The sequence below is a fragment of the Lygodium microphyllum genome, chromosome 26, assembly GCF_053477565.2.
Source record: "Lygodium microphyllum isolate KBCC chromosome 26, Lygodium_microphyllum_v1.1.10, whole genome shotgun sequence".
NCBI classification, from domain to species: domain Eukaryota; kingdom Viridiplantae; phylum Streptophyta; class Polypodiopsida; order Schizaeales; family Lygodiaceae; genus Lygodium; species Lygodium microphyllum.
The window spans coordinates 58,517,840-58,589,928 of record NC_141160.1 but is presented as its reverse complement, the minus strand read 5'-3'; the positions used below and the strand labels follow the sequence as shown (position 1 = coordinate 58,589,928).

Below are 72,089 nucleotides of genomic sequence, written 5' to 3'. Positions count from 1 at the left end.
AAGTACGGGAGGTGTAACCCCACCGTCCCCTTTTCCTAGTGCAAATCCAATCCTTGTCATGGCGCAGCCTATTGCAATTCCAGCAGGAACGACGGATTTGCCGGCTCTAGGTTACCCGCTACCCATTTTTAATGGGTTAGTTGAGGAAGATGCGGAACTCCACATTAGGGAGTTTCAAAAGCTGATGTTTAACTGTCGCATTCAAGAAGAAGGACATTTAATGATGTTCTTCAATATGACTCTCAAAGGAAGAGCCGCTATATGGTATCATGGTTTAGAAGCCGGAACCATATTGAACATTGATGCATTTTATGGAGCTTTTCGAAGGGAGTTTGCCCCCGAAAGGGGTGGACAATATTGGTTGCGTGTACTCAACGTGACCCGCCAAGAACCACACGAGGATATTCGTGCTTATGCGAAGAAGATAAAAGAGGTTTTCCATAAGTTGGACACCTCTATTCCTATCCCCGCAGCTGCCCAATTGCAATATTTCCTTCATGGTTTGGACTTTTATATCCAATTGCAGTTGAGTAGTGTCCCCTTGGGGGATATAGATACTGCCATTACACGAGCACAAGAGGTGGAATCCCGACTACAAGCAGCCTATGCTTCTCGAGGCAATTCGAATATGGGTTTAGTATTGGGAAACAATATGGCAATAGCCAATGGTAGTAGTGGCCAAGGGATAGCGATGGCTAATCCTAATGGGAGAGGGAACATGATGCAGAATGTCCCTTTATTACCAGCTCCCCCTAGCACGTTGATGCCTACGGGCAGCCAAATGGCTCCAAGTGGTGGAGGCCAGGCAGTCAATTCTAACACCATACCTGTGGCTCAACAACCAGTGCCTAATCGAATTGTTAGGCCGATGGAACGACATGGTAATGACCAAGGTTATGAGTCGAGTTCTTCCAATGTTCTTGGCGAGGTTAAGGACATGATGAAGCATTATACCGACATGATTACGGAGCAGTATCGACAAATAGCCGTTGATGTCAACTTCCTTAAAAAACAACAAAATTTGATAGGAAGTAGATACCCAGACGAGGGTGCACCTTCGAGGTTTAGTTGCAAATGGTGTGGCGGGTAGCACTATCCAAGAAATTTCCCAAATGTTAAGTGCGACATTTGTGGAAAATCCGACCATTTAGCAGCTACTTGCTGGAGTAAGATCAGTTCCCTCCAGCGAGGAAGTCGGCAACCAGGGCCTGTTAATCATCGTGCCCAAGGAAATGATTCCTAGCGAGAGGACGGGCCTAAACAAATACTTCAACGACCAAAGACTACATTGGAGGAGCTACCTAGTGGTAGTGGGGTTAGTTTGATTGAGGTTGTACGCGTTAACGATGCTGAAACCTCTAATCTGCGAGTTGTTCTTACAAGAGGTCAAAAGGGTAGAGAAGCCGACAAGGATAAGCCTGCCGACGAAAACCCTAAACAAGGCGAAAAACGAACGCAAGTTTTGGAACCTTCCATGGAAGGGGGACCTTTGAAGCCCGTAGAGAGTAAAGCCAATAAGGAACCATCAAAGAAGAAGGTGAAAGTTAAGAAAGAGGCAATAAAGCCGGTTCAGCGACCTAAAGAGCGGATGGTTTGGCGTGAAAAGCGAGCTCTATCAAACTATCATGAATTCAATTTAGCGAGCGCTCTTTGCGAAGTCAAGCCCGATGTGAATCTCTTACAGCTTATTAAGCTTTCCCCAGGAGTACACAAGCAATTTAGAAAGATCCTACGTACCGGGTATATCGTAGAACCTTTGGGTATTGCGCGAGTAGGTGATGATTGGTTCGAGCATGCTGAGAAGCATTGCCCAAGGGTTGCAGCCTATGTCGATGGGATATTAGTAGATTATGCCATTGTCGACACGGGATCATCTGTTAACATTATGAGTTCTGAACTGATGGAAAGGTTGGGTCTTGCGATCCAGAAAGATACCTCCACAATTCTCAGAATGGTAGATGATAGTTTGAGACAGCTAGAAGGCTGCATTACTAAGGTCCATGTCACTGTTGCAAATGTAGAATGCCTGTTGGACTTTAGGGTGATTCGTTTTGCAGGGCGTCCAAGTTACCAAGTATTACTCGGACGACCTTGGATCTTGCAAGCGGACTGCCAAGTAGATATACCCGCCGGTCGACTGATATTCGGCAGAGGTGCCCAGCGTGTGGTGGTTGATGCTTATCCTGAGTCCCCGCAGAGTGAGAGAGCTCCTCTATCTTCCACAGAATTGGAAACATTAGAAGATTTATCTGCCAGTGAGACATCATCGAGTGATGAGTCCAAAGAGGGATCCACCACGGAAGACATTTATCAGATCACTTTGAACGAGCCGATAGAGGCCCAAGATCGTATAAGAGATGCAGATGTTATCGAGCTAGACCTTGGTACGCCTGATGATTCGCGGCCAATCAAATTAGGTTCTATGCTTAGCTCAGCAGAAAGGGAGGACTATGTGGCCTTGATCCAGGAATTTCGTGATATCTTTGCCTGGAGTTATGATGAGTTGAGAGGCATTCCTCCTAGTCTTGCTGTTCATACAATTCCGTTGAAAGAGGGCAGTCGTCCTGTACGGCAGAAAGTAAGGCGTATGCCCTGAACTGAGGGACGGCCTGTTTGAAGAGTTACAGAAGATTCGGAAAGCGGGTTTGATTTTTCCTGTGCAACACACGGAATGGTGTTCGCCGGTTGTGATAAGAAAGAAGAATAATAATCAAATCCGATTATGTGTAGACTTTAGGGAGCTGAATAAGCAGACAGTTAAGGACTACTACCCGTTGCCATTTATTGACCAGATTTTGGATCAATTAGCGGGTAGGGAGATATATTCGTTTATGGATTGCTTTGCAAGATACAACCAAATGGCAATTGCAGAAGAGGACAAGTTGAAAACAACTTTCATCACTGTATTTGGTACTTTTGTGTACCATGTGATGGCCTTTGGTTTATGCAATGCACCTGGTTCGTGGCAACGAACAGCAGATAAGACATTCGGTGACATATCCCCTGAAGAGTTGAAGGTGTTTATTGATGACTTAGGGGCTGCCACCGTGAGAGAAAGGCAATTGATCATTCTAAGAAAATGCTTTGAGCGCTGTAGACAATTTTGCATCGCCCTAAACCCACGGAAGTGTGTTTTTGGAGTACCTTATGGGCTATTGCTAGGTCATGTGGTCAGTTCGGTAGGAATTGCGACAGACCCCGAGAAAGTCAAAGTTATAGCTGCCATGGGTCCACCATGCACTCCGAAGGAAGTTCATAGCTTTCTGTCTTCGGTTGGTTATTACCGTAGATTCATCAATGCCTTAGTAGAAAGAACGTTGCCGCTTACAAATTTATTGTCCTTTAGCTGTTCGTTTGTATGGGGTGACCCTTGTAAGGTAGCATTCGAGGATGTGAAACAGGAGCTAGCAAGAGCGCTCGTTTTAAAAGCACCTAAAAGAGGTGAGGCGTTCTATATATTCTCAGCAGCCACCATGTATAGTATCAGCTGCTGTTTAGCCCAAATTTGGGAAGAGAAGTGGTACCACCCGATTTCTTTTGCTAGTCGGAAGCTGGGGGTATCCGAAATCAACTATACTTACATGGAGAAATTGTGTCTAGCGATGGTCTTTGGGACCAAGAAATTCAGGCATTATATTCTCTATGAGAAAGTTGTGCTTTATATGAAGGTGGAGGGGCTTCGATTATTAATGAATAAGCTACAGCCGCCTGATCGTCTAGCAAAGTGGTTGATCACTTTGCAGGAATTTGATTATGAAATCAAGAGTAAGCCACCAAGGTTGCAAGGCATCGTGGAATGTCTAGTGGACTTTGGGGAGCCGAAAGAATTTGTGGCTGAAGGTAGTGACATGGAGTTGTTATTTAAAATAGATACGGCATCTATTCCCTCCTGGTATGCTACAATAACGCATTATTTATCGACGGGAGAGGCGGGATCCGAATTATCTAAAGCTGAGAGAAGGAAAATTAAGCAGCAAGTGTTAAAGTTTGCCTTGATCGCAGGTACATTATATCGGCAAGGGGTTGATGATATCTATCGCCGGTGTGTGATGCCTGACGAGGTGCCATTCATTTTGGAAGAGTGCCATGATTCTGCTTGCGGTGGCCATTTTGCTGGACGGCTTACAGCACAAAAGGCTTTAAGAGCAGGTTATTGGTGGCCTGCCATCTTCCAGGATGCGTTTGCGTATGTCAAGAGATGCGATATTTGCCAACGACATGATAGTCGAGAGAATAGGAAACGACCACTCACCCCTATTATGGCGATACTTTCATTTGAGAAGTGGGGAATAGACTTTGTGGGTCCTATTACTCCGTCGTCGACTACACAAAAGAGGTACATCATTGTCGCAACTGACTACTTCACCAAGTGCTCTGAAGCACGTGCAACGAGGAAAGATGATGCTAAAGAAACTGCTAGTTTCCTTTTAGAGCAGATAATATGCCGGTTTGGTCCGCCGAAAGAATTAGTATCGGATCGTGGAACCCATTTCCTGAATAAGGTGATTAAAGGTTTGACAGAGATGTGGCAAATCAAGCATAATAAGACAACCCCATATAACCCACAAGCTAATGGGCAAGTTGAAAGCACCAACAAGCAGCTTGTGGGCATCCTGTCCAAAATTGTGTCGGAAAAGAAATGGGATAAAAAGTTATACATGGCAGTGTGGGCCTATAATACGACCTTCAAACAAGCCACTGGCCATACCCCGTTCAAGTTAGTATATGGGGAGGAGTGTGTCTTGCCTTTAGAAATTGAGCTACCGACTATTCGGTTTGCCATCAATCATTCTTTGAGCGATAAAGACGCACTTTTTGAGCGCTTAACGACACTGGAACATTTAGATGAGCTTAAGTTCAGAGCTTATTGCACCAAGAAGTGGTGAAGCGCCGAATGAAGCAGCTACACGACCTCAAAGCCAAGAAATACACCTTCAAGAAAGGACAACTTGTTCTGTATTATGATGCACTGTGAATTATTTCCAAGCAAGCTAGAGCCTAAATGGGATGGGCCCTATAGGATCGTTAGAATAGGAAAGAATAAATCCACAGTCTTGTTAGCTGACCTTGAGGGGATAGAATTTAAAAATAAGGTTAACCTTAATAAGATTAAACCTTATTACTTCTGATTGCACTAATGCTATGACTGCCTTACAGGTCTAGGCGAGATCGATCAAACATCTGCAAGGAAATCGTGATAGAGGTTGATGGGTCGTCTGATCCCTTATTTAGAACACCCATATTTAGAACAGAGGTATCATCAGGGAAAGCTCATTTGGTGGAGCAAAGGATACAAGGTGATTGAGCAAGAAGGCGGGACATTTATTTGGGAGATCAAGGTCTTCTGCCATCACTGCCTACAAATTTTGACGAGCATCCCTCTTGAATTCAATGATGATGGAGGGATGGAGCCTACAGTCCACCCATTGAATATGCTGAATTTCGATTACCACAATTACGAGTAGAGTTCAGGATGGCGGGATATGTAAACCCTTTATGGACGTACACCTTGTACTTTGATGGGGCGTCCAGGGGTGCATGCAAAAAAGGAAGTGTAAGAGTTGTCATCCGAGATCCCCGACGGCGCATTGTCATGAAGTTAGCTGTTTATCTCGGGGCGAATTTTACCAATAATATGGCAGAATACAAAGCCCTGATTATGGGTTTGAATATTGCAAAGAAGGGTGGTATCCGTCAGTTATTGGTGAAAGGGGACTCTCAGTTGGTTTTAAATCAACTCAATGGGACGTACATGGTACAAAACCCCATCCTTTGTATGTACCATCATACTGCCATAGCCCTGCTAGACGAATTCGATAGAGTGTCTTTTCAGCTGATTCCACGGAATTGGAATCAGTTTGCCGATTCTTTGGCTAATTTTGCGTATGAAGAAGACCTCTTCTTTAATTGTGGCCCTTGTCCCGATATATCTGTTGATGCTGAGACAGGACCTGGTCGTTTGTGGGGTATGCTGTTTGAACATGCCCTCTTTGGCAGATGATGGTTGATCTGGGTGATGCAGAGGGTAAGCGAGACTCATCTGCCTTTATTATCTTGGACCCATAGACTGATTCGACGACATGTGATGCGAACACCTCTTGCAATATACGCAGGAGGGATAGGTCATAATCTAATGCACCTAGTTTAGGGCTACGAGCCCTGTTTCCCTGGGAATGGTATGCTTTGATGTCTATCATGGTTGTTTCCAGGTGGATGTTATGCATAGTATTGTTTGATTTCATTAGGCCAAGAGGGCCGATTCAGTTTTGTAGCAAAGTCATGTCTGGTTTCATTAGGCCAAGAGGGCCATTTGCCTGTCTAGTGCAGGTGCATTTAATTGAGTTTTTGTTTTAAGTGCTGTGTTGGACAGATTTCGTGGTTCGTGGACTTTGGTGGAGCCTGGAGGAGCCTTTGCTGCGATGGAAGCTTCTTGTGGCCAATCCAGGTGATACCTCTCCTTTACGAGTACCTTTATTTCCTGTTATATGTGTATTTGTACTTGTCGAGGGGATACATTTTTGTTGGGGACCGGCAACCAAGGCATGAAGTCCCAGGTTTAGGTTGAGTATGTTTGAGGGAGGTCGAAGTAGTCATTGCCTCCTGTAAAGACATCGTTAGACATTGAAAGACCTGTTTTAGAAGGAAGTCCTAGTGGCCCTGTTCTGCTAGCCTGCTAGGCAGCCGTTCTAGGAGTTCTTGTTAGTAGTGAGGCAGTTAGAGAAGCCTGCCAGAAGATAATAATGATGATGCCCAGAAACTCTGTACATCCTAACAGATGAATATAAATACGAAGGTGTGTAAAAAGGGGTTTTAACCCCTATCAAAGAAAAGAAAAGAAATGAAAATATATAAGCAGTTGATCATTGCCTTGCGAAGGCCTGGTAGGTTCCTGGGGACGAATCAGACCCGAGGCCGATACCTTGTCTTCCTAGGGGTGGCTTCTTGCTGGAACAAAAAAATGATGACAAAACAAGGAAGGTTGGAGCGAAAATAAAAGTGAGCGTTAAAAAAGGATTAAATGTCGCCTTGCGAGGGCTTGGTAGGTTCTTGGGTGCCGAGACAGGTCTTGAGGCCGATGCCCTGTTCTCCTTGGGTCACTACGCTCAGCTCCCTCCTTTTTACATGCCCAAGTATATTGATCAAATAAAAATCCTCACAGAAGAACTATACTGAAAGAAAATACTCTTTGATCAGGCTATAGGAGACCTCGCCTTGTAGGAGCTCCTAGTTGTGTTGTCTTTAGTTGGTAAGTAGTGCAGACTACCACTTAGGGCAACCTCTTTGATAGGTTTTTTTAGTTTGGGTGTGTTGGAGCGGCTGGTTAGTGACTCACTTCGGATCTTCTATTAGATGATGCTAGGCCTACTCCTTGTGGATGTCATGCCTTGGTTCTGTCCAGGGGTAGAGGGAGCATTGTGCTGAGTTTTATTATATATTTGTTTTGTATCAGTTTGATGCTTCTTTGGTTGTTTATGTGCAGATATGTTCGTGGATTCGACAGGCTGAGTCGCCCTATCCTGTGATCGCCAATGAGAGCGGAATTTAGGTGACGGGAAGTGCTTAAAAATAGCTAAAAATTATGAATATCGAGGGAAAAATATTCAATGTCAAAGGCGGCGGCTCGATCTAGGACGATTTTAAGCGCCAAAGTGCTTTAAAGGCGCCCGAGCGACACTTGTTGATTTTTCATAAATTTTCAGACAGTCGTGTAGGTTGACACGAGCTACTGGCCAATGCGGGATGCTAAGCCGGACGCCCAGGATTTTTCAGAGCTCGATTCCGAGTCCGGACAGGGAAATGGCCAAGAAACCGGTCAAGATGCGAAGGGGTGGACAAAATTTGGTCAAATGGGCAAGTGACCCTTGGGAGCCCAATTTTTAATGTAGCATGAAAGTTTCATGCACTTAAGAGAAAAAAAAACGCGGAGAAGAAGGCGCCATCAAGCGGCCAAAATTTGCGCTTCAATCATGGAGGAGCCATCTCCTACCTGTGAGCAACCCCCCCAATCGACATTGGGCATTGATTCCCCTCTGAACCCTGACTCTATCGCTGCCCTTCGCTCGCGCAATGATGCCCTCTTTGAAGATCTCTGATTTCAGTCTTTCTCTCTCCTCCCTCTCTCTCTTCTAAAGGCAAGTTCATGTGGGAAGAAGAAGGAAGAAGAAAGAATGATGGAGGCTTGTCCGGCATGGATCGGATTGCTCCACGGGCTGGAAATGGTGATTGGTGATTGTGCTGGACATGAAGTGCTGCTGATTTCCAAATTTGCAGCCATGGACATGAAACCCGAAACACGCAAATAAGCGGTAATTTAAAATTTTCAAAGGAAATTTGAGATTCTATAGCTTTTGATTGATGAAATGTTGTTCATGTGGGCTAAAAATTATTCATGTTGCTGTTTTGCATGAGTTCTTGCTGGTCATAATCAGAGAATCAGAAAAATATGCATCTTGTGGTTCAAAATAATACATTAAAACACGAAAAACATGAAAAATCAAGGGAAAATGATGGTTTTTTGGGATAAAAATGGGGAAGTAAATAGGAACACCAACTAAACTTTCATTTTTCTGCAAGAAGGAACTAAGGGCCACAACCCATAACTTGTAATGCAGAAAATAAGGGAAAATACAAGAAAAGGGTGGAAAAATCACTAAAAAATAGGGAAAAAATATATTTTGGGTTTCGAAAAATAAGGATAAATAAGAACAATGTTTGTGAATGTTTGTGGGGACTGAAGCATGAGGATTTGCCTCAGTTCAACCCCACCTTCTTGTTCTAGTGTGTCTTTTCCATTTTTTCCACATAAAATGATGGAAAAATACCCTATAAATCTATCCAACGATGCAATATTTAAACGGGGAAGGGTAGAGGAGTTGAAATATGTCCAAATGCCGTGTGAGATGATGGGAAAGTGGCTGATTTCTATGCATAGCATTTTAGGACGGATAATAATTAAAATTAAGAGCTTAGTAGCACGAGGATCACCTCGGTGCTAGGCCTATGCAACGAAGCACGAGCGGTAGTTGGAAACCATTAAAAGAATGTTTTTGCACTTATGCACGATACTATTTTACTAAATGTTTGAGCACTAGGCATCCACCAAATGCATAGAGCATGAAAAGAATTTAAAAAGTATCAGTGACCAGCTCCTGGTCATGCATTGCAATTGGTTTACTAGAACATGACCTACGTTGAGAGGCAGTGAGGTACCCATGCTGTAGGCTAGTTGTGGGGGTCAAGGGGGAAGTACGTGAGGAAGCAATGGTACATTCCTGGACACGTTTATTTGGTACCTTGAGCGACTTTTGTGCGAAATGTTTATTTGTTGAGCGACGCATCGAGGGGCCAATCCCCAAGGTGTAGGAGAGTCGCAGAGGGTTGATGGCATTCAGCTGTAGGAGGAACCCCATGTGTATGTGATTCGAGCCTTTTGGCTATGTGGAAGGGACTCCCTCGAGGAGTAATATTGGGTTAGGATCAGTTGGACTACAACGTATTACAAACGCAATGTTTAGGAAGGCAGGGGTTGTCTTGTGCGTAGTGACGAGGCCCGGCTAGTGCATGAGCCAGTGCCGGCCCGTTTTTTGGTCCATCATTCACCTTCATGTGGTAGTCATTGATGCTCATACTTTCTCTTTGCACATTGTGCAACTCTTGCTTGAGCTGCATTTTCCTGGCTTGCATATTTGTGCTATACATTTTTGACAAAGTATCCCATGCCTCCTTTGGCGTACTTGCATCTTGAATATGCACAATCATAGAGTCTGAAATGCTGATAGACAGCCAGTACATAACTTTCCTTGCTCTCTCATACCATGCTTTAAATGCCTGCATTTGCTGTTGATTGGGAACATCAGGAAGAACTGGTTCTTCTTCATTTCCTGCAATGAATTCCCAATATCCTTTTCCCATAAGGAAATTTGTCATTCTAAACTTCCATGCTTGGAAGTTATTCTTGTCAAGCTTTTCAGTGAGAATCTGTGAAAGAGAATCAGACACTATTACAGAACACTGCAAAAAATTCTGTCACTGCAAAGAACACAGCTTCAGCCTCACAAGGGCAAATCTGCAAAACTGACGAAAGTGGTATTTGACCACACAGTCACTTCCTAGTGACGATTTTGCATCAACAAGCAACAAGGATGATTCTGTAACTCCCAATGTCTCTACGCAGAGGCATACGATGCAATTTCTACAGTAACTCTCATCGACCTGTAGAACAGTGATCGCACAGCATAAAACAGGGCCTTTTCCTGAGTACGTGGAGAAACTTCCGCTTCCAAAACAGGCCCCGAAACGGCCTCAAATAAAAAAAACAGAGCAACCAAGGGCTAAAGCCTTTCCCGCAGCATATACTTCTCTCTTGCTACACCGCGAAGGGCATCTCAATCTGAGACAATGCACTCTTGCACTTTCCGGCTGTGCTACCTGTAGAGACTTGCTCCCAAAACAGAAAAATGAAAGCAACACTGGTCCTCTTACCAGAACACCGCGAGCTTGGTTTGCTTTCTTGAGCTCCTTACCACGAACAAGGCTCTGATACCATGTCAAGATTGTGGGAGAGAAGGAAGGAGTCTCACTTGTAGCTTTCTTACTTGCATAATGGGGGGATACACACAAAGGTGGAGGCTGAAAACAGTTTTTCTCTTCTTAGTTGTGTAAGCCAAAAGAACTCAAGTACATAGAAATAGAAGAACCCTATATATGGGTCTCAAACCAAACTCAACTAACTAAGGTGGCATACTAACTGAGCCACGAACTAGAGTAGATAAGGATAGCTGTCATCTAGCTATTATTCATGGGCGATGTACCAATCGCATCTGCAAGTGACAAGTCAGTGACATAAATGCACAACGGTCACCCTGGCATTTCACGAGTGGAGCTCGATATCTCAACACGTGACCCCTCAACCCACTGGTCTTGCCATAGGGTGGGATGTTGCTTAAACAGGTCTCCCAGGCTTAACATCACAGCAGTGGTCACTAGCATGGTAAGGAGGTCATTGATTACTCGTCTCTCTCCTAAACTAGATTGTCATGGCCAATGGCCATGACTGATTTCCTGGCTTGCAGCATCAAGGGTAAGTGGTGTTGCTTGTGGTGCGGTCGCATCTCCTAACTTTGGTCGAGGGGGTGAGATTGGCGTGCTTATGCTAGGGAGATCATCGATCTCGTCCTCTAGGATGGGCTCAACATCCCTTAATTGCTCTTGGACCTCTTTCATCCAATCGTTCACTTTCTCTATGCCCTCTAGTTGGTGCTTCGGATGCGGGTATTCCCCTACCTTGGCACTTCCCTTTTTGACCATCTTAGGGGCTAAAGTTTCTGCCTCTGCGTCCGTGAACTTCTTTCCATCGAGGAATACCCTAAGACCCGCAATGGGATAGGTGTGGCCTCTCCACCATCGAGGTTCTTGACACCAAATAGCCCCAATGGGACATATGATACATTGGCTGAACTTGAAGAAGGTTTTCGCTTTGGGCAATCGACAAAGAGATGGGTGATTCCGCACTCAGCACACCTTAGGTCAGCTTTGTCTCTATTCTTCTGCTCCCTCTCATCAGGGCAACGTGATGAGACATGACCTAGGTGACCACAAGTCCAATAGATGATTGGATCCTGCATCTCTGCCCTCCTAGGCCTCTACCTCGTCCTCTCCCTAACGCCATCACCGGTACTGGTCGATAGTCCATAAGGACTGCGTTCCCCTCGTCGTCGTGAGAGACATAAGGGTATATGTAAGTCTTTTCCTCATTTGGCTCTTCCACGTAGTGGACTAGAGCGTCACTCGGTGGATGGGTCACGTAGGGACCAGGTTGTCTAGGTATGCATGTAGGGTTTATGTCCATCCTAGGAACAACCTGCTTAATGTCATTAGGTGCAGGAAGGGCCAATGGGACTCCCCTTCCAAAGAGTGGCTGCGGCCTGTTTGCTAGGTAAGGTTGGCCATATGGTTGGGAGTACAGAAGTCTTCTCAACAATCTGCAATGCGTGATGTCATGATCGAACCTGCCGTAGTCAGCACAAGGTCTCGACCTAGGGTCTTGACACTTGGCTGGCAAGTGGTTTCCACCACAATACACGCATTGGACGTGTGGGTGCATTGGTCGTCTCAACATGTCTTGCAGCTTGGCTATATCCATCTTGATATCAGCCAAGTCTTGGTTTGCCTCGGTGGCTTTCCCCTTATCTTGGGATGATGGGACTGATCGTTCACTAGAGGCTGACGCTCTCTCTAAACTTCACGAGTTAGTTTGAGCTCTTGGAGCTCCACTCTTTCAGCTGATTCTCAACTTTGATGGCTTCCTCCAAAACCCTAGCTAGCACGTCTCGCTGCAAGCTTGAGTTGCCTGCCAAAGCCTTATATAGTTCCTCGTTTTGAATTCTGCTGATGAATACAGCTAAAACTTCTCTTTCAGTCAGTTGTTTGCCCATAGGGATTCTCTTGAAGAGACTCCTCACGTGGATTATGTAATCGCGAATGTCCTCCTTCTCTTTCTGCTTGACATTCATCAGTCGTACTAGCAGATTGTCGGAGTATCTAGGCTCGAAAAATCTCTTGATGAAGAGATTCTTGAGGCCATTGAAGTTGGCTCGCTTTGTGGCGTCTAAGCTTGTATACCAAGTCCTACCCTTGTCATCTAAGTAGAGCCCAAGTGCTTGAGAGTGCTGAGTCAAGTCGCTGAGGCCATTGGCTTTGCAGACTTGCTCGAAGTGCTCTACAAAGCTGTATGGATGGTCATGGGGTTGGTACTTGTTGAGCTGTTTTGCGACTACTGGGATTTTAGACTGGCTCTTAGAGCCTTGGGTTGCTCCTAATCCTGCCAGCAGTGATGTCGCCAATGCTACTGCACTTTGCTCTACTGCAGTGTTGTCTAGCAGTCGCTTCATGAGAAAATCGCTCAGTGTTAAGTCTTCTTCTAGGGCTCTCTCGTGATCCATTCGGTTTCTATGGGCTAATAAGTTCAGCACCCACTGCACCTCATGCAACTCCGTGCTTTGCCTTTGGCTGCTAGCCTGTGTTGAGATGACAAGCTCCTGTTGATGCCATATAACCAATTCCTGAGGCCAATTGAGAGGATGGGGATCCCCGCGTAGTGGCATAGGCTCTTCAGGGAACTGTCCTGGCAGTGATCGTGCTCTGTATTGGGCTTCCTCTGCTAGTTCTTGTCTTCTTCTTCTGGCTGCCACAATGCGCTCAGGCATATGGGCATCTTCGGGCTCTTCAGGCGGGAGATCTGGTAGAGGCGGACTGGGCATTCTTTGTTGCTCTTCTTCACCATCCTGCTCAAAGTCCGGACCCTCTTTGACATTCTGCTCAACAACTGATGGAATTGCTTGTGGTGGTGGTGGTGGCTACTCATGCTCTTCAACCCCAAGTTCCTTAAGCTCAACAGGGAGAGGCTGGCACAGCGTAGATAGTGAAATTGCTGCTCTTTTGTGAATCTTGTGCCTGTTGGAAGCTCCCGTTCTTGAAGGCCATACTTTAGTGCTCGGGTGGTCAGTTCTAGCTTCCTTTTACCTTCTCCAGTGAATCATCGCCCTCCGCCTGGGTGACGTGTAGTACTGTGCTAAGGAAGGCTTACCTTTGTGTGTTGGCACGTACATCAGTAGCTTCTACCTTGGACTCCGCAAGCACTCTCTCGCACTCAACCACCGCGAAGCATTCTGCTAAATCCCTAACTCTTTCAAAAAAATTTCTTTCCCACTCACTGGCTTTCTCATCCATCTTCTTTCTTTCCTCCTCTAGCTCACTTGCCAAGGTTGTCACAACCTGCTACTACTGCTCATTCGTTAAGAACCATAGTTTGTTCCTTTCCCTATATTCTCGAGCCAGCTGTTCTTCAGCAATTTCTTTTGCCTGATTTGCAATGCTGAATCTTTTTTCTTCCTCAGCAATTAGCTCTCACTTTTCTTGCACAGGCTGCTCGTGACTTTGGATCTCTGCGAATTGTAATCTTCTTTGGGTAAAGGCCATGGCCATGAGGGCCTCTATGTCTCCCATGGTAATCTCTAATGCATCTTGCAGTCATTGTGCCTCATTCTGCAGCCTTTGTGCTTCTGCTGCGGGAACTCCCAGCCTTTCCTGTTCTAGGAACTCTATTTCCCTCTCCAATCTGTCTTGTTCTTCAAGTTCATACCATAGTCGAAAAGCTATGGCATCTTCTTTTTGCTCACTTGGCTTGCACTCCTGAGCTTGTATCTGTATGTACCTTTCCAGTTCGGCAATTCTTTGTTCCAAGTCAGCATACTGCTACACAAGTAACTTGAAGCTTCGTTGTTTTGCCACTAGGTTTTGCTCTTCATCTTTTAGCCTTTGTCTTAGGCGGTTCTCATTGTCCCGGGCTTCCTTGGTCTTTGCTTCCAGCTGATCTTGTAGAGTTTTCACTTCCCTTCTTCGGTCGGCTCCTTGCTTTGAAACCTCTAGCCTTAAGGCTGCCGAAGTTTCCTTTTCTTTCTCTAACTCCACCAAGGCTATCTTCTTTTCTTCTTTTGCCTTGTCCAATTGTGCTAGAAGCTCAGCCACATAAGCGTCATAGTAAGCATCAATGGCATGGGAGTAGGGGCTGTAGTGGTTGATGCCTCTAGCTTTTGTTGTTTTGGATCTTGCCTAGACTCGGCATCTATAGCAACGGGCCTTTTTGCTTCGGTTTCTCGTACATTTTCAACCACTTTACTGACAAGTAGCTGCATCATGTTCATCAATTGGGCCGTGTCTAGAGAGGGAGTGGGCTGCGGGGTGGTTGTGGTTGTGGTTGTGGTGTCGGTTGGTACTGGCACAAAGGAGGAAGGCAGGGGGTGCAGCAGGGACATGCCCTTGCCTATAACTACCAGGGCCGTTTCCACACTACCACTTGCTTCAGCTTCATGGCGGGGACTCAAAGGATCGATCTCTCCTCCCCCATGGGTTTCTTTGATAGATCTAAGAGCGGCCTCTGCCAACTTAGCAAGTTCTTTCATTCTTAGTTCTTCGGATTCCTCCTTTTCTCTTCTTTGCCTCTCTTCTTCTGCCCTCTTTGATTCTTCTCTAATTTTTTCGAGTTCTTCCTCTTCTTTTTTCCTTCATTCTTCCTCCACCCTTCTTGACTCTCTTTGAGATCTCTTCATCTCGGCTCGCTCTTCTTTGCTCAGTCTTTCTTTCTTCTCCTTATGGCTCTTGTCACTCTTCTTTTGCTTCCGTGGTTCAGCCACTTCAGTAGGTGGTACCTTCGATTTTCCTTTGTCGCTTATTGTCCTTTAACTCGAGCCTTCTTCCTCGTGGTGAGGTGAGCTTTGATGCACAGCTTGCTCTTCATCTACACCAGCATCCTTGATAGCCTCATGAATGATTATTGTCAGGACGCCACCATATCTGATTGTGGAGGCTTTCAAGGCAGGCTTTTTCCTTGCGAATCGTGTAGTAGAAGTAGGAGACTCCTCGGTGCTGACTGGAGCTAGGAGCGCAACTAAACTCTTGATAGTTTTTTGCACGAAACCATTCTAATCCACCTCCTTTGGAACCCCTACAGCAATGCTCTCTAGTAATGGCACCCCGATTTTGTTCATTAAAATGTTGTATCTCTGTCTTGAGAAAAGGGCGTGGACCATTTTAGCTTGCATATTTGTTGCATGGTATAGAATATCAGCCAGACTGATTCCATCCACTGTGTGCACGTCATCTTTTTTGACTTCCATCATGGTATATACATCTCTTCTTGGGTGCCTCTCCTTCTTGGACACAAGCCCTAGGGCTTTCTCAACGATTGCTGCATTAAGGGGCACTTGCACCCTTCTTTCCTAGTCACCAGTCCTTACTGTGACCATGCCACAGCTCCTATTTTCATCAAAGTTCCTTAAAAATTCAGCGCACATGTTGTAATCTACAGCCTGTCCAACCTTTTCCACATACTTTCAGAGGTTGCATTTATCCACCAACTCCTTCATTGCCAGCTCTTCCAAGATGGCCTCTCTAAATTCAGGGTATGTTTGAACGGGAACTGGCTAAATCCATGTGTCTGAACATTGATCCCATACTTTGTCAGCTCCTCTTCAGTGAATGGAAGTTTATCCCCCTTTTCTTGTCCTGCCATGGTAGGTGCTTGTCATTACACCATGCTAATATTAGTGTGATGAATTGACTCATCACTAACAAAAACCCAAGAAAGAATGTGTGTGACAATTTGCCGTGTTGTTTCAGAGGTATGAAACTTGAAAATAATTCAAAAGAAACATCTATTTCCTCCTTACATTCTTTCCTATTTAAATTTAGTTGATCATCTTCATCCATCACTACACCTTGCTACATCACTTGGCTCTCACTTTGCTCCCCCCCCTTTCCTTAGTTTTAAAAGAATCCCTCCTAGGATTAGCAAGGGAAGAAGGAGGACTCACATGGACTTTGTGGGGCGAGTTACTTGGCCAATAGCCAAGTATAAAGGTTAGGGTTATATTCAAGCTGGGCATGACGATCAAGTTCACATGGTCGTATGGAAGCTTGGGTGATATAGGTCAAGACATCATGAAAGATATCCCCGGAGTTGAGGCAGCTAGCAATGTGCAGTTCCTCTTCCGTAAGGAATTGGTCAATGTAAGGGTGGGCTAACACATGGTCATCTAAGTGTATGTTGCATGTAATGGCCAAAACCCTAAACGAAAGAGGTGCCACATAAGTAGGGTCGTGTTCAATTGTTTTGATTGCCCTTCTTTGCTCGGCATTGGTCATGATGAAGCAGCCTTTTTTCTCCCATTGGAGTCGCAAGGCATACCATAGTTGTAAGAACGAAGAATCAGTGCTGGCAAGCTGTGTGAGCTCCTCCAGTTCTTATTCAGGTGTAGAGTGAGCAGGCTTGTAGTACAAGGTAATTAGTCTTCTCAGAATGGCTTGATCCTTTGAGATTTCTCCATTATCGATTAATTCAATTGAAATTTTGGGGAATTTGACGGTCGTAAATTCATAGTCTTCCCAAGTGCGTGGCAATGCATGAACATCAGAAGCAAGGGGTTCATCAAGAAGTCCTAGGTCAAGCCTCTCATAGCTCCTAGCAAATGTGGTGAAGGTGTTATCTAACTCCTTGATGCATGTCACTACGTCATCTCTCAAGGTCTCAGCAAGATCCTTGGCCACTAAAAGGAAAGATTGTCTTTCATACGAAGGCTGAAGACCTGCTGGTGGTGATGGTGCAATTGGGCTTGACAGTGGTGACTCCATTGATGGGGTCACAGATGGGAATTTGCACTTAGAAGCACTTTGAGGTGCTGCAGGGGGCTCTAGTGGCATAGGAGGTGTGTTGCATTCTATTTGAGCCGGTATGGGGGTGTTCAACTCCTCTGACTTGGATAATTCTAGGGCATCTAGCTTTGAACGATATTAATCACAACCGGTGCTGGTCCAGCTTGCTTTGCAGCCTGGGCTCCGTATGTGCAAGCCTCTCTAGCTGGAGTGAGATTGCTTAGAGTTGAGCCTCTTGAATGTCCACTCTTAGGCACCCATATCTAGGGGTTGCCCTCATAGTATCCTTTTGCTCGCAAGAGATCTTTGGGGATCCATCGTGGCATGGTCGTGCACCTAGGTCGATAGCATCTGAGCTGCTTCTTAGGCTATGACTCATAGTTTTTGCGTTTAGAAGCACGTTTCTATGGTTTACAAGGAGGTGGCCCTTGTCGTTTTGGCACCCATATGAGCATGGAATCCTTGGCCTTGTGAATGGCCTTGGTGGGCTTGGTTCTAGCAGTTTGAGCATGGGGTGAGATATCACAGCTCTTCTCCCTAGGTTTGGTCATAGGCGTGGTCGTAGGGGTCTCTATCTGGTGCACAAATCGGATGCCGTAAGCGCGCATAGTGAGCGTCAAAAGGTCCCCAAGAACAAAAGAACTCTACTTTTTGCACACAAATCAATGTATAAGACTTGCACGACATGAACAAGAGACCAATTGGGTGCAATCTCCGCCCATGCCTTGTGTGAGCGCTCCACAAAGCATGTATTTTTATGTATTAATCATCTTCAAGCTCAAATAATAGCCCAAATTACAAAATAGCATGCTTTTGGCTTTTGAGTTTGCTTTAGTACCAAGTAGAAATAAAGCTAATGGGCGGGCGCCCAAGAAGTCAGGCATTCCTAATACAATGTCCAAATACAAATATCTAAATCGTGCGCCCATGCGCATACAAAAATAATAAATAAATATCCAACGCCTTAATAAATAGGCGCGACAAAATATGGGCGCCATGCCTAAGGTATGCTCCCATCAAAATATAGATGATAACTCGAATACACGCTATCCTCCAATGCTTTCCACTGCCACTGCTGCTATCTCTACACATCAACTGAAGCATTCACAATCCTTAGTAAAATAATACAATTAAACCGAAAAAAGTGAATACCTAGCAGTCTTCAGCTACATAAATAAATCAATTGGTTAGAAATCAATTCTAACCTTAATTTATCACGAGTGCGCACTCTAAACTCATAAATGTTTATTAATTTAATATGTATTTTGTGGAATCACCTGCTATGGAATCACCCATGTACACACTAAATTAACGAAACGCCCGAAAAGGATAGGTGTCCCCATCAACTTCTCGCACAAAGAATCCACTTTGTGTATGAGCCCCGATAATAAAAGTTTACCGAATCCACCGTAAAACCTCACGGAATCCATCGTGGCACAGAATACACCGTGTAATATGCCTCCTATCATCATACCCCCGGGGTGGGATAGCAATTGTCCTCAATTGCTATTAGCTCAATGTGGAGCTAACAGAGTGGGGAAAGCATTTAAGTCTCTAATGTGCATCCATTGGGCCTCTTCAACAGGATGGTTTTTAAACTTAACCAAATATCTAGAATATCTACGGCCAGCTCTAATGGTCATAAAGTCAGTATCTATAATAGCTTCAGGCTCAAGGATTTCAGTCTCATCATCTAACAAAGGTGGGTTTTCATAGACAGAGTGTACATGTAATTGGCCTCTAAAGGGTCGTAATAAACTAATGTGAAAGGTGTTGTGAATTTTTCAATGTTGTGGTAGTTCCAGTTTAAATGCATTATCATTGATTTTGTGAATGATCTTGAATGGTCCATAGAATCTAGGTGCTAATTTCACAACTGGGTGTTTATCTACACTTTTTAATCTACGTTTTTCTATTCTTAACCAAACATAGTCATTAACTTTGAAATTCATAGCCTGTCTTTTCTTATTGGCTTGTTTTGTATATGATTGCTGGGCTTTGGCAATCATATCTTTAACTTCATCAAAGATAGTAGCGTGCATGTTAGCAATATCATCAACACTCTGAATCTTATTTGATAATGATGCAATAGGTGTAGGCAATCTATAACCATAAATAACTTCAAATGGTGCTTTCTTTGTAGCTGTGTGTGGAGTATTGTTATATGCAAACTAAAGTAAATGTAAATGTGTATCCCATGTATGTGGTTTTGAAATAGTGTGAGCATGTGAAAGATCTAAAATAGTATTGTTAGTAGCTTTTGTTTGTCCATTTGTTTCAGGATGAAATGCAGATGAAAAATCAATCTTTGTTCCTAAGTTAGCAAACAAAGTAATCCAAAAATTATTACAAAATCTAGAATCACGATCAGAAATAATAACTTTTGGTAAACCATGATTAGTGAAAATAGTTTTCAAAAACAATTGAGCTGCTTGAGATGCAGTTAAAGTTTTCTTGGATGGAATGAAATATGCTTGTTTGCTAAACCTGTCTACAACAGTCCAAATCATATCATGGTTAGCTTTAGTGTTAGGTAAACTAGTAATAAAATCCATAGAAATCTGTTCCCATGGTGTGATGGAATAGATAAAGGCATAAGTAAACCATACTGTTTACCATGATGTCTTTTAACTCTTTGACAAACTAAACATTCAGAAACAAAGTTAGATACATCAATGTCCATATGTGGCCAATAAAAATCTTCAGTCAATGTACGTAAAGTAGATATAATACCTCTATGACCTTGATATGGAGAACAATGAATCTCATTCAAAACAAAAGATCTAAATGGAACTCTAACACATAATCTCTTTTCATAAAACATGAATCCATTATTGTAAGACAGTGAATCAATAGGAATCCAATTATTTGCAACTAATTTATTCCAATCAGCTTGAAAAGTAATGTCCTGATGATAAGTATCTTTCATAGGGATAAGAGAATCAAATGATATGACAGAAATATTATGAATGGTCGGTCTTCTACTTAAAGCATCAGCTACTACATTTCTTTTCTTGGTTGATATTGGATAAGGGGATGAAAACTCTGAATGAAAGCTGCCCATTTAATATGTCTATCAGATATTTGGGGTTGACTAAGGAGATATCTAATAATTTGTTGGTTAGTCTTAATCATAAACTCAGAACCCATTAAATAATGTTTCCATTGACGTAAGGCTTGTACTACAGCTAGCAATTCTTTATCATAAGTAGAATATTTAAGTTCAGATGGTTTCAATTTACAGTTAGAATAGGCTATGGGATGATTATCTTGCATAAGGACAGCTCTTATTCCAGATCCACTAGCATTAGTAACTACTAAAAAGAATGATCTATTGAAATCAGGTAGTTGTAATACAGGAGTATGGGTTAATGCATGTTTCAATAAATCAAAAGATTTTTGTTGATTATCAAACCAGTGATAAACAATACCCTTCTTTAAAAGTTTAGTCAAAGGCAAGGCAAGTAATGAAAAATTTCGAACAAACTTTCTGTAAACTAGCAAGACCTAGAAAAGAACGTAACTCATGCACATTTTTGGGTATGAGCTAGTTTAATATTACTTCTATCTTTTTAGGGTCAATCTTAATACCTTCTGATGACACAATTTGACCTAGATATCCAATTTCTGTTTGAAAGAATTCACTCTTTTCTAGATTAGCATACAATTGATTATCTTTCAACAACTTGAAAACTAAAGACAGATGTTCATAATGCTCATGCTCAGTTTTACTGAATACTAAGATATCATCAAAGAATACTATAAAACAATGCTGATTTTTCAAGAATATGCAATTCATCATTCGACTAAATGTAGCAGGTGCATTAGTCAAACCAAAAGGCATCATTAGAAATTCATAATGTCCAAATTGTGTTCTAAATGCAGTTTTGAATATATCAGATTTATCTAATCTCACTTGATGATAACCAGATTTAAGATCTATCTTACTGAATATGGCAGAACCTTGTAGTTTATCCATAACATCATCTACCCTACGAATTGCATATCTATTCTTAACAGTAATTTTATTTAGGGCACAATAATCAATGCACATGCGATAAGTATTCTTCTTCTTCTTAACCAATAAAACAGGTGCGCCAAATGGAGAACTACTAGGTCTAATTGATTCTCTGTTAAGCAAATTTTCTACTTGATTTTTAATTTCTTTCTGTTCAAATTGGTTATGGCTATATGGTGCTTTACATGGTGGTTGTGTATGAGGAATTAAATCTATTTTGTGATCTTTAGGTCGTGAAGGTGGTAGTCCAGGTGGTAAATCATCAACAAAACAATCTTTAAATTGAGCAAGAAATTGTTTATGCCTATGATGCATATGTTTTTCTTTAGTGTGAAGTTCATTCACCCAAATTAAATAAGATTTGCTACTTTTACGTAATGCACGTTTAGCTTGAGTATGAGTAAGCAATGGAAAATTATTAGAAGCGTGCATACCATGCAATGTAATTTCTTTTCCTTAAAAATAAATTTTAATTGAATGCATGGAATAATCTATGTCAGGATTATATTGATGACGCTAAGGCATACCTAGGATAATATCACTGGACTGCAAAGGTACAACTAGAAAATTCCTTCGTTCAGTGTATTCACCAATTTTAATTTCTAAGTCATGCACCTCTTGTGTTCCATTATATCTTGTGCCTAAGATTGCTGCTTTAATGCGATAATGTGTAGAAACAGTTTGTAAATTCAATTCTTTCACTAACTTTGTAGAAATAAAATCATATGTGCTACCATCATCATGCAAAATAATCTTTTCTTTTCCATGCACTAAACATTTCATTGTCGACAAAGAATGTGAAGTTGGCATACCTGGCAAAGTGTCTAAAGGAGCAGCAATGTTGTCATCATCTTCTGTAAAGTCAAGCATTTCCTCATGTTCTTCATCTTCCATTACTCCAAGATAATTGATATGGACAGTTGGTTTCTTCGATTGGCAATTGGCTGCTAGATGTCCATGTTAATGGCATTTATAACAAACTATAGGTTTGGCTTTAGATACATTGTTGGCAATGGCAGGAAGTCTAGGAATATTGGGATTTGATTGTGAGGATGGCTTAGGGTTTTGATTGGTATTTGATGGCAAAGCAGGTGGTCGTGTCCAAGACTTACGGAATGATGATGGAGGAAAACGACTTTGATTGAATTTTCTAAAATTTGAATTGAATTGCTTGGAACCATAGTTACCATTTGCTTGAAATTGTTGTGGACGCTTGTCTCTTCCTCGAATCTTGTCTTCAGTGTCATGAGCCAAAGAAATTGCATCTTCAAGGGTTGTTGGCTTGAACATATTGACTTCAGCATAGTAATGTCCAAGTAAGCCAGACATAAATTTGCGTTTGTGAGTCGCTTCAGGTACATCTTCAAGCATGCAGAGTTGCAGTAAGGCATTCCAAAAATGTTCGGTGTATTGGGAAATAGGCTCATGATCTCTTTGCTGTAGAAGATCCCATTGCTTTATGGCTTTTTCATGGAATTGAGGAGGAAGGAAATTGTGCAGAAATTTCTTTTTGAAACTCTCCCAGGTAGTGGGACAATCAATGCTCTTGTGAACCACAGTCCACCAAGGAGATGCTCGATCGATTAAATGATTAGTGACACATTTAATTTTGTCTTTTTTAGTGTATGTCTCTTCATGAAAGTAATCATCAAACTGACTGATAAATGCAAGTACAGTCTTTCCATCTCGAGTTCCATTGAAAGTATGAAATTTGAAATTTCTTTTACTTATCTTTGTTTCTTTGCAGATGGATTGAGCTTCTCGAGCGTTGCATCGATGGTACGTCGGATAAGATCTTCAGGTTGTGGTCCATCTTTGTCGGTGGTAGATCATTGCAAATTGGCCAGTTGAACTTGCAAAGCCTGTCGGGCTCTTCGTTCTTCATCAAGCTGCATCATAATTAAATCCAATTTTTCTTCCATCGTAGGTTCGGGAAGATCACCTTCAGCCATTAGATCGTCCATGTTTTGTTCTGTCATCCTGTGAAAATTCAAAAGACCTCACACTCTCAAAATCTGATTAGCGGGATGAGCGTAGCTCAAAGTCGGGTATACAAGGCTTATAGATTTTTCTTTGGCTTTTTCGGTCTGTCTTTTGCAGTTGCGGGATTCATAGTCTTCGTAGAAACTGCGTATGACCTTCTGCGTATGCTAAAACTGGTTCAGCAAGTCTGTGTATGTGAACAGAGTCTTCAAGGGAACAATTTTGTGGTTCTGTGCTTCTGCTCAAGAACAGTCTTTATGGGAGTAATTAGAGTTAGTCTGTTTTGACTTCTGGGGACTTGTAGGACTTGTAGAGTAAGAAAACTTGATAAGCTTGTTTAAAGCTTAAGTGACTTAGGATTTAAAGGACTAAAGCTGTCGGCGAATTTTTGAGGGGGGTAGCCGTTTTTCGTCGTTGATTCCGTCTAGCAGATGCTGCTGTCGAAGGGTTTTTGAAAGCAACGTCGCAACCACAGAGGACCTTGAATAATTTCAAGATAGAAGATCCAACATGTGAATAAGCAAGACGAGAAAATGATGCCAAATAGTATTTATATTACTGCCATGAAGTTTGCAAAATACAAGATGACTTCAAATCTGATCAATCCACTGATTTTAGGCCTCTTAATTTAATTCTGCTGCATTTGTAGATCCTTGACCTCAAACACTATGTGCAAAAATTTAGAATTCAAATATACAACACTCTCGTGATCTTCTTGGATTCAGATGTCGATAATGTGTGGGAAACTGCCATCAGTGAGTTTACAATCAGGAGGCATGAAATGTAATATAGTCTCTTTACTAATATCTCGAACTGTGGTCCATCCTGTGTGGAAACTGTATCTATCCAGCAAGAGCTCTTCAACCTGTTTCACAGTTTTTCCCCTCCATTGCTCCAAGAAAGAGCTAAGGTTTCCACAGAGATCTGAAAACTCTGTTTTTGCCTCTTTCAGCACACTAATGCTACTGAATTATAGATTAATGTCATTCAGATGCACTTGTAAGAAGTTGCTTAATGTAGTAATCTCTGAAAATAGTCTGCACCCAAAGGAATTGCCTCCTTTTTGACAAGAGAATCTTGTGCGCTCAACTATCTCATCACATTACATGTCAGTTATCAACCGATGTGCGATGAAAATTGCTGTCCTGTTCTGTGTAAGCGATTTGAAAGTTGAGAGAATTTCTGCCTCAGTAGTGCTGTCTAATGCACTAGTTGCCTCATCATAGAACATTAATGGAGAGCCTTTCAGAAAAGCTCTTGCTAGTGCCACACGTTGCTTTTCTCCACCACTCAACTTCAAATCCCGCTCTCCTACTTGTGTCTGATACCCCTTGAGGAAAACTCATAATAATGTTGTGTATTGATGCAAGCCTTGCGGCATCATAAAACTTCTTCTTTTCTGGCTGACAGATGCTCATTCACTTTCAACCATTTGCTATCAAAGTATCCCTGTAGCATCGCTTTCCACAACATAATATTTTGATTTCCTGGGCTCTCCAACTCCTCGATTCCACCACCATCGAAATCCAAATTCAAATCACCAAGACGCTGCCAGTCAAAGTGGCCTGTCACTACAGAGTTACATGTAAAGATGAAGGGTGGGCTGCTGAGAAGTATTCATACCAATCGGCGGCTGCTAATCAACCTCAATCCTATCTGACGGAAGTGTTTGGTCTTCCGCAACTAGAGAAGCATCTTCGTTTAGATCAGTAGGGAAGAGCGGGTGCCTGCGTGACGAGGATGAAGTGCATAATGATGAGATAATCACTAGTGTGCCGTTCCGGTCCGTTGCTGTCCTATGCCTTCTTTCCACATTTGACAATCATGGGTGCAGCTCATCCTGTCCGCACTCCCCCTAAAAAAAATACTTTTTCCATGACAAAGAGAGAGCTTGCCTCGAATCCTCCAACAATGCTTGTCGTAGTTCCAACAATCTAGCTTAAGCTCTAGAAGGCTGAAGTGCCCCTCTTGGTGTGACCAAGGAAACAAATTCAGATGAACCATCATTCACTTCCTCTGCACACTTAATTCCCTGCTCTCGTAAAAGCTCCTCCTTTTTCTGCCTGTTTTTCCTCTTGCTTTTTCTCCCCTTCCGACTAGTAAAGCAGCCCCAAATTGGCTTTTTCTGAAAATAGCCGACTAATTAGTGATATTTCGCAGATACTCGGCCGCCCCATTCTCTTTTGAAGCACCACTACAAGAAATATCTTTGACTGTATTTCCATGGGGTTTGATTGTGTCACGTAAGTAAAAGAGAATGTAGGCCTTCTGTTCAAGGACAGTCTTCTCACACGCTTGGAAGACCCGGCTATCATCCAGAACATGCCACAAGCCCCTGGCTGTTCGAACAAAACAGTAATAGTGTCTAGAGTGAGTTGACCAGCCAGCATGCACCAAGATAGCATACAAAGAATACTTACCCTTTTCCTCACCCCCATTCACAAAAGGCTTGATATCCAGAGTAGTACCGAACTGAATCTTCTTGTCTATCTTTCCCCCCTTAACCTCCCAAGCTGCCAAAGCGCTTGAGTTGTATGGTCAGAACATGAGGTGGTTTGTCAACTGTGAACCGCTTCAAAGCTCGGACTTTTGTGTTGCATTTTCCACATTGATACTTGTTGTCTCCATCCAAAATCTCAACAGCTGTGAAATGTGCTAAAGCTTTCTGTAAAGAATCTGCTCTGGCAACCTCAAGACTTAAGTCCAAGAAGGGATCATAAGTATTTGAACAATGTGAGCACTTAATACACTTCACCTGGCTTCTAAGACGTCCACCAAACATTTGTTGGATGAGGCTTTCCCGAAAAGTTTTAGAACCACCACCAAGGTTCTTGATAGGGCAGCGTTTGTGCAATGCCTCAATCAAATACCTCATATATTCATGAGCATCCTCTTGACACCACATTCAAAATGACTGTGAAATGCACCACAAATTCTTGACAAGGTAAGTTTGAGAGAAGCTGCTCCCTGAAGCTGCCAGTGCCTTCTTTACATGAATTTCTAATGCACACATAGCACAAAATCCTGATGTACTTTTATGTAGACCACTCTGAAGATATGCCGCAAGAGGTGTTGTATATGTTAAGCATTGCAGCACAGAGTTGAGAAAGCATGTATTGCCCAAATTTGTCAGACCTGCCCCGATTTTCAGCACACCAGATTTTGCATACATGTCAACCAGAGCATTATTGATTAATTCCTCTTGCTCCAAACCCTCTTCCACGTAGAACAAAAGTATAAACACAACAACTAAATATGTACAAAGTATCAAATCCCACACACAACTTTTGGGTGGATTTCACACCTTGAATGCGCAGCAATACGACATCCACCCCCTCTAATCCTGCGTATCCTCCGGATGGGCCAACCCATGATCGTTATCATCAAGATCCACAAACAGATCAATATCTTCATTATGCATTTCCGGTATATCAACAAGATTATCTGTCATATCATCTGTCTCTTCCATTGGAGTTTCTTCTTGTTGCTCTTATCTTGCAAATTCTTCCAATGCATAATCTTCATCATCTCTTTTCTTGAAAATATTGATTCTTTTTCCAGCAATAGGCACTCTAAGCACTGTCCCATCCAATTCTGTCAACTCATATGTTGCATTATCAGAGACATGTCTCTGACTATGTACGGCCCAAACCATCTTTTCACCATCTTCCAAAAAATCTGCAATAACTTTCTCATTTTTCGTATGGCTCTAGTGTGGCTCTCATCCCAAAATAATTTTTGCCCCTTTCGAAACAGCTCATATAAACAATATGCTATCTGTGCAAAATGAGGTATCCAAATCATGTAAAACACACAAGCTCCAATGAATCTCTGTATCTCTGAAGTGGTAGAACAATACTCCATAATCATGCCTATAGCATCCACCTTCTCAGGTGAGGGTTTCCTGCCATAATACCCACACATATGTCCAACAATGACAACCTCATTCACTCCAGAAACAGATTTTTGCCCTGATAGTGTCAAGTTCACTTCTTCTAACCTGGCCAAAATCTTCTCACAAGCTGAAATATGATCAGCCACAAAGTATCTGCATCCCTGCTCATTTAGACTCTCATTTTTCTCTTCTTCTGCACACCCCTTAATGGGCACATCATCCAAGAAAGGCATAGTAAGCTGAGGTATGTAATCACGAAGGACCTTATGCATGGCATTCATCATATGCACAACAGAATTAGTGGCACCTTGAGACAAGGTACACATCCTGACAAGCCCAATAGGAGTTCTCATGGTGGTTATGTCCCTGCTTTCCAAAGCCAACTGAAACTGATCATATCGTGAATACAAATCACCTAAAGAATAGATGGCACGTCCAGCAAATGCTTCTGCAAACTCATGCACAACTGGACCTATACCAACATTCCTAATAGTAACTCTGTTTTTACTGGCTACATGTCCTGTATAAATCGAAGAGTACCATTCTTCTTTGGAACCGTAAACCACCTGTTTGAGTATGGTGCAGATGAAGGCTCAAGAATTCCAATCCTGATTTTCTCATTCAACAAATCAATCAGCTTTGGCAGGTGTGATTTAGGCACTGGAATAGGTCGGAGATTCCATGGAATATGAGGAATAGTAAAAATGACCATAGGAGCAATAATATCCGGATTCACACATCCAATCTCATGTGGGAAAAAAGCAAATCCCCTTCCATGTCGCTCAAGCATCTCCTGAAAGCATTGCTTCTCTGTGAGTAGCAAGAAATCACCATTTCTAATTTTCAATTCAGCAAGAGTCTCTACTGAAAATTTATGGCCAATATGCTCCGGATTCCTCAAAATTGGCTGTTTGGCAGCCCTCTCTATTTGCTGATCACTGTCAGGTGGAAGCGGTACAGCTACCGGCTTCACCTTCTTATCCACAATTTTGTATTTCTGTCAACCCTGGCTTCATTATGATCCTTTGCATTACTCAATTCTTGCTGTAAATCAGCAATTCTGCACTCCAATGGCTGAATATCCTCAGCCCTCTGCTCTATGGACCTTATAGGAACAGCCCTAAACTCTGGATGTTGAAATATTTCAGCAGTAAACTCTGTTGGCTGAAAATTTTCAGCCCTCTGTGTCTCTGTAAGCTGATCATAATCAGCCGGAAACTCTGTTTGCTGAATTTCTTCAGCACTCAATACTTTTTACTGAATCATCTCAGCCTCTGACTCAATCTGTGACACAAAATCTGCAATTTCATGAAACATATCAAGGGATTGCACTAATACATTACTGTGACAACTCTGCATATCAGTTTTCAGCATATCTTCCATCTCTTCCATCGTATCTGCACAAATCATACTGTCATACATCCCATCTATGTGCTCATCATCCTCTAAAATTCCTGCATTTTTCAAAATTTTCTCCTTCCTGCATATGTACTGCCTGGCAGCTCTAGGCAACCTAGAAATCTTCTGATAGCTCATCGAACTGTTTGCTGAAATCCCAAGAAAACCGGAGGAGAAAACACTCCTCCCAGGAGGCGAGAACTCCAATCTCCTCTGCTATGTACCACCGTCGTCTCGCGAAACGGCAGTACCTAATGAAAACCCGAATCCCTCACAGTGGGCAAAGGTGCATCTCTAAGAGTATCTCTGTTTCTAACATGGTTCACACACACAGTCATAAACTGAACTGCTCTCATGCCATCTTTACTGCGAATCCGTGCATAAGCAGATCCATCATCCATTACCTTTGTTTCCATGCGCATCTCTGTAATGAATGGCTGTCCAAGAATTATAGGATAAGAGCATGAATCCTACACAAAGAAATGGAAATCCTCCTCTACATCTCCAATAGAAACCCTGACACTGGGACATGCAGCATACAAATCACCTGCAGTGTTATTGGTGGCTCTCATACGCCACCCATGCTCTACATCATAGGCCATCTGTTACTCTCATAAACTCCACGAACTATGAGATTAATCTCTGAACCATGATCCACCAAAGCAACATAAGGCACCTTTTTCTCTCCAATTTTTACCATCCTCTCTGTAGTTGCCCTAGCCCAATGACTCCGTGAAAAGTGACTACGTGGTATCAAGATAGGCTCATCAATTTCAGCATAATGCATAGGCTGAACCCTCTTCTCTATCTACGGAAAAATAGAAGCATTCTCAACCATAACCTCATCCTCATCCTCATCCAACTCCCCAATCCAAACTCCCTGTGTATTAGTAGTAGGCAATGCATGTCTTTTCCTCTTTAGGACCTCCTGAAACTGATCTTGAAACTCTCTTTTCGAGATGCCCAAAACCTCAGAAATAGTGAAAGTCACCTCACTGCCAAGTATCTTGTCATTAAAGATTTTCTTCATGTCTGTAGATGTCTCAATATCGGACATCAATCTAAACCCTGGCTGCTTTCTCTCTCTGGGCTCTTGCCTCTTTTCTCTCTTTTGAGCATCTTCCATCTGTCGTTCTGGCCCTGGTCTCAAAGACGGTCCTGCAGTAGGTGGAGTAACAAACTCACCCCCTCTTGTCTTTTTAGCTGCACTTGGATTTTCTTCATCCCTCTTACGCTTCTCCTCAACAAGTACATCTGCTCCCTGAGACTTAGCCAAGAAGGCATAAATAGAGTACCTGTCAACAGGCGAATCCCAACCTGTCTCTAATCTGATGCTAGAGCCTGCACTAGTTAAAACAGTTTGCTGAATTTTTCCCTTGTTTGCAGTCTCCATAGCATAAGTCCATACTGCTGACTGATTCTCTGATCCCTTCTCAATCTGGACTCCATATGCAGAAGCATCTCCTCTAGCTGTCACATAAGAAGTACGCACAGCCATGTCATCCACTAACTTCTTCATTCTGCCTTTCCCAAAGTTGGTAGCAAGCAAAGCTCCAGTTTCAGTCAACCAAATCTTACCATCTTGTCCCCAAAATACCAATTTCTTCCTCCTTGCATCCTGAAAAGATTCACAATCCCTGCAATGCTGATGGTCCGTACTATCGCACCAAATACATCTTCGATCTCTCCTAGGTGCACTAGGAGCACTCCTAGGTGCAGTAGGAGCACTAGAAGAAATAGTAGGCGCAGTCGAAGCAAACTGCTCTTTCAATTTTCCCACCAACTCCGCTTTAACTGACTCCAGTGTCAAATCCGTCATGCCTTTGATTATGTCATCAAGAGAGGTAGGCATCGATGGAGTGGATGGTTTTGGAGCAGAAGGTGCAGGCATCGGTTGTGAAACAGGAGGAATAGGAGGAGTAGAAACAGTAGGCACTGGCATAGGCCAAGAAACTGGCTGAGGAGGAGGAGAAATAACAGGAATAGAAGCAGGCATAGGAGCAGAAGACGGTGTCGGTGTCATAGAACCATTCTGTAGGCGGGTCTTCCATATCCTCCTCTTGGTCAAAGTCGAGACTGCATCCTGGGCATCCTGCCAATCCGTTTTAAGTCCCATAGGCTTCGTGCGATCCTCAAGAAGCTCTCCCAATTCTTCCTAAAGAGCAAGATCTTCAGCTTGCAAGAAAAGCTCAACTTTTTCAACATCCAATGCTCTTTGTTCAATGGCATCAAGCTGACTATACCTCTCTTCAAATTCTCGAATCAACTCTGAAGCAGCTAAACCTTTGTTTGGCATGTGGACCCACTTTCGGAATGACCGCCGTATAGCCATACCAAAGTCCTCAAGGAAATACTCTTCTTTCAGGGCCTTCTTAAAATCTTGCCAATGTGAATTTTGAATAAAAAGATCAGTCACTTTTTCCCTCAAGGCGGGTGTGACAAGACGAAGGAAGTACTTACTCATAAGTCCAGTTGGAACTCCAAAAAACCCCATCTTGATCTCATATGTCTTCAAATATGCTGAAACATTATGGCCATCAAATAGCTTCTTCTCATTCTCAACTGCTTCAATCACCTTAATCGCGCTGTTTGCATTCTCCTACTCCGAATATAGTTGCCTTTGTTGAGACAACTGTTGTTGATGCAATTGCTGCTGTTGCTGCATATACAATTGTGTCTGCTGATTTTGAAGCTGCATATACATGGACATATTCTGCAAAATCTGCTTTAGATCATCTATTGAAGTACTTGACGTAGCAGTCATTGAAGGAGCTGAAGTAGAGGACGCAGCTAGAATTGTAGAAGAGGCTGAAATAGATGCTGAAGTATCTCCCATCCTGAAATTTCTGCGACGCTTTCACGTCGGGTTCACCAAAGATGTCGAAGGGTTTTCGAAAGCAAAGTCGCGACCACAGAGGACCTTGAATAATTTCAAGATAGAAGATCTAGCATGTGAATAAGCAAGACGAGAAAATGATGCCAAATAGTATTTATATTACTGCCATGAAGTTTGCAAAATACAAGATGACTTCAAATCTGATCAGTCCACTGATTTTAGGCCTCTTAATTTATTTCAGCTGCATTTGTAGATCCTTGACCTCAAACACTATGTGCAGAAATTTAGAATTCAAATATACAACACTATCGTGATCTTCTTGGATTCAGATGTCGATAATGTGTGGGAAACTGCCATCAGTGAGTTTACAATCAGGAGGCATGAACTGTAATATAGTCTCTTTACTAATATCTCAAACTGTGGTCCATCCTGTGTGGAAACTGTATCTATCCACAAAGAGCTCTTCAACCTGTTTCACAGTTTTTCCCCTCCACTGCTCCAAGAAAGAGCTAAGGTTTTATAGATTAATGTCATTCAGATGCACTCGTAAGAAGTTGCTTAATGCAGTAATCTCTGAAAACAGTCTGCACCCAAAGGAATTGCCTCCTTTTTGACAAGAGAATCTCGTGCGCTCAACTATCTCATCACATTACATGTCAGTTATCAACCGATGTGCGATGAAAATTGCTGTCTCGTTCTGTGTAAGCGATTTGAAAGTTGAGAGAATTTCTGCCTCAGTAGTGCTGTCTAATGCACTAGTTGCCTCATCACATAACATTAATGGAGAGCCTTTCAGAAAAGCTCTTGCTAGTGCCACACGCTGCTTTTCTCCACCACTCAACTTCAAATCCCTCTCTCCTACTTGTGTCTGATACCCCTTGAGGAAAACTCATAATAATGTTGTGTATTGATGCAAGCCTTGCGGCATCATAAAACTTCTTCTTTTCTGGTTGACAGACGCTCATTCACTTTCAACCGTTTGGTGATTCTGTTCAACGTATCCCTGTAGCATTGCATTCCACAACATAATATTTTGATTTCGTGGGCTCTCCAACTCCTAGATTCCACCACCATCGAAATCCAAATTCAAATCACCAAGACGCTGCCAGTCAAAGTGACCTGTCGCTACAGAGTTACATGTAAAGATGAAGGGCGGGCTGTTGAGAAGTATTCATACCAGTTGGCGGCTGCTAATCAACCTCAATCCTATCTGATGGAACTGTTTGGTCTTCCGCAACTAGAGAAGCATCTTCGTTTAGATCAGTAGGGAAGAGCGGGTGCCTGCGTGACGAGCATGAAGTGCATAATGATGAGATAATCACTAGTCTGCCATTCCGGTCCGTTGCTGTCTTATGCCTTCTTTCCACATTTGACAGTCATGGATGCAGCTCATCCTGTCTACACTCCCCCTAAAAAAAATACTTTTTCCATGACAGAGAGAGAGCTTGCCTCGAATCCTCCAACGATGCTTGTCATAGTTCCAACAATCTGGCTTAAGCTCTGGAAGCTGAAGTGCCCCTCTTGGTGTGACCAAGGAAACAAATTCAGATGAACCATCATTCACTTCCTCTGCACACTTAATTCCCTGCTCTCGTAAAAGCTCCTCCTTTTTCTGCCTATTTTTCCTCTTGCTTTTTCTCCCCTTCCGACTAGTAAAGCAGCCCCAAATTGGCTTTTTCTGAAAATAGCCGACTAATTAGTGATATTTCGCAGATACTTGGCCGCCCCATTCTCTTTTGAAGCACCACTACAAGAAATATCTTTGACTGTATTTCCATGGGGTTTGACTGTGTCACGTAAGGAAGAGAGAATGTAGGCCTTCTGTTCAAGGACAGTCTTCTCACTCACTTGGCAGACCGGGCTATCATCCAGAACATGCCACAAGCCCCTGGCTGTTCGAACAAAACAGTAATAGTGTCCAGAGTGAGTTGACCAGCCAGCAAGCACCAAGATAGCATACAAAGAATACTTACCCTCCTCCTCACCCCCATTCACAAAAGGCTTGATATCTAGAGTAGTACCGAACTGAATCTTCTTGTCTGTCTTTCCCCCCGTAACCTCCCAAGCTGCCAAAGCGCTTGAGTTGTATGGTCAGAACATGAGGTGGTTTGTCAACTGTGAACCGCTTCAAAGCTCAGACTTTTGTGTTGCATTTTCCACATTGATACTTGTTGTCTCCATCCAAAATCTCAACAGCTGTGAAATGTGCTAAAGCTTTCTGTAAAGAATCTGCTCTGGCAACCTCAAGACTTAAGTCCAAGAAGGGATCATAAGTATTTGAACAATGTGAGCACTTAGCACACTTCACCTGGCTTCTAAGACGTCCACCAAACATTTTTTGGATGAGGCTTTCCTGAAAAGTTTTAGAACCACAACCAAGGTTCTTGATAGGACAACATTTTGTGCAATGCCTCAATCAAATACCTCATATATTCATGAGCATCCTCTTGACACCACATTCGAAATGACTGTGAAATGCATCGCAGATTCTTGACAAGGTAAGTTGGAGAGAAGCTGCTCCCTGAAGCTGCCAGTGCCTTCTTTACATGAATTTCTAATGCACACATAGCACAAAATCCTGATGTACTTTTATGTAGACCACTTTGAAGATATGCCGCAAGAGGTGTTGTATATGTTAAAAATTGCAGCACAGAGTTGAGAAAGCATGTATTGCCCAAATTTGTCAGACCTGCCCCGATTTTCAGCACACCAGATTTTGCATACATGTCAACTAGAGCATTATTGATTAATTCCTCTTGCTCCAAACCCTCTTCCATGTAGAACAAAAGTATAAACACAACAACTAAATATGTACAAAATATCAAATCCCACACACAACTTTTGGGTGGATTTCACACCTCGAATGCGCAGCAATACGACATCCACCCCCTCTAATCCTGCGTATCCTCCGGATGGGCCAACCCATGATCGTTATCATCAAGATCCACAAACAGATCAATCTCTTCATTATGCATTTCCGGTATATCAACAAGATTATCTGTCATATCATCTGTCTCTTCCATTGGAGTTTCTTCTCGTTGCTCTTATCTTGCAAATTCTTCCAATGCATAATTTTCATCATCTCTTTTCTTGAAAATCTTGATTCTTTTTCCAGCAATAGGCACTCTAAGCACTGTCCCATCCAATTCTGTCAACTCATATGTTGCATTATCAAAGACATGTCTGGCTATGTATGGCCCAAACCATCTTTTCACCATCTTCCAAAAAATCTGCAATAACTTCCTCATTTTCCGCATGGCTCTAGTGTGGCTCTCATCCCAAAATAATTTTTGCCCCTTTCGAAATAGCTCATATAAACAATCTGCTATGTGTGCAAAATGAGGTATCCAAATCATGTAAAACACACAAGCTCCAATGAATCTCTGTATCTCTGAAGTGGTAGAACAATACTCCATAATCTTGCCTATAGCATCCACCTTATCAGGTGAGGGTTTCCTACCATAATACCCACACATATGTCCAACAATGACAACCTCATTCACTCCAAAAACAAATTTCTGCCCTGATAGTGTCAAGTTCACTTCTTCTAACCTGGCCAAAATCTTCTCACAAGCTGAAATATGATCAGCCACAAAGTATCTGCATCCCTGCTCATTTAGACTCTCATTTTTCTCTTCTTCTGCACACCCCTTAATGGGCACATCATCCAAGAAAGGCATAGTAAGCTGAGGTATGTAATCACGAAGGACCTTATGCATGGCATTCATCATATGCGCAACAGAATTAGTGGCACCTTGAGACAAGGTACACATCCTGACAAGCCCAATAGGAGTTCTCATGGTGGTTATGTCCCTGCTTTCCAAAGCCAGCTGAAACTGATCATATCTTGAATACAAATCACCTAAAGAATAGATGGCACGTCCAACAAATGCTTCTACAAACTCATGCACAACTGGACCTATACCAACATTCCTGATAGTAACTCTATTTACTGGCTGCATGTCCTGTATAAATCGAAGAGTACCATTCTTCTTTGGAACCGTAAACCACCTGTTTGAGTATGGTGCAGATGAAGGCTCAAGAATTCCCATCCTGATTTTCTCATTCAACAAATCAATCATCTTTGGCAGGTGTGCTTTAGGCACTGGAATAGGTCGGAGATTCCATGGAATATGAGGAATAGTAAAAATGACCATAGGAGCAACAATATCCGGATTCACACATCCAATCTCATGTGGGAAAAAAGCAAATCCCCTTCCATGTCGCTCAAGCATCTCCTGAAAGCATTGCTTCTCTGTGAGTAGCAAGAAATCACCATTTTCAATTTTCAATTCAGCAAGAGTCTCTACTGAAAATTTATGGCCAATATGCTCTGGATTCCTCAAAATTGGCTGTTTGGCAGCCCTCTCTATTTGCTGATCACTGTCAGGTGGAAGCGGTACAACTACCGGCTTCACCTTCTTATCCACAGTCTTGTATTTCGTGTCAACCGTGGCTTCATTATGATCCTTTGCATTACTCAATTCTTGCTGTAAATTAGCAATTCTGCACTCCAATGGATGAATATCCTCAGCCCTCTGCTCTATGGACCTTATAGGAACAGCCCTAAACTCTGGATGCTGAAATATTTCAGCAGTAAACTCTGTTGGCTGAAAATTTTCAGCCCTCTGTGTCTCTGTAAGCTGATCATAATCAGCCGGAAACTTTGTTTGCTGAATTTCTTTAGCACTCAACACTTTTTGCTGAATCATCTCAGCCTCTGACTCAATTTGTGACACAAAATCTGCAATTTCATGAAACATATCCAGGGATTGCACTAATACATTACTGTGACAACTCTGCATATCAGTTTTCAGCATATCTTCCATCTCTTCCATCGTATCTGCACAAATCATACTGTCATACATCCCATCTATGTGCTCATCATCCTCTAAAATTCCTGCATTTTTCAAATTTTTCTCATTCCTGCATATGTACTGTCTGACAGCTCTAGGCAACCTAGAAATCTTCTGATAGCTCATCGAACTGTTTGCTGAAATCCCAACAAAACCGGAGGAGAAAACACTCCTCCCAGGAGGCGAGAACTCCAATCTCGTCTGCTCTGTACCATCGTCGTCTCGCGAAACAGCGGTACCTAATGAAAACCCAAATCCCTCACAGTGGGCAAAGGTGCATCTCTAAGAGTATCTCTGTTTCTAACATGGTTCACACACATAGTCATAAACTGAACTGCTCTCATGCCATCTTTACTGCGAATCCGTGCATAAGTAGATCCATCATCCATTACCTTTGTTTCCATGCGCATCTCTGTGATGAATGGCTGTCCAAGAATTATAGGATAAGAGCATGAATCCTACACAAAGAAATGGAAATCCTCCTCTACATCTCCAATAGAAACCCTGACACTGGGACAGGCAGCATACAAATCACCTGCAGTGTTATTGGCGGCTCTCATACGCCACCCATGCTCTACATCCATAGGCCATCTGTTACTCTCATAAACTCCACGAACTATGAGATTAATCTCTGAACCATGATCCACCAAAGCAACATAAGGCACCTTTTTCTCTCCAATTTTTACCATCCTCTCTGTAGTTGCCCTAGCCCAATGACTCCGCGAAAAGTGACTACGTGGTATCAAGACAGGCTCATCAGTTTCAGCATAATGCATAGGCTGAACCCTCTTCTCTATCTGCGGAAAAACAGAAGCATTCACAACCATAACCTCATCCTCATCCTCATCCAACTCCCCAATCCAAACTCCCTGTGTATCAGTAGTAGGCAATGCATGTCTTTTCCTCTTTAGGACCTCCTGAAACTGATCTTGAAACTCTCTTTTTGAGATGCCCAAAACCTCAGAAATAGTGAAAGTCACCTCACTGCCAAGTATCTTGTCATTAAGGATTTTCTTCATGTCTGTAGATGTCTCAATATCGGACATCAATCTAAACCCTGGGTGCTTTCTCTCTCTGGGCTCTTGCCTCTTTTCTCTCTTTTGAGCATCTTCCATTTGTCCTTCTGGCCCTGGTCTCAAAAACGGTCCTGCAGTAGGTGGAGTAACAAACTCACCCCCTCTTGTCTTTTTAGCTGCACTTGGATTTTCTTCATCCCTCTTACGCTTCTCCTCAACAAGTACATCTGCTCCCTAAGACTTAGCCAAGTAGGCATAAATAGAGTACACGTCAACAGGCGAATCCCAACCTGTCTCTAATCTGATGCTAGAGCCTGCACTAGTCAAAACAGTTTGCTGAATTTTTCCCTTGTTTGCAGTCTCCATAGCATAAGTCCATAGTGCTGACTGATTCTCTGATCCCCTCTCAATCTAGACTCCATATGCAGAAGCATCTCCTCTAGCTGTCACATAAGAAGTACGCACGGCCATGTCATCCACTAACTTCTTCATTCCACCTTTCCCAAAGTTGGTAGCAAGCGGAGCTCCAGTTTCAATCAACCAAATCTTACCATCTTGTCCCCAAAATACCAAATTCTTCCTCCTTGCATCCTGAAAAGATTCACAATCCCTGCAATGCTGATGGTCCGTACTATCGCACCAAATACATCTCCGATCTCTCCTAGGTGCACTAGGAGCACTCCTAGGTGCAGTAGGAGCACTAGAAGAAATAGTAGGCACAGTCGAAGCAAACTGCTCTTTCAATTTTCCCACCAACTCCGCTTTAACTGACTCTAGTGTCAAATCCATTATGCCTTTGATTATGTCATCAAGAGAGGTAGGCACCGATGGAGTAGATGGTTTTGGAGCAAAAGGTGTAGGCATCGGTCGTGGAACAAGAGGTATAGGAGGAGTAGAAACAGTAGGCACTGGCATAGGCCAAGAAACTGGCTAAGGAGGAGAAGAAATTACAGGAATAGAAGCAGGCATAGGAGCAAAAGATGGTGTCAGTGTCATAGAACCATTATGTAGGCGGGTCTTCCATATCCTCCTCTTGGTCAAAGTCGAGACTGCATCCTGGGCATCCTGCCAATCCGTTTTAAGTCCCATAGGCTTCGTGTGATCCTCAAGAAGCTCTCCCAATTCTTCCTGAAGAGCAGGATCTGCAGCTTGCAAGAAAAGCTCAACTTTTTCAACATCCAATGCTCTTTGTTCAATGGCATCAAGCTGACTATACCTCTCTTCAAATTCTCGAATCAACTCTGAAGCAGCTAAACCTTTGTTTGGCATGTGGACCCACTCTCGGAATGACCGCCGTGTAGCCATACCAAAGTCCTCAAGGAAATACTCTTCTTTCAGGGCCTTCTTAAAATCTTGCCAATGTGAATTTTGAATAAAAAGATCAGCCACTTTTGCCCTCAAGGCGGGTGTGACAAGACGAAGGAAGTACTTACTCATAAGTCCAGCTGGAACTCCAAAAAACCCCATCTTGATCTCATATGTCTTCAAATATGCTGAAACATTACGGCCATCAAATAGCTTCTTCTCATTCTCAACTGCTTCAATCACCTTAGTCGCGCTGTTTGCATTCTCCTACTCCGAATATAGTTGCCTTTGTTGAGACAACTCTTGTTGATGCAATTGCTACTGTTGCTGCATATACAATTGTGTCTGCTGATTTTGAAGCTGCATATACATGGACATATTCTGCAAAATCTGCTTTAGATCATCTATTGAAGTACTTGACGTAGCAGTCATTGAAGGAGCTGAAGTAGAGGACGCAGCTGGAATTGTAGAAGAGGCTGAAATAGATGCTGAAGTATCTCCCATCCTGAAATTTCTGCGACGCTTTCACGTCGGGTTCACCAAAGATGTCGAAGGGTTTTCGAAAGCAAAGTCGCGACCACAGAGGACCTTGAATAATTTCAAGATAGAAGATCTAGCATGTGAATAAGCAAGACGAGAAAATGATGCCAAATAGTATTTATATTACTGCCATGAAGTTTGCAAAATACAAGATGACTTCAAATCTGATCAGTCCACTGATTTTAGGCCTCTTAATTTATTTCAGCTGCATTTGTAGATCCTTGACCTCAAACACTATGTGCAGAAATTTAGAATTCAAATATACAACACTATCGTGATCTTCTTGGATTCAGATGTCGATAATGTGTGGGAAACTGCCATCAGTGAGTTTACAATCAGGAGGCATGAACTGTAATATAGTCTCTTTACTAATATCTCAAACTGTGGTCCATCCTGTATGGAAACTGTATCTATCCACCAAGAGCTCTTCAACTTGTTTCACAGTTTTTCCCCTCCATTGCTGCAAGAAAGAGCTAAGGTTTCCACAGAGATCTGAAAACTCTGTTTTTGCCTCTTTCAGCACACTAATGCTACTGAATTATAGATTAATGTCATTTAGATGCACTCGTAAGAAGTTGCTTAATGCAGTAATCTCTGAAAACAGTCTGCACCCAAAGGAATTGCCTCCTTTTTGACAAGAGAATCTCGTGCGCTCAACTATCTCATCACATTACATGTCAGTTATCAACCGATGTGCGATGAAAATTGCTATCTCATTCTGTGTAAGCGATTTGAAAGTTGAGAGAATTTCTGCCTCAGTAGTGCTGTCTAATGCACTAGCTGCCTCATCACAGAACATTAATGGAGAGCCTTTCAGAAAAGCTCTTGCTAGTGCCACACGCTGCTTTTCTCCACCACTCAACTTCAAATCCCGCTCTCCTACTTGTGTTTGATACCCCTTGAGGAAAACTCATAATAATGTTGTGTATTGATGCAAGCCTTGCGGCATCATAAAACTTCTTCTTTTCTAGCTGACAGACGCTCATTCACTTTCAACCGTTTGCTTATTCTGTTCAACGTATCCCTGTAGCATCGCATTCCACAACATAATATTTTGATTTAGTGGGCTCTCCAACTCCTCGATTCCACCACCATCGAAATCCAAATTCAAATCATCAAGACGCTGCCAGTCAAAGTCGCCTGTCGCTACAGAGTTACATGTTAAGATGAAGGGCAGGCTGCTGAGAAGTATTCATACCAGTCGGCGGCTGCTAATCAACCTCAATCCTATCTGACGGAAGTGTTTGGTCTTCCGCAACTAGAGAAGCATCTTCGTTTAGATCAGTAGGGAAGAGCGGGTGCCTGCGTGACGAGGATGAAGTGCATAATGACGAGATAATCACTAGTGTGCCGTTCCGGTCCGTTGCTGTCCTATGCCTTCTTTCCACATTTGACAATCATGGGTGCAGCTCATCCTGTCCGCACTCCCCCTAAAAAAAATACTTTTTCCATGACAAAGAGAGAGCTTGCCTCAAATCCTCCAACGATGCTTGTCGTAGTTCCAACAATCTGGCTTAAGCTCTGGAAGGCTGAAGTGCCCCTCTTGGTGTGACCAAGGAAACAAATTCAGATGAACCATCATTCACTTCCTCTGCACACTTAATTCCCTGCTCTCGTAAAAGCTCCTCCTTTTTCTGCCTGTTTTTCCTCTTGCTTTTTCTCCCCTTCCGACTAGTAAAGCAGCCCCAAATTGGCTTTTTCTGAAAATAGCCGACTAATTAGTGATATTTCGCAGATACTCGGCCGCCCCATTCTCTTTTGAAGCACCACTACAAGAAATATCTTTGACTGTATTTCCATGGGGTTTGATTGTGTCACGTAAGTAAAAGAGAATGTAGGCCTTCTGTTCAAGGACAGTCTTCTCACACGCTTGGAAGACCCGGCTATCATCCAGAACATGCCACAAGCTCCTGGCTGTTCGAACAAAACAGTAATAGTGTCTAGAGTGAGTTGACCAGCCAGCATGCACCAAGATAGCATACAAAGAATACTTACCCTTTTCCTCACCCCCATTCACAAAAGGCTTGATATCCAGAGTAGTACCGAACTGAATCTTCTTGTCTATCTTTCCCCCCATAACCTCCCAAGCTGCCAAAGCGCTTGAGTTGTATGGTCAGAACATGAGGTGGTTTGTCAACTGTGAACCGCTTCAAAGCTCGGACTTTTGTGTTGCATTTTCCACATTGATACTTGTTGTCTCCATCCAAAATCTCAACAGCTGTGAAATGTGCTAAAGCTTTCTGTAAAGAATCTTCTCTGGCAACCTAAAGACTTAAGTCCAAGAAGGGATCATAAGTATTTGAACAATGTGAGCACTTAGCACACTTCACCTGGCTTCTAAGACGTCCACCAAACATTTTTTGGATGAGGCTTTCCTGAAAAGTTTTAGAACCACCACCAAGGTTCTTGATAGGGCAGCATTTGCGCAATGCCTCAATCAAATACCTCATATATTCATGAGCATCCTCTTGACACCACATTCGAAATGACTGTGAAACATTCGAAATGACTGTGAAATGCACCGCAGATTCTTGACAAGGTAAGTTGGAGAGAAGCTGCTCCCTGAAGCTGCCAGTGCCTTCTTTACATGAATTTCTAATGCACACATAGCACAAAATCCTGATGTACTTTTATGTAGACCACCCTCAAGATATGCCGCAAGAGGTGCTGTATATGTTAAGCATTGCAGCACAGAGTTGAGAAAGCATGTATTCCCCAAATTTGTCAGACCTGCCCCGATTTTCGGCACACCAGATTTTGCATACATGTCAACCAGAGCATTATTGATTAATTCCTCTTGCTCCAAACCCTCTTCCACGTAGAACAAAAGTATAAACACAACAACTAAATATGTACAAAGTATCAAATCCCACACAACTCTTTTGGGTGGATTTCACACCTCGAATGCGCAGCAATACGACACCGCGATACCAGACAGAAAAATTTGGGCCCCTTTAAGATTTTAAATAAGCTTATCTAGCTTACTTAAGCTTTGACTTAAGCTTTTAAGCTTTTGGTTATGGAGGAAAGCTTACTGTTCACTGTTACAAAATGACTTGTTGAAGGAGATGTTGACGTGGTCCTCCGGCTCCTCAAGCCAGTCCTTCACGATCAGAGGCTGCAGACAGAGGTTCTTGACCGCCAGGAATCTAGCCGTATCAACCGTTCGCGATAAAACTCACTGTAGAGCTTGATCGTTCCAGGAGTTCCGCCTTTGCGCAAGATGGGTAGCGATTGGAAACTCTCGATCTCAGCTTTGCTCTGATACCACTGGTGCACAGATCAGATGCCGTAAGCGCGCGTAGTGAGCGGTAGAAGGTCCCCAAGAATAAAAGAAAACTACTTTTTGCACACAAATCAATGTAGAAGACTTGCACGACATGAACAAGAGACCAATTGGGTGCAATCTCCCCCCATGCCTTGTGTGAGCACTCCACAAAGCATGTATTTTTATATATTAATCATCTTCAAGCTCAAATAATAGCCCAAATTACAAAATAGCACACTTTTGCCTTTTGAGTTTGCTTTAGTGCCAAGTAGAAATAAAGCTAATGGGCGGGCACCCAAGAAGTCAGGCATACCCAATACAATGTCCAAATACAAATATCTAAATTGTGCACCCATGTGCATATAAAAATAATAAATAAATATCTAATGCCTTAATAAATAGGCGCGACAAAATATAGGCGCCATGCCTAAGGTATACGCCCATCAAAATATAGATGATAACTCGAATACATGCTATCTTCCAATGCTTTCCACCGCCACTGCTCTACTATCTCTACACATCAACTGAAGCATTCACAATCGTTAGTAAAATAATACAATTAAATCGACAAAAGTGAATACCTAGCAGTCTTCAGCTACATAAATAAATCAATTGGTTAGAAATCAATTCTAACCTTAATTTATCACATGTGTGCACTCTAAACTCATAAACGTTTATTAATTTAATATGTATTTTGCGGAATCACTCGCTATGGAATCACCCATGTACACACTAAATTAACGAAACGCTCAAAAAGGATAGGCGTCCCTATCAACTTCTCACACAAACAATGCACTTTGTGTATGAGCCCCGATAATAAAAGTTTAAGGAATCCACCGTAAAACCTCACGGAATCCACCGTGGCATGGAATCCATTGTGTAATATGCCTCCTGGCATCACTATCAGTGGCTTTGCAATTGTAGAAGGATCAAGATAACCCTTACTGAAAGTAGTCACTATGCGCACATTGCCTATAGCAAAGATGGATGCGATCTAAGTTATAGTCCACATTGCAGTTCATCTGCTTTTTAAAAGTGCGACCTAGTATTGACTTATTACCGGCCCCTTAGTGTTTGGCAACACATAAAAGAAGACTGGTATACTTTTAGACTCGATAGAGACAGCCACTTTGCATTTTCCTAAGAGTGAGTAAGTGTTGCCTCCAAATGGGTTGAGTTTAGCGTTTCTGGGTTGTAATTTAGGTTGACCAATGCGTGTCCAATGGTCATGCCTCAAGATATTATAGTCGGCACCTTTGTCGATCAAGGCATCAAAAGAATACGTCCGTTCTACAGTGACCGTGATTCTTAGGTAGAGGGTGCCACTGCTTCTTCATCTTGATCTGTTAGTTCGGTAATAGTGGCCACACAGACGTTGACAGGGGTTTTAAGCATAGGTGGCTCATGCAACGGATGGGAAGGAGGATAGTATTTTTTCATGCGACTGCCATTGAAAAAGCCTATTCCTTCACCTTCGAGCATCTCCAATTCAACATTGCATGTTCTACTAATTGTACGTACTCGGAAAGGTCCTGGTCCTCAAAATTTCATTTTCTGTTTGTGACCCTTCACAGAGTATAGTAGAACGAGATCCCCCTGATCAAAGTTGCACCGTTTGACATGCTTGTCAAAGCACATCTTTCTTCATTCCTTCTCACAAATTAGAGCGTGGGTGGCTAAAAGTCGAGTCTTCGTGAGACACTCTAACTCCCCTAAGCGGTTGGTCCAAGCCTCTCTTCCCTCCCAACGCTCCTAGGCTGCTATCCTTAAGCTAGGGACAAAGAACTCTAAGGTTAGAATGGCCTCCGTTCCATAAGTCAGCCTAAAGGGTGTCTATCCTACAACCGTCTTATAAGCTGTACGATAGGCCGATAAGGCCGCCATTAATTTTTTATCCCAGTCACTTCGTGATGTGGATACCACCTTCGTAAGCACGTTGACTAGGATTTTATTCGTGGATTCTGCTTGGCAATTTTCTTGAGGGTAGTAGGGCAAGGACCTTCTATGAATGATTAGGAAGGTCGAGAGAGCAGGTGGGATATCACTTCATTAATGAAGTGCATGTCCTGATCACTTACTAGTTCAATTGGACAACCAAAACGTGAAATGACCTGCTCCCACAAGAACTTTGTAGTGGTTCCAGTGTCGTTCTTCCTAGTGGCTCTTGCCTCTGCCCACTTCTCCAGGTAATCAATTGCCACAATGATGTAGCAAGCCTGCGAGTACTGTGCCGCAGGATTGATAGGTCCAATGAAGTCAATGACCCATTTTTCAAAGGGTTGTCGAGCTATTACGGGGGTCAACTCCATCTTATCCTTGTGCACAGGCACCTTAGTCCTCTGGCACTCATCGCATTGTTTTACAAATTTAGCAACATCATGGAATAGGGTGGGCCACCATAGTTGAGAATGTAGCACCTTATGGGCTGTTGTATCCCTACTAAAGTGTCATCCAGCTATTCCACCATGCGGTTCTCTCAACACATCGTGCATCTTGTGCTCACACACACATCTACACAACAAACTGTCTTGTCCTAGCCTATAGAGTTGGTCGGTGATTAGTTGGTATGGCTGGATCTTTAAGATAAGTCTCCTTAGCCTGGCTTTCTCAATAGGTCTCTCAGGTAGACCATTCTCTAGCACTTGAACTACATCATCGGCCCAATATGGTGTCAGATCGGCTCTAAACAAGTCTCTTTTGCTAGACAGGCCAAAGAGATGAGCGTCCGGTATGTCGTTAGGTATGCCTTGTCCAGCAGCTTCTCCTGTGGGTATGTGGGACATGTGATCAGCCATGTATTGTTGCTTTCCCTTACGTACAACCACAGAGAAATCAAATTTCAACAAGAGAAGTAACCATCTAGCTATGCAACATGTAGCGCACGACTTATTCACAAGATAAAGCAAGGCTTGATGGTCAACAAAAAAGACGAAGGGGGTGGCCTACAAATAATGCCTAAATTTCTTTACAATAAACACCATGGCTAACCCTTCCCTTTCTGTAGTGGAATAGTTCATCTCCATTTCAGTGAGCTACCTGCTGGTAAAACTCACAGGGTAATCTAGGTTATGCTCATCAAGCTGGCATAGAACAGCTCCAATAGCAAACTTAGAGGCATCTATGTGTACATGAAATGTTATGCTCCAGTTTGGGGCTCGTAAGATTGGTGCAGTGGTGAGAGCCTTTTTCAACTCTTCATATGCACACTGGCATTCCTCAGTCCACTCAAATACGATTAGCAACTTGTACAATGGTCTAGAAATCAATTTGTGATTTAATACAAAGAGTCGATAGTATCCCATATAGCCTAAGAAACACTGAATGCCCTTGTAGTTAATGGGTGGTGCTAGGTCAACAATGACTCTGACTTTTGAGAAGTCAATGGCAATGCCATTCCTTGACACTACATGCCCTAGGATACATCTGTGCTTCACCCAGAACTAGCACTTAAAGGGGTTCAATGAGAGGTTGTATAACTGACACCATTCAAAGACAGCTCTCAACTTTTCTAAGTGTTCGGCCCAACTAGACTGTACGCATAAGTCGTCTACAAACACCTCTAGCTCATGTTTAAGCATATCCTTGAAGATTGTGCACATTAATCGTTGAAAGGTTGCAGGTGCATTCATTAGCCCAAAGGGCATAACGATTTAGTCGAATACACCCCACTCCGTGGTGAAGGCAGTCTTGTGCCTGTCGTCAGGGTGCACTTGCACTTGATTATAGCCAGAGAAGCCATCCAGAAAGCTATAGGCTTCTTTGCCTGCTACCCTCTCCAGTATTTGCTTGATATACGATAAGGGGTAGTTGTCCCTCTTCGTAGCGGCATTAACTTTCTTGTAATTCATGCATGCTCAAATTTTACCATTCTTTTTCATAACGATCACTATAGGTGATACCTAATATGTGTGCTCAATCTCATATATAAATCCCGCCTTCATGAGCTTATCGATTTCCTCCTTCACTACATAGGTGTGTTTGGGATTCGTAGGGTAAAGTTGCTGCTTTGTTGGCACCACATCTGGAACCATTGGGATATTATGGGTCACAACCCTAGGATCAACTCCTTTAAGTTCCTCCAAGGACCAAGCAAACACGTTGACATACTCTCGTAGGAGAGCAACAAGTTTAGCCTCCTCATTCTTGGTCAAGTCATCAGCAATGAATATAGGTCAAGGCTTCTCACCTTCTCCTACCAAGTTGACTTCCTTGACCTTGGAGGGTCCCTCAATTGGCTCACTGGTTTGCCCTTGTCTCTTTGCTCCTAGCAGAATCACCACTCTATCACCCTTCTTAAACTTTGTGAAGCATTTGGGGAGATCCTGCGGCTTCTTTTGCCTCTCTGCTTCTGAGTCCTTAGTTTGCTTCATGGCCTCCTCCTTTAGCCATTTCCACCTTAGGTGAACTGGCAAGTCCCCTTTGGTGCATCTGACCTTAGAGGATTGGGGTATTTTGGGATCACTCTCCGTACTGACTTCTGACTTCGAGTTAAACTCACATCCCTCACTTGAGGAAGGAGTTTCACCAGGTGGTCATAATTCAGTAGGTGTATCCGTCTTGAGCACTAGAACTACCAATGCTTGAGGCACTCTTGCATGCTCATAATCCATGGTTCCTATGTGCTCCAACCAGGATCTATCACACTCCATCCGCATGACTCCTCTTTCATTCCAGCCTGCCCTTTCCCTTCTAGGCCTAGACTCTACCTTGATCTGTTTGATCATTCTCTCTTTAGTGTCACATTCTATCATATCTAACTCTTCTTCACTCTCATCTCCAATAGAGCGGTAGTCCTTGCACTCCTCATCAGATTCTTGCCCCTTTGACTGCTCATCATCCTGTAGAACCACATCCCCCACATACCATGCCATATCCACCTCATTTGGAATTAACAAGTCTCCTCATAGATACATGTATGACATCAACATGGTATCTGGCATGACAGAATCTTCAAACACCATCCTTACTACCTCTGTTAGCAACTCAGCAGACCAAGCCCCACTCCATCCATCCTCTAGAAGAGGTAAATCCATCGTGGAAAGCTTCATGTAGAAGACCAACTTCTGTAAGTGGTAGTGGACAAAGAAAGAATGGTCTGGTGGAACATATTCCTGAAACTGCTCAAATGTAGACCATAACAAGTCCATTCTGGACTGCAATCTTTCCACTTTATCTTGGAATAGAGGACACAAAGTAGCTTGTCTCTGAAGAGCAGCCAAGTCCTGCTGTGAAAGAGAAGGAATCGAGGGAACATTAGGGCTTGGAGGAACAGAGCGTGACTTTGCCAGTTGATCTTGCAACTGCTTGATTTGGGAGGCTTGGGATGCCACTGTGTCATTAGCAGTCCGTAAAGCTGAAAGTTTGTCATCTAAGAGAACTTGAAACTCCTGCGCTTCTGTGGACATCCTCTCCTTTTCCTCTGAAAGGCGAATAACCTGGGATTGAGCCTCTAGTAACTGGATCTTCAAAGAAGAGATCTCATCGCTTTGGGTGGCAACCAATTGGGTTTGTTGTTCCATTTTCTTAAACAAATCTGCTAGGGTATCCTTAGCAGAAGCTAACTCGGATGTTGCCTGATGCAACTGGTCCTTAGACTGCATGAGCTCTTCACAAAAGGACACGTACAGCTGTTGAACACAGACTGTCATCACTGACAACTCAATGGAACTCTGAATATCTTTACAGAGGAAAGGAATTGCATCTCTTGAGACTAGACTGTTCAGTGAGGAAACTGATATGTCCAACGATCCTTCTCGATGTGCTCGGAACAGGTTATTACAAGTGAGATACCCAGGGAGATCACTGCCAGAGGTAGCAGGGATGGGTACGAAAGGAAGTACTGAAGGAGCTTTATCCGCTACCCGCTTCAAGCATTTGCGCTGAATGACCAGGGGAGGCGGAGAATCATCATCCTCTATGTCAATAGGTTCTGACTCATCTGAAGGTGGAGGAGGAGGAACTGGATCTAATGGAGGAGGTGGAGGCACACTCTTCTGTAAACCTGAATAGGTCAAGAAGGCAGACAAATATGATCCATATGTGACATTGGTAACATTACCCCTGGTGACTTTGACGAAATGTTGATCCAATTTAGTGAGGAGGTAAGTGCTCCAATCAATAGCAACTCCTTTCAACACCATCATGGAAGCTGTGAAAAGCTCTTTGGACAAATACTGGGATGGCGTTTTGGCAAGCATAAACCTGTCCTGGAGAAGCTGACAGACCATCTTCCAGACGGGATCAGTGATCATGGAAAAGGAAACTCCTGAAGAGTTGATCACCTTCTTTACATCCAGCATTTCCCTTGTCTGCTTTTGCAACAGCTTCAGAATCTCGTCATTAGAGAAAAGCTAACGAGTGGTAACAAAAGGTTCACCTTTGGAAGGTAGAGACAGAGCCTTCCCTAAGCCTTGAGGTGTCAAAGTCATAGAAATTCCCTGGACTAGTCCTGTCTTCTTGCTGTAAGAGGCCAGAAACTCATCACATAACGACGGATCCTCTAGAAGCAATGGAAAGGAAGTAGCCACAAAAGCAGCGAGTCTCGCCTTCGTGAGAGGCTCAAAAGTAAGTAGGGAAGAGTAATCCCTACTAACTAATGGGACATACTGAATAGGGGGAGGAGCGTGAGAAGGTGCCATTCAGATGGTTACACACACACCACAAACACAGACAATCAAGGAGAATGCCTGCAAAGCAACAGACAAAAAACCAAGGATAAGAGAATAACCAAAACAAGAAAACGGGACTCAACCAACTAACCCCAAGCAAACCACGGCCTAGAAAAAATTCGACATGACCTCTAGACATATGCGACCGAAAGCTTCATGCTATGCATCAGACAAACACCTAGAACCCCGTATCAGGCAATAAAAGAAAAAACTGCACACCGTACCCGTAACCGTAACAAAGACAAGAAACCAAAACAATACCACATCCGACACATATCAAGACTACATCGTTGATAAACCAGTGTTTGACTATGGAAATAACTCTAATGACTGCACATACCCATCCCACGAAACGGTTCGTTAAAAAGGGGAATTAAGTGCAGTGAGGGGGAATTAATTTAATGAAAGGTTTATTTTAAGAAATTATTAAGAAATGGGTGAATTTTTATTAAGTGATAAACCTTAGCAAGAAAACGGTGGTTCCTTATTATAAATTTAATTACCAATTATTAGGTGAAAACGGTGCTTTAATTCGAATCCCGGACTTCAATACCCAGACTGGGTCTCTAAATGCAAGTTCATTGATTACAAATTAAGGTGATGTGGAGCGCTTTTTTGCCAGCACGTGCTCTTGTGATGGCTAGTTCATTTTAATTAAAAATTAAAGTGCCTTTGTAGCGCACGTAGCGCGTGCTAAGTGAATGGCAGGTTTATTTTAATTTAAAAAAAATTGTGTTTAGCGCGAATGCGCGTGCCATGGTGGTAGTTAGGTTTCATTTATGTTAATTATGGGTTCCGTTTGTTTGTGGTGTTTGTTTTTCGTGGTTGGGTTTTGTATTTTTATATTAACCGTGGGTTTTGGGGGAGCTTTATTTTATAAAAAAAACAAATAAAAGGGAAATACCTGGTAGTGGGTGTATGGAAATGCAAAGAATGCGCTCTCCTCAATCCAAAAATATCTGGATTTTTTTTCTAGATGTTTAGTTCATGTTGGATGAAAAAGATGTTTTGTTATTTTATGGATTTGTGTTTTTTATTGTGAAGGAATTCAGGTGTGAAATAAAAGATTATGACAGCTTAGAAAAATATGCCAAAGATAAATAAAAATATTAAAGAAAATATTAGGAATTTTTTAGAAATTAATTTGGAATTTTTTAAGCATTTTGAATGAATTTGTATCATATTTTTGGGTATTTGGAAAGATTTTGGAAATTTAAAATGGGCAGAAATATTTTTTTCTGAAATTTACAGGTTTAAAAAAATATGGGCATGGGTTGCAGAAATAAGAGGAAAGTTTTCTAGATTTTTCTGGAATTTTTTTCAAAATTTAAAGTGTTTTTGAATTTGTTTTTTGGTTTTTCTTTTGTTTTTGTGCAATGGTTTTGTTTTTTGTTTTTTTTTAAATTTTAAAAGGGTTTGCGGGTGTGTGAATGAAAAATCTGGGAAAATACCCAGAAATAAGCTGCGTGGCAGCTGCATGTCAATAACCAACGATCAAGATCCCGCAGCCGCGTACAAACAACCGCACGATCAACTACAAGCTCCCACGCGCGCGTACACACTCGCACGCTTGTCGACGGATGGAAAAGGGTAGCTGCGTGTCAGCACAGGTTCGGGAAGGGATACGGCGGAGGTGGGTGTGTGCAAAGATGGGGGGAAAGAGGGCCTTGTATGGTTGGGGGTGTGCGTGGATATAGGATGGGAAGGGGGGCTAATGGGAAGTAAGGTAGGTAGTGGGTGTTGTGGGCAAGAACACGGATTAGTGTAGGAGGTGGGGTTGTGTGTGTGCTAGGGGAAGGGTATGGGGGTAGTGGGAAGGGGGTTTAGTGGAGGGGTTAATAGGTGTGGTGGGAAAAAGGGGGGATAGGGCGTATGTTGGGTGGGAATGGGGTTTAGGGGGGGGGGGGGGGTGGTTTTAGGAATGGGGGTTGGGGTATGATGGATAGGAAGGGGGGCTAGTGGGGGGGTTAGTGGGGGGTGGTGGGAAAGGGGTTTAGTGGAGGGGTTAATGGGGGGTGGTGGGAAAGGGGTGTAGTGGGGGGGTTAATGGGGGGTGGTGGGAAAGGGGTGTAGTGGGGGTGGTGGGAAAGGGGTTCCACGTGGCGGGCAGGAGTACCAGTGGCGGGCAAATGCGGGCGGCGAGGGCGAATGCGGGCGGGCCGCTGGCGACGAGGGGGCGGCCGCAGGCTGACGAGGCCACAGGACGGCCGTCGAGGGCGGACGAGGCCAGGCTGGGGCGACTGAAAGCCGGACGACGAGGGGGCGGCCGGAGGTTGACGAGGCCGCAGGACGGCAGTCGAGGGCGGACGAGGCCAGGCTGGGGCGACTGGAAGCTGGACGACGAGGGGGCGGCCGCAGGCTGATGAGGCCGCAGGCTAACGACAAGGGGCTGGAGAGAGACTGCGGGTGGGCTGGAGACGAGGGCTGGAGGGAGAGGAAGGAGGGGAAGGAGAGGGGAGGAAGGAGGAGAGAAGGAGAAGAAGAAAAGGAGGGGGGAAGGGAAATGGCGGGGAGGAAGAAGGAGGTAGGGAGGGGAGAAGGAAATGGCGACACGCAGGAGCAGGGGGAGAGGGAAAGAGGGGAGAGGAAGCAGTTAGGGTGGAAGGGTCGGGGAGAGAGGACATGGGGGGTGGAAAGGGATATGGGCGGGGGCCATAGGGGGGGTGCCTAGAGGGTGGAATAGGGTTAGAATTAGGTGCTAGGGGTAGTGGGTAGGGTTAGGATTAGGTGCTAGGGGTAGTGGGTAGGGTAGGGAGGGTGCCCAAGGGTGGGGTAGGGCTAGGATTAGGTGCTAGGAGTAGTGGGTAGGATAGGGAGGGTGCCCAAGGGTGGGGTAGGGTTAGGATTAGGTGCTAGGGGTAGTGGGTAGGGTAGGGAGGGTGCCCAAGGGTGGGGTAGGGTTAGGATTCAAAAAGGAGGCGTACCCCCCCGTCCCACGCGCGTGCGCAGGGCGGGGGTAAAAAAATCTACCGCGACGGGATTGAAAGGGCGCCCGGATACGGGGACGGAGCACGCGGACACGACTGGGGCGCGTTAAGACGCGTAAAATTGAAAAAGGGCGCGTTCACGCGCGGGACGGAGCGCGTAAAAACTCATAAAAATAAAGAAAAATTAATAACTGCCAATCCAGATGTCAAAACGAAATGACATAAAAACAAAAAGGGGGCAGGACGGCAGGGAGAAGACATGAAAAATATGCAACGGAGGTTCCGGGACGGGTAAAGGGCGGTCACATGCAAAAAACACAAAAAACAGATCAAAAAATGCAATTAAAAATTAATATCGGGGGATCCGTGCATCGGAACAAAGTGCAGGAAAAAGGAAAACCGTGCAGAAAGACGTGCCCGACAATCCTATCACATCAAAACATAATTCCACCTGAGATAAGATGCGTTCACGTGGGAAAAATCCAAAAAACAAACCCGAAAATGGGATCAGAAATTAATATCGGATGAACCGTTCACCGGAATGACACATAATAAGAAGAAAAAATCTTCGCAGGAAGGAGTGGCACAGGGTTATCATGTTAAACCGCAGTTTCGGTGGAAGTAGGAGGGGTTCACATGCGAAAAACTCCAAAAATACACCCAAAAACTCATTGAAAAATTAATAAGTAAGAATTCGGAAGTCGAAAGAGGGTGGAGGAAAAAGGAAAAAGGTAGGGGAAGACACAGGGGACACTTCTATCAAATCAAATTGGAATTCCGATGCAAAGAGGGCAGGTTCACATGGAAAAATGTCAAAAAGACTCATGAAAAAGTCTTAAAAATTTGAAAAATTAATATTGGACAAACCGTGTATCGGAATGACTCAGAGTAAAAAGGGAAAATGTCAAGGGAAACGTTCTTGGTAGGGCTATGACATCAGATCATGGTTTGGAAGCAAGAAAAGCACGTTCACATGGAAAACTAGCTAATTTGCACAAAATGCTTCAAAAATTAATAACGCGAAAACCATGCACCGGAACAGGGGTAGGTAAAAAGGAAAAATGGTCAGTTCAAAGGGAGGAATAGGGCTATAAGGTTGGATTGGGACTTCAGTGAATGTAGGGTGCATTCACATAGTAGGATCTCAAAAGCAGGGAAGGAAGGAAAACTGCAAGGGAGGGTGGAAAATGAACAGTCGGGTGGGAAGGGACCCCATCAAGGTAACAGCAAGTCATGGCATAGAAGCATTAGCATGTTGAGGCATATGCAGAAGGGTATGCAATGTAGACGCGCAGGGACGCGTCCCCACACTTAAGACCTTAATGGGTAGGGGTAACCCAGCAACAGGGACCTAGGACCCCGCCACAGACCATCCACTCACTTTCCCACACTTAAAACATGAATGTCACTAAGAAATCAAAGTTGTAGGGTTAGAAAAACTTGGCCCATGTTGTGGAGGATCACGGTTGATTGTCGATGGCACATCCGGTATCGTTGTCAGCTGCTAGAGGTACCAAGGCATCTTCTCGGTACACGTCCGTCATGGCAGGGACCATGCAGCAGTACCCAGGGAGGTAGCTGATGGAAGGAATCGCAGGAAATTCGTTGTCGATGATGAGGGATATGACACTCAACTCACAATCACTCAAATGAAATGAAAGAACTATCACTCGCCCCATAACTAATATCACTCGAGGAAAAATGATTAAAACCCATATCGCATACCTGGTAGAGGAATCAACAGGGAAATGGTGCAGAAGGAGTATGCCAAGGTGCACAGTTGATGGTGCATTAGTGCGTCCAACCCGTCTGGCATAGGTGCAAGGAGGAAGGCAAGGGAGCCTTACAGTGCAGTGCACAGAACAGGGTGATGTGTCCTTTGACGACGGTAAAGACTCATCCCGTTGGTGTATAGGGAAACGGGAACATACCTAACTCCAAGTGTCGTAACGTCCCTCAATCTCACCTCTCTGTAATTGAATGAAGAAACTCCAGTCACACTCAGCCCACCCTCTGTCTCACGCTCTGTTGATAGATACAGGAGGGCAACCATGTCCTGAAACCCATTGATGTAATCCTCACAGTCACTTGTGCAAAGGTTGTATGCCTTGTGCACATTTGATGGTGCAACGGTGCATCCCTCCATGTGCCGGCATACGGTGCAAGAAGGAAGGCCAGGGAGCCTTATGGTGCAGTGCACAGAACAAATTGTGCTTTGTGCATTGAGAGGCCCATCCCGTGCGTGCAACACTTCATTCACACTACTCATCTCTCATTTGATTTGAAGGGAAAAGACTGGTCACTCACCCCACCCTCTATCTCACTCGTGGTTGATAGTTACAGAGGGCAACCATACTCACTTCCCCATCCGGTTAGGATGAAAGCTCACGTCACTCGATTGTTTGTCGATAAAGATCGCGTCGTTAGTTGTTGAAAAGGCGTACCCAGGGAGGTAGCCATCAAATCGAACGTTGTGTTAGATAGGACATGTCGTCTGCGAGAGGACAGGGAGATGCTCTGCAGAGAGACCCAGGACACAGCGTACCAAGGGAGACAGCTTTGGAATTGGATCCTGGGAATATCAATTAATGAATCCACTCTCTGGACTACTGGGTGTTGCCACCTTTTCCACAGCCAGCTTCACGCCCAAGGGTGTTTATTACCTTTTCTTGGAATGGGGCCTGCTATGACAGGGAATCGCTTCCTTTTCTCCCATAACAGATTTTTTCTCTTATCTTGTTTTTTTTTTCTTTCTTTCTTTTTTTCTTTGTTTTCCCCTATTCCTGAGGGTGTTTCCACCTTTTCTCGAAGAATAGGTCGGCATGACAGGGATCTAAGTCCTTTTCTCCCATGACCGATATGTATTTTTTTTTTCTTTTTTTCTTTTTTCTTCTCTTCGAATTAAACAAGGGAATGGTAGAAAGACCATTTGTCAGAACCAACCTCGCCACTGTCGCTGGTGGGAAATAGAGGATAAGAGATCAAGGCTGGATGGTGGGGTTAAGAGGACAGAGGGTTGCGTTCATCTCATCAGAAGTGACTGAAGAACGGCTATCACAAGTAGCATCATAAGAAGTACAGTGCCGCGCCAATGGGGGAAAGGATCAAGTGACCGTGATTGTCAAGATCCCCAAGGAGGGAAGTACTTCTTCAGGCGATATCCATTGATCAGAAAGGGATCATCAGAGGCATCAACGGTCTGCACTTGGATAGAGCCATTAGGGTTGACGGCAAGTACCTTATAGGGGCCCATCCACCGCTGTTGGAGCTTGCCAGGAAACTTGCCAAATTGTGAATCATAGACTAGGACCAAATCACCTTCTTTGAACTCCTTGTGCTTGATGAAGTTGTCATGGTAAGCCTTACGTCGAGCTTGGGTGGCTTCCATGCACTGTAGAGCTATCCTACGAATTTCGTCCAAATATTCCAGGTGCAGGAGACGGTGTTGTAGTGAATTATCGTCCCCCAAATGCTCTTTGATAGCCACTCTCAAAGAGGGTAATTCCAGTTCAACGGGAAAAACAGCTTCTGTACCATACACCAGCTGGAAGGGTGTCTGTCCTATTGCTACTTTATGGGAGGTTCTGTACGCCCAGAGGGCCTCTGTAAGTCGATCATCCCAATCACGACGATGTGCGGCAATAGTTCTTGTCAGAATCGAGCAGAGGATGCGATTCGTGACTTCGACTTGGCCGTTGGCTCTGGGGTAATAAGAAGTGGACTTGCGATGGCGGATCTTATACAACTCTGTCAACTCTTCCATGACTTTATTAATGAAATGAGTGCTTCTGTCACTTACTAGCTCTAAGGGATTGCCAAAACGGGTGATGATATTCTCGTACATGAATAGGGCCACGCTGTTACCATCGTCCCGCTTTAGGGCTTTAGCTTCACACCACTTTGTGACATAATCTGTACATACGAGGATGTATCGGTTCTGTTTCCTTCTGGTGGGAGGATCGATTGGGCCTACGAAGTCAATGCCCCACTTCTCAAACGGCTTTAAGGGAAGGATAGGTTGCAGTGGCATGGCACTTGTCTTGGTGGGTTTCCCCATTCTCTGACAAGCATCACATCTTTTACAATAATCATAGGCATCCTTATGAATGGTAGGCCACCAGTATCCTGCTAGCAGAGCCTTCCTGGCTGTAGCTTCTCCTGCAAAGTGGCCTCCACATGGCTCGTCATGGCAAGCCTTCAAAACAATCCCAATCTCATCTCCTGCAACACATCTTCTGAGCACTTCATCTTTGCCTTTCTTATACAGTGCACCACCTAACAGGGTGTAGGGGGCTGATTCTAGCATAAGCTTCTTCCTTTCCCGACTAGAGATACCAGGAGGGTACTGTTGGGTTGCCAGCAGATTGGCAATGTCTGCATACCAGGGAGTTACAGTTTCTACCAAGAATAGGGAAGCATCAGGGAGGTCTGGATCATCCTGCTCCTCGTCTGCAGTTTGTGGGATACACGACAGATGATCAGCCAGAACATGGGAACGACCAGGCTTAGTAATCACCTCAAAGTCGAACTCTTGAAATAGAAGGAGCCATCTCATCATTCGTCCTTTCACATCCGCTTTGTTCATCAGGAAGGACAGGGCCTCATGATCCACATAAAACTTAAAGTGGGTGGATAGGAGGTAATGGCGGAACTTCTCTAGGGCAAACACCATTGCCAAGCACTCCAGCTCTGTCACTGTGTAGTTCCATTCTCTATCAGTGACTTCGGCTTGCATAATAGATGGGTTGATCCAGCTTAGAGGAGCCCTTTTGGTAGAGAACTGCGCCTAAGCCTTCAATAGATGCATCAGTGTGTACATGGAACTCCTTCATCCAATCAGGAGGTTGCAGAATGGGTGCCTCAATCAGACACTACTTCAGAGTGTGGAAGGCTTTGTCACATTCTTCCGTCCAAGTAAACTCTGCATCTTTCCTCAGAAGTGTGTGCAAGGAGGTTGCCTTTGTTGCAAAATGGGCTATGAACCTTCTGTAGTAACCCACATGGCCTAGGAATCCCCTCAACTGTTTGAGGTTGGTGGGTGTTGTCAAAGCTGCAATCTTTTCGATCTTTGCAGGGTCTGTTGATATCCCTTGTGCAGAGACAATGTGGCCCAACAGAACTCCAGAAGAGACCCCAAAGATGCATTTGTCGAGGTTGAGGGAAATCCCATACTCCCGGCATCGGTCAAAGCATTGTTCCAGGTGTCCCCAGTGTTCACAGATCAAACTATAGACACAGAAGTCATCCAAATATACCTCAATAAAGTCGTGCAGATGATTTTGAAATGCGGCCATCATGACTCGCTGGAAAGTAGTAGGGGCATTGCAGAGTCCAAACGGCATCACTCGGTAAGCGTAGGTCCCCCATTCTGTGGTGAAGGTTATTTTGGACTGGTCTTCTTCTGCTATCTGCACTTGGTTGTATCCGCTGAATCCATCCAGAAGGGAATAAAGCTCATGTCCTGCCACTGTGTCCAACAATTGGTCTGTGAAAGGGATAGGAAAGTGATCCTTCTTCGTCTTGGAATTCAACTTGCGGAAGTCCACACATATTCGAAGCTTGCCATTCTTCTTGGGTACAACCACGATGGGTGAAACCCATTCACTATTTTCCACTGGATAGATGAACTCGGCTTCCAGAAGCTTCAGCAGCTCTGCTTTCACCAATGTGGAATAATTCGGGTTCATTCGTCTCTGTCGTTGCCGTACTGGCTTGGCATCAGGCTCCAAGTCAATATGATGTTGACATATTGTGGGATCAATCCCCTTTAGGTCTTTGTAGGACCATGCAAACACGTCCAAATTCTCTTTCAACAAGTTATACAAGGTTGACAACTCCTCTTCTGGGAGGCTGCTACCCACCTTCAAGTGGCGTTCAGTGCCATCTGCATCCACAAAGGTTAACTTCCTTTCACCTTCTACTTCACGGATGAAGGTCCCACGGACGGCTTCTGGATACAGATCCGACTCCTTCAAAGGAGTGGTGTCCTCTTCGGATGTCCCGCTAGAACCAACTTCTTCTTTTGGTGGAGACTTAGGTTGCTCCTTAAGATGTTGAAATGGGATTAGAGCCGTTTCGAGTTTGGTTGCAAGATTAATTACCTCTTGGATTGAAGACTCCTCTTCTGAAGATGACACATCCAAGAACGTCACATAACAGGGACCCTCTGATTTCTGTTGGGTTTGTGGGACTGGTGCTTGTTGGCACGATGCATCATCATCATCTTTCTTTGGCAAGGATGGGTGAGGACGGCATGAGCCACTGCTGAAAGACGGCTTGTTCTTCTTAATCAATTTCTTATAAAGATTTTGCATATGAGAAGACCCATTTACCAGACCAAATGGTACCTTCGCCACTCTGTCCCATAGCATGAGCTCATCTGCTTCTGATGCTTCTGAAACTTCTTCTCCAAATGTATCCTCTTCGGGTGGAATAGACTCTTCCATCTCGCTTTCATAACCTTCTTCTTCCATATCATATCCATCCTCTTCTGTCTCTGTCTCTGCTTCTGCTTCTGTCTCTGTCTTTGCTTCTGTCTTTGCTTCTGTCTCTGTCTCTGTCTCTGTTTTTGTAGGAGCTCTGTAAGAGAAGAACAGGTTCTCTATTTCATCTTCTACCTCTGTCTCTGGCTCTGCTATGGCCATGTAACAGGGAGAGCAGTACATCCATGCTTCTATCTCACTGTCAGAAGTGATTTCAGAAGTCATTCCTGGTTCAGGCAGGAAGTATTCACCCATTGATAATGGCTTTGCATCTTTTGGAAGTCGGCTTACAGTATCCATTGTTAAGGAACGTGCCACTGTTTTCTTGGGAAGGATCTGTTTGACAGCATTTTCGTCTGTTGATGTTCCATCTGTAGCCTCATTAGGGGAGTCAGAAGATAATTCCAAGGAGGTGGATCCATGTCCTTTTTGAGAACTATACAGTTTCAACACCACTTTGTTGGGTCCTCTACCCAAGGTCAAGATTCCTTTGAACCAATCCGTCCTTGCTCGGGCTTCAAAAAGCCATGGTCTGCCTAGTAACAGAGGGTAGGATGTACCATAAGAGTTTGGCTTCACCACCAGATAGGTTAGCCAATAATCTTTTCCAACCACTGTAGTCTTCACATATGGGAGAATGCCCAAAGGCTTGATTCTGCTCTGATTCGCCAGTCTGATGAGCCATTGGGTGGGTTGTACACCTTGTAGGCCTAGATCCTTCATTTTCACATCCGTCATAATGTTCACTGATGATCCTCCATCAATCAATGCATTTGCAATGAAGCAGCCTTCTATCCACACGCCAGTCTCTGGAGTACCCGGATCTAGGAAGGCGTTAGCCACGTCCACTTCTTTGATAGGCTCTGGAGGTTTGTTGGACTTTATCGCTGTTGAGGGAGCAATCCTTAAACCACATCTTCTTGTCAATATACTTTTGAACCTTTTCCGGCAACTGGGAGACACATCAATAATTGTCGGAATGTGAGGTTTGGTTTAAAGGTATCTAGATCTCTGACCAGATCGTATTCCTTAATAGGATCCACTAGCTTCTCTAACCGGTTAGGAAATGGGGCAACACCCATTTTCATTTTCCCTCTTTCTTCCAATAGAGGCATCATGGGAACCTCTTCTGTCACTTGTGGCACTTCCTCCTCTTCTGTCTCCTGGACCTCTGGTCCTGTCTCTGTAACTGTCTCTGTAACTCTCTGTGGCACTGTAGTGCTCTGTACGGCACTGTTAGGCTATGTTCTGTTCTGTTCTTTTGGTGGAAGATTGAACTTCACTGTTCTGGCAGGAGGATTGTTTTCTTTCTGGATAGGTGGTTCCGTCTTCTTGTTTGCACGTGTGATGGCAGCAACTTCCAATTCCACTAAATTGGAGGTAGGCTCTTGGGCCTTGGCCGGACTATCAGTAGCACTGTTTTTCACTGGGGCTGGGCTTGGACAGTCTTTTGCAGTGTGGCCTTCTCCTTTGCATCGACTGCATAAGGGCTTGTAATCCACTGACCTTCTAGGATTTGGACAATTTGGTGAAATGTGTCCCTTTTCTCCGCATCTATAACACTCCACTTCTGTCCTCTGACCACCGCCAGACTATCTTTCTCTGTAACTTTGAGAGGGAAATCTTCTCGGTCCAAAATTAGGACCAAACTCTCTAGGCTTGGGTCCAATATCCTGCGTTGTTATTTTGGATTCCAGTAAGTTAAATCTTGCGTCTTCTTCCTTCCTTCTCCTATCATGCATCTCCTTCAGAGAGCAAATGTCCTCTGTATGGTTCTTCCGCAAACAGTAGGAACAGAAGGCTCTAGGAATGGTTGGTTTTCATGTACATTCAGTGGCTAAATGGCCTGCTTGATGACACTTACACACCAAGTATTTGACCGCATCACATCTCTTCCCGCTCCTGCAACATTGGATATGCTAGCGGTATTCACTTTTAGCATCTGTAGCTGCTCTGTAATCACATCCATCAACTCCTTTTTGATATTTGCAACTGAGTTGGATAAGTAATCCTTCAAGCTTTCTCCTCCTGAGGTACTGGCAGTAGGATTTTGAGGAGTCTCTGTAATCACTGCATAAACCGGTTGGGCTGGTACAGAGGGGTCTCTGTTCTGATTCTGATTCAGAGCTCCTATTTGAACTGTTGGCTGTTGACTCCAGTTGGTAGGATTCCACTGTTGCTGCTGATTTGGCATTGAGAAAATTGGTTGGGACCATTGTTGTTGTGGTTGAACCATCATTTGAGGCATGGATTGTGGCCACTATGGATTTGGTGCACTGTACTATGATACTGGGGGCATCTGTTGGTAGGGGTAGGGAACAGTCCCTGGGACTGCATTTGGTGGATACATCATTCCTGGCATCAGAGGAGGTAGGACTCCTCTTCCTGTATTCATCGCTAATCTAGCTTCCACTTCATCGTACAGTCTTGCACCTTCTGTTGCAGCTTGCAGGGTGGCTGGTCTTTGCAGCTCCACAAACTTACGGACTTCTGGTTGTAATCCTCTGAGAAACACTCCCTTCTGAATGCCATCATCTAGATTATGGTTAGTCCATCTTTTCAGAATGGATTCCATTCGTGAGACATAAGCTTCTACTCTTTCTCCAGAGGACTGACTTAGGTTCATAAATTCCTCTCTCATCATCTCTTCAAAACCTTCACGCCTGAATTTACTGAGGAAGGCCAACTTCAGGTCGTCCCATGTGCCAAAAGTTCTTGCTGCTTGTCTCTCATACCACTGAAACGCCGCGCCCTTGAAAGTGGCGGGGAATATTGCCAACCAATGCTCAGGGGTTCTGGCATTGTTAGCCACACATGCTACCATAAACTCTGCTACATGAAGATCGGGGTCTTCATTGTACTCTCCCTTAAAAATTGGCAATGGGACTACATTCGCTGGCCTGTCATCAATATTTCCAGGATGGATCTGGAAGTGGACCTCGAGCAGGACGAGGAAGGGATTGATGTGCCATTGGGACTTCTGTAAAGAGTTCCGCAAGGGCGTCAAAGGTGACTTCTGCTGCGAGCTCGTTCTCAGCCTTGATTTTTGCTTTCTCTCTTCTCACATACCTCTGGACTCGTTCTAACGCTTGCCTCTTTATTGCGTCATTCATCAGGGGGTTGGCTCCACTATGTTGTTAGTGCTCCACAGAGGGTTAATAGAAGGCTTCAGTCTCTGAAGGACTCTCTTGCCAACATTTCTTCTACTTCTTTCTTTTCAACGTCCCTGAATTCTGCTTTCATTCCACTGCACAGAGGAAGGTATTCGGTTCTGAAAGTGTCAAAATGCATACGTCTGAGCATTGTGGTGGTGCCATCATCATAGTAATGCCAGCTTCTGATGGTTTCAATAGTGTATGTTGTGAAAAACACTCTGTCTACCAACTTCCAGTGGGTTGCCAATTGAACAAACAAAAGATTATCAGTACACCAAGCATCCCATGTATCTTGCTGTTGAGCATCCACGAACAACTTCCAACTCTTTTCCTTCTTGTCTTTGTGAACCTCTACAAACCAAGACTCCTGAAGCTTCTTCACAATCTCCCACTTGATGTTGTCTGGAAACTTCTCAATGAATGCCAAATCTTCCATGGATGGTCATTCTCTCTGTTTCTGCTCTTCAGTTTATTCCCAAACAGTTTGCCACCAAGATGCAAGTTTCTGCTGCTTCAACAGGAAGAGGAAACTGTCCACCACATAGAGCATGCATCATGATGGTGATGTGTTTCCGCCATTGTGGGATAAAATTCTTGTGGAAAGTGGCTTTGATTATGAGTAATTCCAACTCTTCAGTGGAAGAAGGAACTTTACAAACATCCATTGAATTCTTCTCTTCTTGGCAATGCCATTTCCTTCATTTTCCACCTCTTCTGGTGCTTGTTGATGGCAAGTTTCCCCGGCTGCGCACCAAAAACATGGAGCCCCCAGAGGAACACCAAGAAAAAGGGAATTCTCTTGCAAGAAAATCTATATTGTAACATCAAAAAGTTTGTTTATTATGTTTCATATGATCACAATGAAGAAAAGAACACCAGGCACAACAAATCTTCATACAGCATCATGTAGATCTCCCACGGATTTGATAGAATCAACCATATTCTTCAATATCTTCACAAAATCCATCAATAGAACAAAGAAAGCAAAGGAATACACCATATTTGAATGGAAATACATCACTTAGTATTCATCTTCAATATCTTCATAGTCTTCTCTCTCAATCTCTCATATACAATCACTCTGTTTCAGTAGAATTGACTATCTCTGGCTCTCTCTCTCTCTCTCCATCAATAATACATCATATCCTCACTACAATCTCTAAAATAACTCTCAATAATCCTTCTTAGGTCGTGGATACCCCTCCCAAGAGGTATGTCTGATATGAAGAGTCACCAGAGCCACTACAGTGTCCTTTCATAGCTCACTACTATCACTTCACTTCAGTCTTTACTTGAGTCTTCAGCAGCTACTTCTTTCACTTCTTTCAGCTCCTTTGCACTTGTATTCACCTCTTTCCAAGGCTAGAAAAATTTCCCAAGCTACACTCTCATCCATCAGAACACATATAGAAGCATATAGAACAATCACAGAACAGTACCAGAACAGAAACAGTACAGAACAGAAACAGAGGCTCTACAGAAGACCTACAGAAGGTTACAGAAGGTCATCAAAACCACATAACTCATTCTCAAACCATTCCAAACTCTCAAAAAACATTCAATAAGCTTTCACAAGATCTCAATATTCATCAATCAATACTCCATCCCTCCTTACAGAAGATAATCAGAACAAAACAAACCAAAACAGAACAAAACAGAAGGTATACAGAACCAATCAGAACCTATCAGAACATCACAGAACCACATATCTCCACTGATAAACATCATAAACTTCCAAAACACAATCAATATCATCCAAAACACTCTCAAACCACTTCTAAACCAATCAATCATCTCATAAAATCAACCATTCAGCTCTAAAAAACAACAAAAATTAGCCAAAAAACAAGTCATTTCAACACTCAACAGCTAGGGAGAACCCTAGGTGCAGTGACTGTGGTGCATAACAAGGCGAAGGGAAGTTGCAAGGGCATCATGTGAAATCCACTCTCTCTTATCTTTTCTTAGTAGTATATTCATCCCTTGGCTTTGCTATTCTTTGTTGTTGTCTCTTCTTTCCAGTTCAACTTTTCTTTTGTTGCCTTATGGCCTTTTTTTTTTTGAAGAGGCTATACATAGATACATTTGATACAAGGGCATGACGGGAGTTTAATCCTCGTCATCCGAATGGCGGGTAGGGGATTGTGGAGGGCGAGGGCCTTTGTTAAGGAATCTGCGACGACTCAGCAAGTAGCCCTTGAGATTTAGGCGGGTTTTGAGAGTGGTGGTGGAAAGGAAAGGGTGGTTGCACTGTGTGAATTTACTATCGCTCATATCCTCAAGCACTACAATATAGAAGGATGGCAAAAGAGTAGCGCGCATCATGAGGCAAGTCATGGTGTTGCTATCTATGGCATTGGGGTCAAAGTAAAGGGGTGGGAGGTGGTGTTCTTGAGGTGCAGGCTCTTGGTGGATTAGGACCCTAATTAGTCTAAGATAATTATAGGTTGTTATGAAGGTGGGGTCAGGACAGGATGTGAACTCACTAAGGAATCTATCTATGGAACTGTACAAATTAGGGAGGGTAAATACAAGGGCATCCTTATAGGAGGTGCTATTGGCGTTATAGATGATAGGGAAGTCAAACCTGCCGTGGATGGACGGATTAAAATCCACACCTACCCTTCGAGGATACGGCATGAAAGTGGGGTCGTTTCTCTCAGAAGGGAGGGTGTTATAGAATGCCATCCAAGCATCAAGGTTGACATAAAAAATGTGTCTTCTCCAGGTGGGTTGGCAATTATAGCCCTCCACCAAACTAGGCACTTGGAGGACTTTATCATGCCAAAATTCGTGGTCCTCGATTTCCCAAGCAATTGGATTGGCCTCTCACTCTGCTAGCCACTTGTCCTTGAGCCTTGCACCCATAGCGATTACATCGTTTACAAGTTCAATGGGCATTACTCTATTTAGTGTAGTGGGAAGCTCAAAGCTCAAGTCGAAGGGGTTGCAGGCACATTCCTACTATTCCTAGATGATCAGCTCTGCATGGAATCCAGCGGGGAGGTCCTCAGGGCACGGTGGGAGAGGGACAGGTTGTCTTGGGACAGGTCTAACATTTCAGCTTCTTCCTTGCCTTCTCCACCATATCTCTTCTACACTTAGCCAGGGCTGCTTTCCTCTTAGCGGATGTGTTAGTGGGTTGCACTTCATCTTGTCGTGGAGGAGGGGGTGGTGGGACATAGTCCTTCTCCTGAGGTCCTAGATCAAACTCTGGTTCACCCCCTTCTTCTTGCATGTCTTCTTGCGCCTTCTCTTCTGTGAAGCCAAGTTCGTCGATTTCTTGCACCGTCAAGCCTACCTGTGTAAGGTATTTTCTTTGCTCCTCCAGGCTCTGCGGCGGGCCTCCTAGTTGCAGTGGTACGTGCAAGCCTGATGTTAGGGCTCTACATACAATGGCTAGCTTCTTCTGTAGAGCTGATCATTGGCCTCGTTTTCTTCTGTTTTGGTGGAGTGAAGCAGCGTGTTGAGGAAAGTGTGCTGCTGGGCTATCATAGAGAGCTGGGCAGCCTCTTCCTGATTTTTAGCCAACACTCTATCTCCTTTTGCTTTGGCCAATCGGCGTGCTAGGTCTCATAATCGAGCTTTAGAAGGCCTTAAAGGCTGCCTCCTCGAAGTAGGGAATGGATTTAAAAGACTTGAAATGCAAGGTTTTTAAAAGGAAACCAGGGTTGTAAAAAGGCTTTGTGGAATTGCTAGGGAAAGGCCTTTAAAACTCGGCTATGGTGTCTTTTGGGGAAACCAAGGGGCCGAAAGGGTTTAATTTTCGGGGGATATAAGGGGAGAAAAAGGGCTTAAACTCCAAGGAAAAAGGGGTGTAAAAGATCGCTCGCCGGGGGGAGGGGGGGGTTATAAAACCCACTTGAAAAGGCTTGTGGAAGCCCACAAGAAGGGGGGCTTCCTAAGGGGGCTTTAGAAGCTTCCCATCGTGGCAAGGCAAAGAGATCCCTAATTTCAATCAATTAGATCTCTTCAACATTGGTACAACCTTGTTATCTCCATGTCCTTCCCACTCCTATCCATCCAAAGGCTTGAAGACCCTAATCAAATTAGCCTTAAAGACATTGAAAAGAGCTCACAAAAAGCAAGAAGACTCTTTCAAAGAGGAAGATGATGCCAGGAGGCATATTCCACGGTGGATTTCGTGAGACCACGGTGGATTCCATGAGTTTTTATTCCACGGTGGATTCTATGAGGTTTTGCGGTGGATTCCGTAAAACTATATTTATTTGCTGGGGCTCGCACACAAGGTGGATTCCTTGTGCGAGAAGTTGACAGGGATGCCTATTCTTTTCGGGCATCGTTTTAATTTAATGTGCACGTGGGTGACTCCACAGTGGGTGATTTTCCAAAATACATATTTAAATTAATGGACGTTTATGAGTTTAGAGTGCACTTGTATTAAATTAAGGTTATGATAGAATTCCAACCTATTTATTTATTTTGTAGCTGAAGACTGTTAGGTATTCACTTTTGTCAGGTTAATTTTATTATTTTCTAACAATTGTGAATTCTTCAGTTGATGTGTAGAGCAGGTGGTAGTGGCATTAGGAAGCACTGGGCGATAGCGTGTATTCAGATTATGTAGAAGAAATTATCATTTTTTATGGGCACACGTCTTATTATTAAAGTCATGGCGCTAATATTTATTTAGGCACGCTTATTTATTGAAGCGCTTGACAAATATTTATTATTTTGTATGCACATAGCGCATGGTTTAAATATTTCATTATTGGACATTGTATTTGGGCACAGCCTAACTCTTGGGCCGCCCAACCACTTTATTTTTTATTTGGACAAAAGCAAACACAAAAGCTAAAGCATGCTTATTTGTAAAATTGGGCTATTTTGGAGCTTTGAGATGAATAAATTTATAAATACATGCCTTGCGAAGCACTCACACAAGGGTATGGCGGGAGATTGTACCCAATTGGTCTTTTTGCCTCATGTCATGCAAGTTTATCTTCTTGATTTTTGAGCTTAAAGTAGAGTTCTTTGTTCTTGGGGACTTTTCGACGCTCACTACATACGCATCCAACATCCGATTTGCGCACTAGTGGTATCAGAGAGAAGCTAAGATCAAGGGCTTCCAATCGCTTACCATCTTGCACAAAGGCAAAGCTCCTAGAATGAATAGGCTCTACAGTCAGTCTCAAACCGTCAATACCAACGTGTTCCTGGAGGTGAAGAACCCCCTGTTGTGCTATGAGATCGCGAAGGACCAGTTCCAAACGGCGAATGACCACTTCCCAAGCTCCTTTACAAGTCATTTCATGATCAGAGAATCAGATAAGAAATTATCATTAAGTTTAGATTATAAGCTTAATTAATCTTAACAAAAGCTTAAGTTCAACGATTTGATGACCTGCGGTGGTAGCATATACTAAATGATGTCGACTACAACCAGTACATGCTGTCCTCCTCTGCAATTCACTAAGTAAAGTTAAGCTTTTTAAAGCTTAAATTTATTAACCTTATTAATGTCAAGATTGTGGGAGAGAAGGAAGGAGTCTCACTTGTAGCTTTCTCACTTACACAATGGGGGAATACACACAAAGGTGGAGGCTGAAAACATTTTTCCTCTTCTTAGTTGTGTAAGCCAAAAGAACTCTAGTACAGAGAAATAGAATAACCCTATATATGGGTCTCAAACCAAACTCAACTAACTAAGGTGGCATACTAACTGAGCCACGAACTAGAGTAGATAAGGATAGCTATCATCTAGCTATTATTCATGGGTGGTGTACCAACTGCATCTGCAGCTAACAAGTCAGTGACATAAATGCACAACGGTCACCCTGGCATATCACGAGTGGAGCTTGATATCTCAACACTCCCCCTTGAGCTCAATCCCAATTCCTATACACCAAGCAGGTCTCTGAACTTGCGCAGCTTCTCTGCGCCCAATGCCTTCGTGAATATGTCAACTATCTGATCCTCTGTGCTGACATAAACTAGATCAATAAGACCTAGTAAAACCCTCTCCCGCACATAGTGATAATGCACCTCAATGTGCTTTGTTCTAGCATGATAGACTGGGTTATTTGCCAAGTGTATACTGCTCATGTTGTCACAATAAATGACAACTGGCCCATCTATAGGCTGATGCATATCATAAAGTAGCTTATGCAACCAAGCTACCTCACATGCAGCCATTGTTGCACCCCTGTACTCAGCCTCTGTGCTCAACAAGGCAACTGTAGGCTATTTCTTGCTGCTCCAAGTGACTGCAACACTCCCAAAAGAGAAAACATATCCATTGGTAGATCGTCTATCAGAAATACTACCAGCCTAATCAGCATCAGTGTATCCATGCAACTGTATGTGAACCCCAGTCTCATAAAATAGTCCATACTACAATGTGGACTTCACATACCTGAGTATGCATCTAGCCGCATCCAAATGCGGTTTCCTTGGAGCTTGCATAAACTGACTTACCAATCCAACAGCATAGCTCAACTCATGTCCGGGTTCTCATCCTCCTGGGATGGGGTTTGCTTTCTTTGCCGTTGATGTTGCTCCACAGATAGGCGAATTGCAAGTTCCACATCTTCTTGTTCCTTCTTCCTCAAGGCTTCTTCCTCCTCCTCAGCCCTTCTTTTCCTCTCCTCTTTGGCCTTTCTAGACTCCTCTTCCATTCTCTATGCATCCTCTTTTTCTTTCCTTTTCCTCTCTGCTTTCTGGGCTCTTGACAATCTTTGCGCTTTTTGCAGTTCTTCTTTCTCTTTCTTCCTCCTTTCTTCTTCCCTTTGTTGTTGGAAGCGCTTAGTGTGCTGCTCTCTTTGCTGCTGCTAGCGCTGTTCTTCTTGCTTTTCTTCTTCATCACTACTCTCATCAGTTTCTGTTTCCTCGTCAGAACGAGAGGATTTTTCATAGTGTGGTGAGGGTGGCGGTCTCCCCTGCTCCTCCTCTGCTGCTCCTGCCTCCTTTACTGTTTCTTCAATGAGGGCAGTTAGTACACCTCCATATCCAACGAATGATGCTTTGGAGGCAGCCTTCTTCCTGTCTTTTGCTGCTGGGGATTCACCTCCAGCAGGTTGGCTTCCCAGATCCAGCGCTACGGCGGCCTTCTCGATTGTGTGTCTTACATAGTCATTCCAATCGACCTCTTCTGGTGCATTGGCCGCGAGGCCTTCGAGCACAAGCATACTTATTCTGCCCATATAGGCAGTGTATCCATGGCTGGAGAAGAGGGTGTGCATGACTTTAGCACGCATGCGGATTTCATCATCAGGGATGTCTTGGATGTTGACTCCGTCGTTGGACCGCACTTGGTTCCTATCCATTTTTAGCATGGCGAAGACATCCCTTTTTGGCCTCTTTATGGCCCTTGATTCCAGGCCCAGTGCCTTTTCTACTAGTTCCTTGCTTAAGGGCACCCTGACTTGCTTGCCAGCATCCCTCCTTCCCACAATTACCGTGGCACTCTTGGTGACAGAGTCGAAAGTTTGTAAGAACTCAATACACCTTGCATGATCCACCCTTTGCTCCGTCTTCTCCACATACTTGGTCATTTTGCACTTTTCTATGACCTGCTTAGCTGCTTTCTCCATTTCCATGACCCTGGATAGGTTGTGGACAGTTCGGAAATTCAATCGTCCGTAAGCTTGAATTTCCAGATTCAGCATGTATTTTTGCTTTTTCTTCCGTGAAGGGAAGCTTAGCTTAGATGCTTGCTTTTTCTCACAATCTTGTGGCCTATTCACACACCAAATTATCCTTATATCTAGTTTGGGATTCTGTACACAACCCTTGGTTCTTGGTTAATTATCTCATCCTCAATGAAAAAGACTCATGCCTTAGTGTCCTCTCCAGGTAGTGGTGTGAAACATGATCCTAGATGACCTAAGTCCATTGTGTATTGCATCAGCATGATGGGAGTATATTAAAGTTAGATCTAGGGGGTGTTTTATCAAGACCTAAAATGGGCCCGACACTTGCTCTCTAGCACTAGCCGGACCTCTATGACACGGAAGAGACCCCACATGGCCTCACGGCTAGAAGCGTCTAAGGCTCACACTACACTAAACTCTAGTATCGATTAGACTCACATACACAGGAGGCAACCTCTCAGCTAAAATACTGCGACTTCATTGGAGCTCTCCTACATCTCGGGGATTGGCCCCTTGATGCATTGCTTCAACATAAAGAACAAGAGTAAAATCTCCACTCTTTGTTTTATCGAACGATCCAGGAGTTGATGTTTCCTCATTGAACTTACCCCAAGGAACTGCTCGTCTATCCTATAGCAAGTACTTCCTCACACTCTCAGCATTGATCAATGTTTGCCATACAGGTGCTATGCATCCGGGGTTTTATACCATGTGGCATGCAAAATGCTGATGTGGATGCCTATTGTGCACAAACTTTTTATTCTAAAACAAATAAGCAAAGTGGAGTGTCAAAATTAGCCCTTCAATGATTTCCAGTCTATGCATTGTTGCTACATTGCTAGAGACTAGCACTGAGTTTCCTCGTGCTACTACTCTCTTTAACTTAAGTAATCAATCCTCCTATATGATGTGTACAAACAAAAGATTTGACTTTTCATCATTTTTAGCATTTAAAGGCTTCCACAACCCCTCTTTTTCCCCTACAGTTTGTGTTGCATCGTTGCATAGGTGGAGGGTTTTGTTTTTTGTCATTTTCAATGTATAAAGTAATAAAAATGCGCACTAAGACATAAAGACATGGACTAAACTGAGGCTATACCTCATGCTTCAGCCTTGCCACACATGCTCACACAATAACTATATTTTTGCCGCATTTTCTATCTCAAAAAAACCTTATTTTCTCTCATTTTTTGTAGTTTTTACTATTTATTTACTCAAAATTTTATGAAAATTTAGAATTCTCAATTTCTATTGACCAACCCATTTTTATATTCATTTTTACTCCATGGAAACTCAAAACACTCACTAAAACCCCCAATTTTCATGATTTCGTAAAAAATCGCACTTTGTGGGTTTTACGTGTTTTGAGGGAAAAAATATTATATCATCAAAATTTCTTTTTTTAAATTTCATTTTAGAGATAATTCAACGTATATAACCAAGATCAATCATCATTAATCATTTCCCTCAATTATCTTTCATCAAACAAAGAAAAATACCACTTACTCATACAAAACCCACGTGTTCAAGGAGCATATCATGAGATTGAGAGGCCGCTACCACTTCCCTCTTGTCATTGACACGCTCTCCAACCCAAATCTATGTTCCATACCACTCCAACATCATCATTTGCTTCAAAATCATCATCATTCCCCATCTCCTTCTCTCTTTCATTGATACATATGAACAATCGCTAAGAGGAGAGAGGAGAGAGAAAGGCTAGAAAATCATATTTTCAAATCCTTCATTAAAACGAGCAAGCTTAATCTATCTCCTTCCTCTCTTTGCCCTGATCGAGAATCTCTCTCTCTCTCTCTCTCTCTCTCTCTCTCTCTCTCTAAATGGGTGTGTATCAGAGAGGAAATATGGGTAGGGGTCCATGTGCACATGTGTGCATATATGTACAAGGGTCTATGTTTAGATGTGTTTAGTCACCAAAACTTATCAAATCAACATCCTAACCATCATCCACTATGTTTGCATTTACAAATCCATTTCCTCCCTAAAATCCCCTCTATCTCCCACCACAAGTGGGATTACAAAGAGTCGAGGGCTACCATCCCCAATCTAGTCTCTCCTTTAATGCATCATAAGTGTAAATCATGATAATAATAATTTAAAATGGAGTGCAACCAAAGGCTCCTCTTAGAATGGTTCTTCTTGCCTATGTGATGGCTCTCTTCTTCCCTTGATGGCTCTTGTTGGGGATCTTATCCTTCACAACAATATGATAGTGCTTAAAAGTAGATTGTGTCTAGCACACTAAGTGGTGTTGAAGGGTAGATTAAGCTAAAGAATTAGGGGCATTTGATGGTACTATGAAGATCAAGGGTAGTAGAGGTAGTGTGAGGGTATCAAGGGAAAAATTGGGATAGAGGGGTTTAGTTATAAGAAATGGAATGGTGCTACGGTATCTACAAGTGGATGAAGGTGGTAGAGATGGTGAAAGGGTGACTATGTTAATTGATAGTGAGGCTATGAAGATGGGACGAGAGAGAGAGAGAGAGAGAGAGAGAGAGAGAGAGAGAGAGAGAGAGAGAGAGAGAGAGAGAGAGACCAAAGTGTATGGAGTGAGTTTTCTTGTAGTATAATCCCAATTTTTCACACCTTGAATCCCTATTTGGATCACCTTGTCCTTGTCAAGCCTATTCTTTGCTCACATTTTCTCTTGAGTCTCCCTAGCCAAGGCCCATAGTTAAAGAAAGCATCTTCTACATAAATGTAGTTGGTCAAGGAGCAAGGGATCAATTGGCAGGTTACTAACTCAAAAGCTGCAAACATATCTCGGGCTACTCAATAGCACATACAAAGAATGGGATCATGTATACTATAGATACCATTTAGTTGGTTAATTACCAATTGTCAACTTTGACTAATAGACAATGAATATCACCATGCTTAGCAATGTTCAATAGACATAT

At 43.4% G+C, this 72,089-nt stretch overlaps 3 pseudogenes; all 3 read right to left on the bottom strand.

The window, feature by feature from the left end:
• Positions 1 to 25,348: 25,348 nt before the first annotated feature.
• Positions 25,349 to 26,381, bottom strand: LOC148013313 (ubiquitin carboxyl-terminal hydrolase 23 pseudogene; annotated as a pseudogene).
• Positions 26,382 to 33,030: 6,649 nt separating this feature from the next.
• Positions 33,031 to 34,064, bottom strand: LOC148013312 (ubiquitin carboxyl-terminal hydrolase 23 pseudogene; annotated as a pseudogene).
• Positions 34,065 to 40,769: 6,705 nt separating this feature from the next.
• On the bottom strand, positions 40,770 to 41,822 carry LOC148013311 (ubiquitin carboxyl-terminal hydrolase 23 pseudogene; annotated as a pseudogene).
• Between the last annotated feature and the right edge of the window lie 30,267 nt (positions 41,823 to 72,089).